General features: G+C 34.6%; 1 pseudogene; it reads right to left on the bottom strand.

Annotated features, from left to right (window-relative positions):
* Positions 1-33721: 33721 nt before the first annotated feature.
* Positions 33722-34199, bottom strand: LOC131513481 (cytochrome c oxidase subunit 5B, mitochondrial-like; annotated as a pseudogene).
* Between the last annotated feature and the right edge of the window lie 37890 nt (positions 34200-72089).

The raw sequence follows: 72089 nt of genomic DNA on the forward strand, positions 1-72089 counted from the left end.
CAGAGCTAGATTACCTGATTTAAATCCCACTTATGAGCTGTGTGACCTGAACAAATTATTTAACTTCTCTGTTTTTCAGCTCCTCTACCTGTGAAATAGAGATAATAATAGTAGCTACTTCAGAGGTCATTGTAGCAATAAGAGTAATTAATACACATAAGATACTCAGAACAGTGTCTAACTAATAGTGAGGCTATGCAAGTGCCAGCTATTAATCCTATTGGCGTTATTATTATACCATTCCTTGAGTATAACACTGCAATCTGCTAAAGCTCCACTTTACCCACCTCCATTACCTTCATAATAACTCCCATGGAACCTCATTCACAGTATATGTTTAATAAATATGTATATAACTAATACATCAAACAGATTGGAAACCACAGCCTAGAACCAAGATTACTAAAGCAACACATCAGCAACTGTGGAAGTAGAAGGCTATAGTGATATAAAGATAGTGAGAACACTTGAGTAATTAGAATTCCTTTCTCAAAAAATAAATTGACTTTGGGAAAATAAATGAATAAAGACTTGTAGAAAATGAGCCCCTATGGGTAGGGAAGGGGGAAGGTTGGTGAACACAGACAGGGTGTTATGCAAGTGCACAGGAGAGGATTTCCTCATAACTGACTGAGGGGAGAGGAGGAATGTAATTAGGTATGGCTATAGGGACAGTGTGCTTATATTCAGCAGTTTAGTCTTTCCTTGCAGCTGCACTATAAACTTTTAGAAAAACTCAATCCCCACTCCCTGCTGACACACACAGCTTTGTGCCAGTGGACCCCATCCTTGCCTAAGAAGTGAAGAGTCTGGGCTTTCTGACAAGAGTGGATGGCTAAGAATGCCCAAAGGCAGAGGTAGAGAGGAGTGCATAAACTACCAGGAACTCAGAGAAAGTATAGAAAGGCTCTGGATTTTGACCAATTAAAAAAAAAAAAAAAACACCAGATGCAAGTAAAGCAATCTAAATTTTCAGGGAAAGAATACCTGCTGATATTGGCCTTAAAAATTTTTAAAGTTCATGCCCCTTTTCTCAGTGAATAATGATATCTAATACTGGTACAGTGAATATCTATGCTGACCCCATCAACCCTTCTCTTCTGGGCACTGTTCATGGTGGGAGTTTTGTGGGCATAAACACATTTGCACAGGGTGAACTTGTTTTCTGATTTCTGGCCTAATGGTGGACACCCAACTGAACCTAAACCTTGAAGGCCCTTCCCAAGGTTTTGAGAACTGAATTTTTGAGGGTCTTTTCTTAGCTAAAATTTAAACTGCTGAGCTCAAGAGCTCTCAGTGAGGTTTTGTCTAGCCCATAGAGCAAGACCCTCCACACTGCAATAAAATAAAACCAGTCTTGAAAGAAGCAGGGAAAAGGGACATTTTGTCATGAAGCCAATAGCTCTAGGTATTCCTGGGTCCAGTATTCTCCCTGCTGTTCTTAAATATTAGTACTTAACTCTTCCTTGATTCCCAAGTTACATACCTATTCCAGCAGTGGGCCAAACTAGATCAAATTGAATTGCTATTTCTTGCTTATAAAATATCACACACTCAAGTAATCTCTACTAAGTAATATTTTTACTATTTTATTATGTATATGCATATTTAAAATATTTTACCATAAAATCATAGGAGCTATTTAATTACATCCCAAATCACTGTCATCCTAAACAATGAGTCTCTTGGTAATAAGTTAATATTTCAAAATAAACATTGTCTAAATTTATAAAAGAAATACATACTTCTGTTATATAAGACTACAATCTCTATAAAAATAAATATGTTTATTCACTTAAGGGTCTCATCAAGAGTTATGGACTTAATAGTGGTCTTTATATAATTGGTATGCCAGTCTCTCCCAAATGCTATTTGATGTAACACATTATTTAGATTCGTTGTATAATAACATTTATATAATTTCTTTATTAAAGTTTTTCTCAGTATGTTTAATATGCTAATAGAAACTCAAACCTTCAAGATGAGGTTATCAGACACAGTATTTTCCCAAACCTACTGTAATTTGTTTTTTGATTGTACCAGATCAGTGTCTCATAGGGCTAGAGGTGAAATATGATAATACATGGAGTTGAAATATATATTTATGTGGAAAAAGAGCAGTGTAGCAAGGTGGAGGAGTCCACGTCTGAGGGCCATGCCTTGACAAGTATTTGGAAGTCCCTAAAACTCAAACTTTCTTACCTCTCAAATGGCCTAACTTGAGATAACAGCAGTAATTATAAGCATAACAATTAGGATATTTATTAAGAGATTGTTAGTGCCAAGGTCTGAGCATTTTACAAATTTCTTCATTTGATGATTTACTCACCATAATGAAACTGGTAGTTTGGCTTGATTATTCACACTTTCCTGGGGAGGAAACCTATACTGACAGTGTAGAAGTTGGGATTCTAAAACTGTCAAACTGAATGTAGCATCCACAATGTAAATAACAGACAGTAAGTGACCACATTTTAATTAAAATTCAGTTAGAGTTTTATCTGATCCAAATCCAATAGCAAAGTTAGTTGAGAACAAGGCACAGAGAAAATGGAAAATGTGGCTGATATAATAAAGTTGAGAAAGTCATGATTTGGGAATTTTGCCTAGAATAAATACATCCTGGGAGGCCTGGGTGTAGAATTAGGGCACATTTAGCTATCAGGGGACCTGGTGAGGTGGAGGAAGACGTGCAAGTTTACCTTTTCTGACTTTGCCATTTCTTAGGATCCACATCCGTGATGGGGATAAAATTTAATGGAAGAGATGTGAGGACTTTGAAGTCATGAAATGGTCGTTATAAATCTTTTCTCGTTCCTCCTTCTTACAGTTGGTCTCTGGCAGCCCAGTGCTTATCAAAGGACTGGGCCTATGGAAAACAGTGATGGATGCTCTTGGGTTTGAATGCAATTGAATTGAATGGATGTGAGCTGAATTAATTTGCATCAAACTAAACAGAGTCTAAACTGCTGGATAAACTAATTCTATTTTAGATAATTTTCAAAAACGTCTGGAAAATTGCCTAATTTAATGATCTCTGATGAAAGGTGAATCCAGTGCACATCGAAATGAAACCCATGAGCATGTGCAACTAATTAGTTGGCCTACATGGGGCAAAGTCCTAGTTTTCTGATTTTCTTCACAGTCTTACTTCCACTATGCGACACTATATAAGAACTCTGTGATCTATAAATCTAGAGGATAATAAGAAGAGGACAAGAATGAAGATAGTTTTTTCATCTATAAATAAAGGTTGTGGAGGTATGTTAGAGAATGAATTGTTAAGAGTCCTACCAATAGCCATGATTCTATAACATGTTTCTAATGTTCAGAGACAAAATGTGTTAGACAGTCCATTGTGACTTAATTTTATAATCTGAGGAGAATTATTTGAATGCTATGAAGGAAGATATAAGTGTACTAAAATAAAAAGAGAAATAGGTAATGGCTTCATTTTCATTTACTGAATTATTATCACAATTTCTATTACTAGCATCAACTTTTTGTATAATCACTCTGATTAAATCAGCCATGATAATGTAATTTAATTCATCATCTTCACAATTTAGATTAAATACTGACAGCTTTAAAATCAGTCAAGATAATGTGAAAAAAAATGGTCTGTGATGATATGAGTTTGTTATGATAGACAACATTCTGACTTTTCATTAGTAGAGATTAAATGTGCTAAATTATTTGAGAAGAGAGTATGATTATGACAATTTATCTTTCCACTACTTCACCTTGATACTTTTCCTTATGAAGCAAAATCCAGATGTTGTAACTCAGAAAAGGTCTATTTTTTGTTATATTTAAGTAGTTTTCCCAGGAGAAGATACCATCTTTTATAACATTTCTTGTAACGTGGGTAGATATATCTTCATATTATCTGTGAGAAAAATGTGTATGTAAAATCTGATGAAGACATACTTTGCCAAACTAATCATTTGTCAAACTTCGATGATTCCTAGTCTGCCCACAGTGAGGCAGCACTCTCCAGTAAAATGAAGAACATATTTTATATAAAACTGCATACAAAGCAAGTGACCACAGACTCTCTCTAGAAGATGGTCATCATCATTTGTGAGGTATAACAAGCACCTAGTTAGAACTAACTTACATTTTAAGTGGGTTAAAGTAGCATATGGTTCTCATAACTGGATTTTAAAAATTATAGCAGGACCTAAGGTATATTTACAATTATAAATGTGTTTCATTTGTCTTTTTCCCCCAAATGAATGATTTTTGATACATAATTATTTAAATATTTTGCACATGATTTAAAGAATACTTTTCACTTTTGATTAATTAACAAATTTGGAGAGAGAGGGAGAGAAAGAGTGGTTGCTAAGGGCTGGGCAGATGGAGAAGGAGGGATTAGTCAGTTTCAGTTAGATCTATAGGTGAATAGATGAATAGATACAGTATAGTGTCTCTGGCAAACAATATTGTATTACTTACTTAAAAGTTTGCCAAAGGAATCTTATTTTAAGTGTTCTTATCACAAATAACAAATATATATATATACATATATATACACAATATAATGCAATATATTAAAAGAAAGAGAAGAAAGAAAGAAAAAAAGTAAAATAGAGAGACAGAAGGAAGGAAGAAAAGACAGAGGAAGAAAGAAAACTTTTGGAAGTAATGGATAGCTTATGGGATAGATTGTGGTGATGGTTTCATAGATATATACGTATCTCCAAATTCATTTAAGTTGTGTATGTTAAATACACTGCAGCTATTTTATGTCAAATGCACCTCAATAAAGCGTTTTCTTTTTTAAGTGTCAATTGTTCAAAACTCCTGATATATGTTACTCATTTTGGAATTTTCTGAGTAATTTGTACTCTTCAAATACACTTCTGACGTTACATATTTTCATGGCAGCGCTCCACCACTTTCTGACCTTTCATTGTTAAGCTCTGTTTCATCCAGCTAGACCTAAAGCCTCTATATATGATAATCATATAAGCTGCCATTTCTTGTTCCTCTCAGTCTCAGAACTGAACCTGAATCAGTTCCTGTGCCCCTACTATTTAGTGCTTCTTCCACAGCTGACCTACCCCAGCTCCTTTATACTGTTCTTCTGGCCAGTCTGAACACAGAGTTGGATCATATTCCTCATACATTTTAATGTGCATGACTTTTCTTAATGAATAGATAATCCCATGTTTGTGAAGTCAAGCATCCCTAATACTAAAGACTAAAAAGGAAACATGAATTTAAAAATGTACTGACCAATCTCAAATACAAAGTTTAAAAAGTTATTCACTGAAATGTTAGTAAATAGAATTTAAAAGTAAATTAAACACACTGAGAAAAAGTATCATTTCCTCCAGAAATAAAAGGCTGTTTAATATTAAGAAATCTATTAACATGATAAAAACATGTAAAAGTTCTAGAATAAATCAAAGGCAATATGATGCATAGCTGAACCATGTAATACCTGTCTATTTAGGTCAGTGACAACACAACAAATAATCTTACTTATCATTATTTAACAGTGTTCTTCATGTGTTAGCCAAGAAGATACTTGGAAAGAAACACCATTAATATTAACAGATGATATGACATTTACTAACAAACCCAAAGAACTGACTGATAAAGTATTAAAAATGTAATCAAGCCTTCTAAGATTTTAACACAAATCAGATACAACTTACCATAAGATTTTTAATAACAGCAGTAAGTGCCAACTTTGGATTAATTAACCTAACAAGCAACTTTAACATTAAACTTTACTGATAAATATTAATTAAGGTGTCAACAAGTGAAATGAAAATAACTAATGCATTTATATATTGGCCACCCCAATTAAAATCTGTGAAATTTTAAAAATTAGTTTTATATAACTTATTAAACCATAATTAACAAGGAAGTACCATACATTATAAAATACAAATGATAACAAGGGGCTAGTTTCATCAAAATATATACATTTATCACAAATAAACAAAAATGTAGCTAGTGTGATCCTGGTACAATAATGTACAATACTGAAACAGTTGTGAAAGCCTCCAAAGGGGCTAAATTATATAGAAGTGTTTTATAGTACATAAGCATCAATTTATAGTACATAGCATTGCTTTATTAAAGCATACATTATAAATTTATGTAATAAAAATTTTAGAATATATATGCTTTTCTGTAATCTCATAGGAAGCTACTTTCTTGAAATTTAAGATAATCATCGCTGCCATTTCTTTATAGTTTTACAAACTATATAGTTATATAAACATGTATATTCTCCCTAAAAGCATTTTCTTTTCTTTCTATGCTAGACTCATTTATAAGTGGAATCATATCATACCTATGTTTCTCTACTATTTGCACGTTTGCTCAAAATAAATTTTGCAGTTGAGCCATATGTATGCATTTATTTGTAATTCATTTATTTTCATTGCTCTGTAGTATTCCATTGTTTGTTATCTTTAAAATATTGTTTTAGCCTGGTCCAAGCATAGCAGTGTTTACAATAAATTGATCACAGACCATTACTGATTTCTTTGTTTCTTCTTCACTCCCACTGCTTTACTTGACTAGCCTTAAAATACATACATGTATGTTTTTATTTATATAAAATACATATATATTTAAAACTTTACCAATAGTAGAATGAATAATATATATAATTATTATTAATTATAATTAATTATTAATATATTATTCATTCTACTATTGGTAAAATTTTAAGTTGCTTCTAGTTTTTTGCTACTATTACTGCTATCATTATTGATATTTTTGTATATGTCTCAGATGCTTGTATAGCCTATTTTCTAGACTTTGCATATAAAAATGAAATTTCAGGGTCATTGTGTGAGTGTGTGTGTGTGTGTGTGTGTGTGTATTAAACTTCACTTGGTAATGCCAGGATGTTTTTCATAGTGGCTGAGTGAATTTGCACTCCCCAACAACAGGGTATTATAATTCCTGCTGTTCCACATAATTGCTAACATTTAGCATTGTCAGACTTATTACATTTCTGAAAATCTATTGAGTGTGAAATATTTCATTACAATTTTAATTTGCATTTCTCTGTGTTAATATGGTTGAGCATCTTTTCATATTTTTACTGTTCATTCATGTTTCCTTTACTCTAAATATCTGTTCATGACTTTTGTTCATTTTCCTATTAAATTATTAGGCTTAAAAAATTAGGAGTTTTCTATATATTCTGTATGCTATTCCATTTTGAGTTACTTTGGTTACAAATGCCAGTCCAGATTATGTCTTACCTTTTCACATATTTATAATGTATTTTAATCAAGAGAAGTGTTAGCTTTTAAAATTATCATATGTTTCAATATTTTCTTTATGGTTTTCTTTAAGGTTTTTATTATTTGAATATTAAGAATCCCTACTCTAGAAGGTAAAAATATTCTATGTTTTAAATATTTTTCCGAAGTTATTTTATATTGTTTTCCATATGATCAATCAAATGTATAACTTATAGAAGAGTGAATCTCCCCCATAAATCTGCAAATTTGGCTGTGTCATAGCATATGTTTCTGGGATTTCTATTCTGTCCTAGTAGCCTAATTCCATATCCTTATGCTAATAATTTTACCAAAGTATTGGTTTATAATAAATCAGTAACTAGTTGGACATTCTATTTCCTAAGCAGGTAATTTCTTTTTCAGGATTATTGACAATTTTTGGCTTTTGTTCTTCAGCATAAATTTGAGAATCCGTTTGATAAGATCCTTTAAAGCCATATTGACATTTTATTGAAAATGCAGTGAATCAAGAGATCAATATGAGACTAAATGACATTTTTAGGATACTAAGTATTTTTTTCCCATAAGCATTGCATATGTCTCTATTAGGCTTATTTTTAAAAATTCTTTTACTGTAAATTTTTCAACAGAAAAGTCTTATATACCTTTTGTTAAATTAAGTCCTCTGTTGTTCTTTTTTTAGATTTATACCTTTTGTATGTCACTTTTGGGGTAAAATAACAAACATTCTTCTTGCTGCTGTAGTATAGAAGTACAGCTGATACTTATGTACTAAGCTTATTATCTAGAAATTTTTCTTCATATTCTGTTAATTTTTATTTTTGTCAATAATAACAATTTTGATTTTGTCCTTTCTTTTTTATATATTATTTTTCTTGACTAAATGCATTATTGAGGACTATTAATAAAATTTTGAATGGAGTTTTAATAAGGATGCTTTTATTATTTCATAATTGGTAAAAGTTTATAATGTTTTCATTATTATTATTATCTTGCAGAACACTTACATCAAGTTAAGAAAGTACCTTAAATTTCTGTATCAATCAGAGAAGCCTAAATATAATACAACAAATACCCCAAATCCCAATGTCTTAAGATAGCAAATTTTTGTACAGAACACAGTTCAAAGCTGTTTGGTATAAGTGGCTCTTCTTCACACATCCATTCAGTGATGTAGGATTCTTTTATTTTGTATGTTTATTTATTTTTGAAAGAGAGAGAGAGAGAGTACATGAAAGTGGGGGAAGGGCCGACAGAGAGGGAGACAGAGGATCCAAGGAGGGCTCTGTGCTGACAGTAGAGAACCCAATGCGGGGCTCAAACACACAAACCTTGAAATCATGACCTAAGCCAAAGTTGGATGCTTAACCAACTGAGGCATCCAGCTGCCCCTAAGGTATTTTATCTAGTGGTTCCTCCATTCCTTAGGTCTTGGGAACACTTTGCTGCATTCTCCATACAGTAATCCCCCCTTATCTGCAGGGGATATGTTCCAAGACCCCAGTGGATGCCTGAAACTACAGATAGCACCAAACCCTATAGATACTAGGTTTTTTCCTATACATATACCTATAAAAGAGTTTAATTTATAAATTAGGCACAGTAAGAGATTAACAATAACATAATAAAATAGAACAATTATAATAATATAATGTAATTAAGGCTATGTGAATGTGGTCTTTCTCTCAAAATAACTTATCGTACTGTATTCACTCTTCTTCTTGTGATGATGTGAAATGATAAAATGCCTACATGATGAGATGAAGTGAGGTGAATGGCATAGACATTGTGACATAGCATTAGGCTACTATTGACTTTCTGACAATATATCAGAAGCAGGATAATTTGCTTCCAGACTGTAGTTGACTGAGGGTAACTGAAACCACTAAAAGCAAAACTGAGAATAAAGGCACACCCCACCCTTATCCTCAGTTTTGCTTTTTGTGGTGTCAGTTGTACTATTGTACTATTGTATTGGCTGAGAGACACAAAGCAAAAAGAGGGAGAATATAGAGATCACCTGGAAGGTTCTATAACCAGTCACGGAAGTGGCATTCATGGCTTCCATTGGTCAGGAGGCCACACAGTTTTTTGGCCCCTTATAGTCATAAGGGAGTTTCTCTTTAAGGAGGTATCTCTCACTGTGCCTTAGTAACTACCTACAATGTAAATGTATACAACTTTTTAACAATACCATTTATAAAAATTCTACAGAAACATGCACACTCGTTGGCATTTTGTCCATTAGAGTGGTGGGACATACTGGAAAGAATAATATTTTTATTGTCCAGGAAACTTTGTACTTACTCTGTTTTTCAGGAATTCAGGGAATAATAGTTTCAGATTAAATAATATCTAAGTAAATAATATCTAATTCCTTCAATCACTTGTTAGGCAAGCATTTATTTTTTCCACAATGATGAGTTTTCCATCATAGATTTATAATAGGGTTTTCCAGATTGTAAGGTGAATCTGAGCTAACACTAAAAGCAATTACTGATAATAGTGTCTTTCACTATTGGGAAAATGTGAATATGTCTTTTATATAGCCTATTTTGACTTTAAACCCTTATGGAAATCAGACTTTATGAAATGATGTCACAGTGATTATGCTGAATTTGAAGAATGGCATTCTTCAGCATGCCTTTTGAAAGATCTATAGTTTATCATCCAGCATCACAGAAATAATATGATGAACTCTAAAAATAATTACATATTATTTTAACATCTTAATTAAATTAAAAGCCTCAAAGTTCCACGGACTGTCAATAAGCACTTATCTAATTAAACTGTTCACTATATGATAAGCATTAATGTATTGGCAACGAAAGCATAATCATATGACATGATGGGATAACCTTTCTCAAAATATACTTGAATGTTTTATTAAAGGATTTCTCAGTCATGATTCTTCTGGTAGGAAGGAGGAAGAGCAACCAAATTAGATAATTTGGTAAGAGTTTAATTAAAAAAAAAAAACTATTTACAAAGTGCGTACAGGGTTCAAATAAACCAAAAAAGGACAATGTAGGACCCCTGGGGCTAATAACATTGAGGATCTCACCATCCCTAAACCTGAAGGTACAAGGGAGGCAATTGTTATTGGAATATGGAGCAGGTAATAGCATGGAGATGTCACCTAAAGGAACTCTGGTCTTTGCAAAACCAACTCACAGTAACATGCAAAGGGAGAGCCAGAGGAATCAATTCTGTGATAGAATTTTCAAAAATATATACCATCCAAAATTCAATTCTCTGCAGTAAAACTTTAAACACATAAAAAATTGTCAAGATTCAGAGGACATCAAAGGTTTCAACATTATTATTGTTTTAAAGTTAATGTTCACATTTAAAATAAAATTGTATAGTTTAATTTGAGCACTGACCTCACTCTCTTCTCACCCTCTCATCTCCTGCTGGTGTGCTTTATTGTCCAAACCCTAGACAGCAAGTGAGCCTTTACTGGCCAAACCCTAGACAGCAATCAATAGTGTTACTATTCTGAGGGATAAAGATAGATTTAGAAAGTCAGGCAGGAGATATTTACCCCAGAAGAGCAGCTTTGACTAATAGTGATTCAACAAGCTTTGGAGTAGATATCTGGGTATGAGTCTTGGCTCTTCTACTACTTGGTTCCATTCATGACCTTGGGGAAATGGCCTAACTTCCCTATGCCTCATTTACTCTATTTGTAAGAGCAGGCAATGGTATGAATTATTTTATGAAACTATATAAGGAGTAAATGAAGGAACATGTATAAAACTGAAGACATACCTATCTTATAGTAGACACTTAAGAAGGATTGGTTATTTTTATTATTTTATGATATCACTAATAAAGCTCTCTGGTTTTCTTGTCTATCTTTTGCTATCTTTATGGTCTACCTGAAGTGAATCTAATAAATAGGTGGAATTTTTAATTATTTGTTCATTACCCATTAGTCTTCTATTTCTAATATTATTAAATTTACCATCAAACTAATACTTTTATATACAATTTAAACCTGTTCTTAGCAAACTCTCAACAAAATCAATTCATGCCGGTTAGTGAAAAGAAAAAAAGATTTATTTATTTTTGCATTTGTTCAAAAAATGATTTGTTGGTTTAAGTCAAAGAACAGACACTCTAAATATTTAATTTGTTAATTAATAAATCATATGTGGGGGCGCCTGGGTGGCTCAGTCGGTTAAGCAGCCGACTTCAGCTCAGGTCATGATCTCGCGGTCCATGAGTTTGAGCCCCACGTCGGGCTCTGTGCTGACAGCTCAGAGTCCGGAGCTTGTTTCAGATTCTGTGTCTCCCTCTCTCTGACCCTCCCCCGTTCATGCTCTGTCTCTCCCTGTCTCAAAAATAAATAAACGTTAAAAAAAATTTAAAAAAAAATTAAAAAAATAAATCATATGTGGAAATTATTTAGGAGCAAGAAAGCTTTTAATAACATTAGTTATATAGACCAACTCATAAAGCTAATTTTATTTATATCCTCCCACACATATGCCAATGTGTTCATTTATTTATTCCATAAATATATGTTAGGTATCTATTGTATGGGAAACACAAACCTAAGTGCTGATAATTAAAAGGTAAAATGATAAAAACGTGTCTGCAATCAGAAAATCATTTTCAAAATAAGCAAAAGATATTAGTATAACCATATTAAAATGTCATGGGAGTCCATTTGTACAAATGACAATTTTTTTTGCATCAGATGAAAAACTTCAGAAAAGAGATAACATAAGAGCTGAAAGAAGACTGATTTTTAGAATATTAAGTAACTCCTGTGTTAAAGAAAAATTAAATTTGTTACAAAAGATCCTTCTTGTTCATGTATCAGATTGAACAATATTCAGTTGCCATTTTGTAGATTAAAAATGATCATATATTAGCACTCTCATAAAACTTCAGGTTATACATAATATAGAGTAGTAGTCTAATATGTTTTTCTCTTGTAAAGATATATTTGTTTCTTAATCTAAAAGTCAAATACATATGCATTGCAGAGTTTTTCTTTTTTAAATTTAGAAGGAAAAAACATTTATAACCAAAAAATTCAAGAGACTAGGAAGTGTTGTGTATTAAATATAGGACTTGCCTATTAATAAAATGTCTAACTCTTATTGCCACTATGTTAATGACCTGGTGCAAGATCAGAAATTATTCTCTTTACTATTATACTGTGTGCTCCCCTGCAAGACAAAAAAACGCAAACATAAGCAGAAAGAAAACAGATTCCATCATATATGAGACAAATTTGAAATCTAGCTTAAAAATATAATGGACTAATGAATGTCACTATGATGCTAAATTTATATGAAGCTTAAAATATAGATATCAATTTAAAGATCGAAATATTCTGGAACTAATTCCACTCTGAAAGATCCATCCTACAGACATATTTGTGGACTTGCAAAGTTATGTTTGTAGCATTATTGGTAATAGAAACAGATTGGAAACAACCCAAATGTCTTTCAGTGTAATACCTGAATACATTTTCTCACCCAATGGATTTTTTTAAGAGCTCATGGATTCTATATTCCTTAACTACCTTGATGTTTGAAAATATCTGCTTTGTTCTGATCTTTGAATTACTTTGAGACTGGGTTAATATTACTTGTTAATATCTCCTGTGATTTAGAACTTTGTGCATATTATTATTTTGCCTTTTAGTGTTGAATGTTCTGGATGGAAGTCTAAACCCAGGGTGGTTGTCTTCAGTTCTAATCAGAGGGGACTCTTTTCTTTCTACCTAGAAGTTAATGGATTTTCTTCTGTCTTGATAGTTACTAATTTAGTTAGAGTATTTATTAAAGTTGAGCATTATGAGTCTTATTTTCCTGAAACACTGTGTTATTTTTTTATATGTAGATTGGGGTCTATCTTCTTTTGGAAATTTTTTAGCTAACAAAGTTCAATTATTCTAAAATGCTCTAAAATTCCCTGAGTGATCTGACCACTGCTTACCTTTTCAAAATCATTTCAAAATCATTTCATGTCACTCCATTCCCTCTGTTTTTAGTCAACCCCAAATGATCTTGTTTCTCTTCTTCATACAATCACGATGTTTGCAGGGAAGTTCATTTTCTGTGTTCCATATCCTGGCCTCCTCCTTGTTTTCCAGGTTAAGTGACACTTGCTCGGGGATATATTCACTCATTACCCAAAACTCCATATAGATTAAATTATGCTGCTAATTCTTTGTCATTTAATCCTATAACATGCATTTTGGCATTTATAGCATGTATCTCAATTATAACTATCTAGTCGTATAAGATTATTTGTTTAATTTATTCTTCTACAGACTCTAACATTAATGAAGACAGGAACCATATCTGTTTTATTCATGCAGAATCTCTAGCATCTTACTGTCTTGCAAAGGGTTTTTGTTGAATGGATAGATACATGGATGGATGAATCCAAGAATTCATTGAATACATTTTATAAAATCTAATTTTGCAGCTAGAATCTCATTTCAGAACTCTTACTGCCTACTTATACTTATTTTTACTTGATTGCTTAGGAATAGGTAACTTCCTTATATTTACCAGCATACTTTCTTATGTATTTTGACCCTTTGTTTTAGTCAAAATACCCTACCCCTGCACTACGGACCAAATGCACTATAGAGCCAAGTCTTCTTCCATTCACTTCTCTCCAGGTTCTCACTCCATGCCTGTCTCCAGATCACACATATTCTGTTGGGCCCATTCCATTCCTGGGCAACTAAAGATCTGAATGCTAACAGTAGCCTGCTTTGGTCAGCTCCTTAACTAGGATTAAGCTTCCCAAATTTCCCATCTTAAGGAATAATGCAGAAACTTGCAGGTAAAATTGTTATCATCTTATTCCAGGCTTTTCTTTCATTCAAACAGGTCTATGACCTCTATTTTCCTTCAGTTTGGAATGTAAATTATTTTTCTTCTATAGTTGCTGTCCTAATGAAAAAGAAGGGCTGACTATACAATAAGAAAGCCTAATACTTTAAATGCCTGGGTGATTACATCCATACAGTTGACTCATATCTATTGTATTTCTGGATCTTAGATGAAGGTAAACTCACAGCTGTCAGGCCGGGAGAAATCATGCCAGGTCATTTATATCTTTCTTCCATACTAAAAATAAGTTGTTTCCTGGGGTGCCTGGGTGGCTCAGTTGGTTAAGCATCCAACTTCAGCTCAGGTCATGATCTCGCAGTCAATGAATTTGAGCCCCGTGTCGGGCTCTGTGCTGATAGCTCAGAGCCTGGACCTACTTCAGATTCTGTGTCTCCCCTTCTTTGCCCCTCCTCCACTCATGCTCTGTCTCTCTGTGTCTCTCAAAAATGAATAAATGTTAAAACAAATATTAAAAATAAGTTGGTTTTTTGAAAAATTAGGACAACTTTGGTGAAAGTATCAGCTTTTGGAATAATGTTTTGGTGACACTAAAGAAGTAAAAGATGTTACATAAAATTAGGAAAAATATGTTTCTCAGAAGAATTCATATGCTAATATAACTTTCTCTACCAGTTGATCTATAAGCCGTAAGTGTAGTAATTTAATAATAATTTCATTCATATTGTGTAGATGTTTCTCAAATTCAAGTATTTCATTATTTTTATATTTAAGTCAAAACGACAAATGATCCTTTATCTCCCCAATTACCTTCTAACTTGGTTTTCACGAAGATACCAAGACTCTGTGGCTTCTATCTGATTGGCATGTTGGCTGTTGTCTCACATATCTTACAAACTAAACAATGTGCACATCATATGTATAAAATGCTAATCCAGTTTAGCAAATGGCTTTCTAAAATTCCCCATGGTATTATGGCATAATTACAAGCATAGGCTCATAGTCCAAGATGTCTGGGTCTATATTCTCACTGCACATTTGCACACTTGAGTGAACAACGTCTATAGTTTCCTGGAAAACGGTGGTGACAGTGATAGTGAACTGTGACGATGTGGTTTTCTCTGAAGATTACGTGAGCTTAAATGAGGATGCTGGTCACATATGAAGTCCACAGTAGGGATTCCCATCACTTCCACTGATTGTGATGACTTTCCTGAATTATCCTGGTCTACCTTAGGGAAAAAAAATTAAAATAACCACTTTATTCATTTCATCACACTTTCTTTTTCACTTCTTCTTAAGGTATTCTTTAAAAAAAGGAAAGAAGAAATAACTTGAGAGCTTATTTTTAATGTTACCCTTTCTCCTTAAAAAAATGCAGTAAGAAGGATTGGTGACAAAGGGGAAGACAAAGAGATATCATAGTTCCCTAAGTCCTAGACCCAGCACATCTTCCAAGTATTTAATCAACATGATAAACTATCTTCTAGCATTAAGACAGCAGAATTTATAGCGATTTATAATAATGAAAATAAATTATAAATTTGATTTATAATCAAATTATCATATGGTCATTTTCATATGAAATTAGAACCTCTTAATATTTAGAGTTTAATATATAAAATTTGGAGGTACATGTGATATGTAAGGTTTCACTAATATATAAGATCTTATGAAAATAAGACCTTAATTTTGATTATGCCAAGTCCAAAATCTGAAATGATAGTTACATTAATCAAACCTAGGATAATTCTGAAGCCATAGGTAGAGATAAAATGAAGCTATGATTTTTTTTTAAATGTGAACACTGAGTTTTTTAAAAATATTGAAACCTATAGTGTTGACCTCCTTAATCTTGATGAGTTTTGCGATGTTTAAAGCATCACTGCGGATACTTGCATTTTAGAAAGCAGGTAGTTGGAATTTTCTGAAAAATCAATTATGAAAATGTATATTCCGTCAAAATTTATCATCAGAGAGGACATATGTCATAGAAAATGGATGGAAAGAAAGCAAAGGGAAAGCTAGAGCTAGAGAAACTAAGAGAGCAAGCAAAGCTGGGACTGCATTCAAATTAAGGGCAAGAACACGAGGAAGCAATTCAACACTTTAGTGGATAGAGCCGCCAGTGTGCAGCAATACCTCCGCCCGTTTTAGGTCAGAGTGTATCAGCCCGAGCGGTGCATCTCAGGTTTTATGGCCAGAATCGTTTCTCCAGCAGAATTTGATGGCTCAAAGGCAGTGAGCAGGGACTAAAGCAGCAGGAAACTATGGCCACTTCCCAGCATAAGTTGAAATGTACTTTGTCACTCATCAATTGTTCTGCATAATGACCCTCCAAAGCAGCTCAACATCCAACCTAAGACGCTATAACCTAACACTGGTGTGTTTTAGTGTTTAGTAAGATACAGTGGAACCACTCCAGAATTTGGAATCAAACAAATCTGCTTTAAATCCCTGCTACAATTTAAGAGCCATTTTTAAAAATCTGCCTATGTACATTTGAGAAAGTTACTTAACCTTTATTAAACTGATTATTCTTTAATTGTAAAATGGAAATAAGCATCATGTAGTTCATGTGAGAATTTAATTGAGATGAAGCCTCATAAAAAATGTACACTTCTCTCCAAAGTGGGCTCTGTGCTGACAGCAGAAAGCCTGATGTGCGGCTTGAACTCATGAACCATGAGACCATGACCTGAGCCAAAGTTGGATGCCTAACCAACTGAGCCACACAGACACCCCTAAAATATTATCTTCTGAAACCTATGTTATAGAAGATAGGGCTATCACAAAACCAAAAAGTTTACTGTCCATTTTGATTTGGATATTATCACAGGGACACCAAGATAGACTAGTTGGACTAGTTAGACTAGTCAGCTATTTCATGTTTCACAATTACAAATGACACTTTGTCTAATTCTGGCTAAAAAGATATTGAAGCGACTGTGGAGTGTGATCGGTTATATTTCTGGAGAAAATTTAAAAATGAGTCCACACTTGTGCCTTGCACCACATTGTGCCAATGATACTGTAAACTAAAACATTCTAGGGCTCGGGGGGGCTCAGTCAAACATTAAACTCTTGATATTGGCTTAGGTCATAATCTCATTGTCATGAGATTGAGCCCCGTGTCAGGCTCTGTGCTGACAGTATAGAGCCTGCTTGGGATTCTCTCTTTCCCCCTCTCTGTCCCTCCCCTGCTTGCACTTTCCCTTTGTCAAAATAAATAAACATTAAAAAAAGGAAAATACTCTATGTTTTTCTTCACATGGTGAAGTGAGGCTTCAAAGAAAGATGTTTAATAAAACTAATTTAAAACAGATACAATTGCTCCTGGTGCCATCAGGAAGTGCAGATTTCTTCAAAATATGTCTAACAAACCCTTTTAAAAATAAATTGATCTCCTTTCAAGAGAGACAGAGTGTGAGCTGGGGAAGGGCAGAGAGAGAGGGAGACACAGTATCTGAAGCAGGCTCCAGGCTCCAAGCTGTCAGCACAGAGCCCTACATGGGGCTTGAACCCATGAACCCATGAACCATGAGATCATGACCTGAGCTGAAGTCCCATGCTTAACCAACTGAGCCTGTTGGTTCTCTTTTAAAAGTTTTTAAAACTTATATTGTCACCTCAAGCTCCATCCTATATGTTCTTTCTCTAGAAATAAATACTGTTCTGAAGCTCATGTATATCATTTCAAAATGAGTTTTTGTATTTTTATTAAGTATAAAGGTATCTCTCAACAGTATCATTTATTGTTTAATAAATGGTACAAAAATGGTTAATGATATAGAAATTAATTTAAAACTTAGATTTTTACTGCCCAAAGTCTGTAAAGTTTTACAAAAGTTACTTCTAGATAACCAAATTTGCTATAATGAGTTTTATCTTTTAAAAAAGTTCATATTTTAACAACTTATTCCCAATTTAAGATAAATGATTTATTTTTAAGTATTGTTCTTTCATCCACCAAACCTTTTTCAGTTTCTTTATTAGGTAGTAAAGTGTGGTAGTATATCCTTTTCAACTACTTATCTGAGGTTTTTTCTTTTTTAGTCATATATTTTATTTATTTGTCTTGATTTATTTCACTGACAAGTTGTATTGGCAAGAATTTCTGCAATATTACAAAATCAAATCAATCCCTCCTAATGTCAATTGCTTCCATTAAATGAACAACTCAGGAAACAACAGATATTGATGAGGATGTGGAGAAAGGGGAACACTTTTGTACTGTTTGTGGGAGTGCACACTGGTGCAGCCACTCTGGAAAACAGTATGGAGGTTCCTCAAAAAATTAAAAATAGAACTACCTATGACCCAGCAATTGTACTACTAGGAATTTATCCAAAGGATGCAAAAATGCTGATTAGAAGGGGCACACGTGCCCCAATGTTTATAGCAGCATGATCAACAATAGCTAAATTATGGAAAGAGCCCAAATGTCCATCAACTGATGAATGGATAAAGAAGATGAGGTTTATATATACAATGGGTTACTCAGTGATCAAAAATAATGAATTCTTGTCATTTACAACAAAGTGGATGGAACTAGAGTGTATTATGCTGAGCAAAATCAGAGAAAGACAAATATATGATTTCACTCATATGTGGAATTTAAGAAAAAAACACATGAACGTAGAGGAAGGGAAGGTAAAATAAGATAAAAACAGAGACGGAGGCAAACCATAAGAGACTATTACATACGGAGAACAAACTGAGGTTTGCTGGGGGGAGATGGGGTGGGGATGAGCTAAATGGGTGATGGTCATTAAGTAGGGCACTTATTGGGATGAGCACTGGGTGTTACTGTGGAAGTGATGAATCACTGGGTTCTACTCCTGAAACCAATACTACACTGTATGTTAACTAACTTCAATTTAATAAATGAATTGAAAAACAATTATTTTAAGTATGATGTCGAAAGAGCTATTAAAATAGAAATACAGAGAATGGTTAAGGGGAGAGAGAGATTCACTTGTATGATAAGTTAAGGATGTTAAGCCTTACATTTTAGTTTACAAAAAGTTTTGCTTTTCATTTTTTCCGTCACCAATGAAGTCTGAATATTATCAACTGGTTTTTGCAACTATCTAATCATTATAGTCAAATTGGTTATATGATTTTTCTTTTAATGTTGACACATATTAATGAGTTATCTATCGCTTACAAGTAAATCTAGTGATGTGTCTTTTTTTTTTTTGAGCTAATCCTGAATTCCTTTTGTCAATATGTTTATAGGATTTTGCATTTATATCCTGAGTGATATTAGCCTATAATTTTCCTTTCCCAATTTAATGTCTGTCTTGTTTCAAAGTTCTATTATATCCAGTAAATGAATTTGTGACTCTTCTACATTATCTATTATCTAGATTGCTTATCAAAGTTAAGGTTCATATCTTTCTTGATATAACCTGTCTATAAAAAGATTGTTTTTGGAATTTTGGCTAGGGGAAGTTTGAACTCAGGAGTGCCTTCACCCATTTTTTATTCTTCTTAAAAGGGGATTTTTTTATTATTTTTCCAAGGAAATTAATCTTTTAATCTAATCTTTTAAGTTTAGTGACACAAAGTTGCTTTTTGTATGCACTTGTAATCTTTAGTTTTATTTTCCATTTAGCTTTGTTTCCCTTAAAAAAAATTCTCTGCTTGTGACTTCTCTTTCTTCTGATTTATATTGAATATAATTTATTTATTTTATTGGTCTCTTAAATAACCAACTTCTGGTTTTGATAATTTTCATCTATTTGATGCTCTTATCTTTTGATAATTTTTGCTAGATTTTCTATCATTACCATTCTTTTTTGATGCTACTTTCTTTAGCTTCACCTAATATGCTTTTTGTACCTTCTTGACACTTTTTTTAAGAAATCCAAAATGCAAAGGAGAAAAGACTATATCAACTGACTTCATTATGAAACAAGAAGTAATATCCCACAGTTAGCAAATGCACACCAAAGCATTTTTTCCTCGTGTCATTGTCAATGCAGAGAAACTCATTTGGAGTTTTTTAGCTCATGAGGTTAAATGTAGTGTGCATTTTCTCATTTGGAGATTTGTGACGTGTGAGATTAAATGTACTGGGTAATTTATTAGCCAAGTTTTCATCATACTTTACAAACTTAATATATAGGTTTTTTTAATCTGTTTTTTAGTGTTTTCACTAATGCAGAAAGTATAGGTCTGTATTTTTCCCATAGTGATGGTCTTCATTAGTTATTACAGTTATTCCATATACCCATAAGTTTTAAAAGTTATTTCGAGTATGGGATTTAAAGTTAATATCATTTTTCCAAGATCATTGCAGAAATTTCATTTTAATATAAACAAAATCAAATGTATTTGGAAAACATGTTTAACCCAATAGTCAAGGTTCCAAATATTATAGATCATTTTTTAAACCCTAAGTGCACAAATATTATCTATGGAAAATTTTTTAAAAAATGATCCAGGGGAAAACAAATCTCAACAACTCCATATGCTTCAGAGATTCATAATATATATTAGCATATTAAAAGCTTTGAGAATTCCTATTGTAGGTTAAATGAAATAAAATCTTGTTCATATTTGTTTAATTCAGTGTTTTCCAATATACTTGAATATAGAACAACTTTTCTGAGAAACACTTCTAAAAAGTGTTTGTTACACCACAAATGCTTCATGGAACATAATTTAGAAAACACTGGGCTAATTCAACAATCATGTCCTTTCCTTGCTTTCACTGTTTCCATAATCTCTACACTGACCACGTAAAATGAGATCCTCTGTTCTCACTAGATGATTTAAGAAATTGGGAAATAAGACAATTAGGTACACTAATTGAATCATAGAATTAAACAGACATATCTACCAAATCACAACAGTGCTGGAGTACAGCAGGTGTCTTACCACACAGAGAGAACTGGCCCTGGAAGGAAAGAAGAGACCACTGCTCTCTGTGAGCCGGTGAGCTTCCAAAGCCTTTAGAAGGCTGACGTCGAGCCAGCCCTCCCAGTTTTTCTTCCACAATGTGCCATCCAGAAAAATCACTCCAGCTTCCCAGAGGAGGTGTATTGAGTAAATGAGTAGAAAAAGACCATGTGTTATACAAACTGGGATATCTTAAGCAAAGAAGGAAATACTTATTAGAACTGGGGAAGAAGTCTTTCTTAATATCCCCCAGCTTTTAGTTCTCTTAACCTATTGGAAAAATCCTTGCTCCTAGATCATCCTGGTGTGTACTCAGGCCCCTTGGGAGAGGGAATCTGTGTTACATTATCCATGAGGTCACTACTTCTTTGGAGCCCTTCCTGTTTCCACATTTGGCCTCCAAACTTCAGCAATGACTCATAATAGCACATTAAATCAAAGGCCATTAGTGTTTATTTGTTTTTGAGAGAGAGACAGAGTGTGAGCAGGGGAGGGGCAGAGAGAGAGGGAGACACAGAATCCGAAGCAGGCTCCAGGCTCTGAGCTGTCAGCACAGAGGCCGACATGGGACTTGAACCCACAAATTGTGAGATCATGACCTAAGCTGAAGTCAGACACTTAATGGACCGAGCCACCTGGGCATCCCTCCAAGTCCATTCTTTAGTCAAGAATGAAAAATGTTTCCTTATTCTATTTTTTATCCCAAATTATGCCCAACTATGTTCACTAATATATCAAAATCTCTTTAATTAGATTAAATGACAATTAAAAATGTCTAATCACAAAATGCATAAAGATATTCATCTCTTCTTGAAGAGTTGCATTGTAGACATGACAACACTATTCACAAAATCTTATTTGATACACTTTTTGTTCCTGTAGTAGGGTAAATAATGATCCCCAAAGATGAACACATCCAAATCTCTGGACCTATAAATATATTACTTATACAGCAAAAGGGACTTTGTAGATTTGATTAATAGTCGAGATGGGGAGATTATCCTGGACGATCCAGGTAGACTCAGTATAATCACAAGCGTCCACAGAAGAGGGAGGCAGGAGGTTCAAAGTAGAAGAGAGCCGTGATAATGAAAGCAAAGGTGGAATTTTGTGCTTTGAAGATGAAGGAAGAGTCTCTGAGCCAAGAAATATACCTTTGATTCAGTGTATTCAAACTACCTCCTGTGAGGTATGGGTTCAGGAACTTTATTTAGTCCGCATTGAAGTTGAGCTCTGTCTATTACTTTGAAGTATTAGTGGAAAAGTACTTTAAAGTGCTTAGTGGAAAAAAAATTAGTGTGTGCCCCACAAAGATGTCTATAATTGTCTCTTGTTAGGGGATTGTTTAAGCCTGAGATACAGGCTTTCTCTTTGTCTCACATTTGCTTAACTGCAAAATCACCTTCAGCAGATTTCTGAATGGAAGTTCCTACTGATGCTTCTGAAATGTGTCTTTATGGGTGCTGTGAGAACTAGTAAGCCTGCTGTGTGCTCCTGAGGTCATGGTCTTTAAGTCTGTGTTCTTTTTTGAAGCTTTCTCAGGCATATTTCCTCAGGGAATGGACAACACCTACACCCAACACTAATTATTCCCTTGAATTTAAGGTCGGTCTTTCCAAAGTTTTCTTCCTGTACTTGAATGAAGGACAGAAGTTGGGGCCCCTAATTTTACACAGTCAGGCTAGGCTTTTCTTGGGGCTAACAAAATAAAAGGTAGAGTCTTACTGCTTTCTAGTAACTGGGAAAACAGCCCCTGGCCATTTAATTCCCATACTCATAGACCTCTCTAAAGAGGTTTTCTTTCTTTCTTTCCTTTCTTTTCTTCCTTCCTTCCTTCCTTCCTTCCTTCCTTCCTTCCTTCCTTCCTTTCTTTCTTGCTTTCTTTTCTTGCTTTCTTTCTTGCTCGCTCTTTCTTTCTTTCTTTCTTTCTTTCTTTCTTTCTTTCTGGAAGCTCTACACCCAACACAAGGCTTGAATTCATGACCCTGAGATCAAGAGTCACATATTCTACCAATTGAGCAAGCCAGGTGCCCCTAGACCCCTCTAAGGAACTCATTAAAATCCCCCCCCCACCATGTTTATCCTAAAGTTTCTCCCCTTCAGTCCACCCTCAGCATAAGTCAATACCTCCTAGAAAAGTTGTATTGCAGCTTAGGCTGCAATCTGAGGCACAGCCAGCCAACTGGAAATCTTGTTCAGGGCTCTCACCCCTATGCTGCCTTTAGATTAGACAGATTGTGTATTCTTTAACTTTTGGTCTCTGGGGATGATATTTTGTACTTGTTTATGGGGATGGAGGTCTCCATGAAAAAAGTCATGGACCTATGGACGGAGTCAATATGAGCACAGTCACTCACTGAGATCAAATATCAGGTGGCCCTCTTAACCCTCACAACTACAAAATCCCACCTAGCCTCTGATAAGTATTGAAAAGCTGCTAAAATCAGTTTGCTGTTCATACAGGGAAGCCCAAAGCCTCTCCACATGCTATGTCTGTAAATTTCACTGCCTCTTTCATTCCTTGGTTGTCTCAGAAAATATACCAAATATTGGGGGCTTTGAATGATAAAATAAATACCATCTATATTATTCTTTCAATTTCTGAACCAAGAGAGAAAAAGAAAAAGCCCAATAATGTAGGGACTAAAATATCATCTTTGTTGCTGATTGAGTTTAGTCTGGGAGACAGAACTTCATATGAGATTGAAATGCACCTGATATTTGAGCCCAGAAATGGGCAATCACAATCCTCCAGGCACAGCAGGGTTGGCCTTATTCAGGAAGCTATGCTCTGGGGAATAAGAGAAAGTGTGCTTTCTGCAGGCTAACAGCTCCCCAAGAGGAAAGGACAATGCCAAGCCAAGCATGCACAGATTACTCTTCCTAAATTCACTGCCTATTTTGTCACTTCCCCCTCCTTTGCCCCCCAGGCCCCGGAGACAGAGTGAGTGGAAAGAGTGTGAAGCTAATATAAATTTCCACTGGAAAAACATATCAAAGTTGGAGAAGCTTTCATCCCAACAGTTACTTAAAATATAAAGACAAGACAGTATTATCTGAAAATACACTTTGTACTAAACAGTAGAAAACATTCAGTTTTGTGGCCCGTATCTGCCACTATGCTATTCATCTTTGAAGTATCTGGTAATTATTATTGGTTAATCATTCTGAGACAAGGTCAAAATAAATACTTTTTGGTTATGATAATAGTGTTTCTAAAAGTGGGGCCCCATACCAGCAGCTTTTAATCCATTATGTATCAAGAATGGAGCCAGCCGTAAACTTGATACCATAAGAGCTTTCTGAAGGACTAAATGCATGAAAATCAGCAAGTCTCTGGCTAAGTTTTACTCCCCTGGGGAACCACTGCTTTGCAACAATTGGGTTTTGACATAAAAAAGACTGGTGTCTTAACCCACCTTCATCAATTATTTGCTATGTCATATTTGACAAGTTATATAATCTGTTATATAATCTGTTATATAGCAAGTTATATAATCTGTTGTGCCTTAGTTTCCCAAATACAAAAAGGGGGCAATATATACTTCATAGAGTCACGGTAAGGGTACCATGTTATAATACATTCAGCATCTAAACCTAACACAGTCCTCATAAGTAACATTCATTTCATTTCTTTGCCATTATTAATTAAACTTTTGGTAAGTGTAAGCACATAGCTGCACACACCTGCTGTAGACTGCTCATAATCTGAGTTTATCCTCTATGCTACAGAGTGATTAGTTCACAGTGTCCTAATGACCATGTGAAAAAATGATAGTGAAGAGATCTATCTGTGGTTTTATAACCTCCTATACTGCACAACCTATGAATATCTTTAATGTCTATTCTACTAACCTCCAACATCCCTATCTCACTAATTCCCCAATGGACTGGATCTTCTTCTAGAAGGCAGTTGTTTTGTATAGTATGCCTCAACCAACCTACAAGTGAAAATCACCGAAAGGTAACAAAAGTAACAAGAGCATTAGAGTTGCTACTGATGTGAAAATCTGCTTTAGGGCCTCAGAGCACATATTTCAAAGAATCAACAGCAGTTTATATTCAAGAAGGTGCTTAGAGTGGTTTTCTAGTTAAAACAAATGTGAACATCTCAAACTAGTGTAAAGATTGTGAAGATAATCATTATAGAGATTCTCTATATTTACTAACTTCAAAGGAAAATATACTGTGATATCTGTGACTTTTACCTATATTCCTCTATCATTACCACCTGGTCATGTCTCTACTCTTTTTAGCCCCATTTGTGTAGTTACATGTAAATTTTTTTTAAGTAGCTTATATCCTATTTGTACCTTTTCATTCATTTTCCATCTAATTCTCTGTTCCTACACCCAGTGGCTTGTCTTTCTTTACTTCATATTAAGTTTTGCAGCCAGCCCTGTATTTTAACTTCACATAACCACTATACCTTTGGTTGTCTCCAAGGATCCAAGATTTTATCTTGCAACTCGTCTCCAGTTTTACAGTACTAAAGAGCAGGACTTTGGCCTCAGGCACAATCCGGGCTTGAGCCCGAGCTGTGCTTTCAACCTGTGGAGTTTTCAATTTCCTCACCCTTAAATAGGGATCACAACTCTCACAAGGATTGTTGTAAAGTTTAACAAGGTAATAAATGTAAAGTTCTTATACTGTCTCTGGCACATGGCCAGTACTCAGTAAATGTTAGCCTGTTGTAAGTTGTGTGTGTGTGTGTGTGTGTGTGTGTGTATACACACACACACATATATATATATATATGTATATATATATATATATATATATATATATATATATATTTGTGTATATATGTACAAAGTTTAAGTTAATTATAGTAGACTATATTTTATCAACATCAAAATAGATTAGATATAAAATATCAAAATATCATTTAGGAGAGAGGGTATATCATGATGATCAGGTCGAGACTTTAGTTCCAGGGCTGAATCCCTAATCTACTCTTTTTTTTTAATGTATTGAAGTATAACTGAAATATAATATCCAATTAGTTCAGGTATGCATCATAGTGAATCAATATTTTTATACATTACAAAATGATCTCCATGTTAAGTCTGGTTACCATCTGTCACCATGAAAAATTGTTACAATATTATTTATATTCTCCATGCCATACATTGTATGCCCATGGATTATTTACTTTGTAACTGGAAGTTTGTACCTCTTAATCCCTTTCACCTATTATGCCTGCACACCAGTTCGGCCCCACTGTGGTAATGACCACTTTGCTTCCTGTAGCTCTGGGTCTGCCTCTGTTTTGTTTTGTTTGTTCATTTGTTCAGTTGGGTTTTTTTTTTATTCTATAGGAAGTGAAATTATATCACATTTGTTTTTCCCTGTCTAACTTATTTCACTTAGCATTATACTATGTCCATCCATGTTGCTGCAAATGGCAGGATTTCCTTCTTTTTATGGCTGAATAATACTCCCTCGTGTGTGTGTGTGTGTGTGTGTGTGTGTGTGTGTGTGTGTAAATAACATCATCTTTATCTATTCATCTATCAATGGGCACTTGGGTTGCTTTTATATCCTCATTATTATAAATAATGCTGTACCTGTAGGAGTGCATAAATCTCTTTGAATTGAGTGCTTTGTTTTCTTCAGAATTCCAGACCTAGAATTGCTGGATCCTATGGTAGTTCTACTTTCAATTTTTTGAGGAACTCTACCTTGTTTTTCACACTGGCTGCACCAATCTACATTTCCACCAACAGTTCACAAGGGTTTCCTTTCTCCACATACTTGCAACCCTTGTTACTTTTCGTAGATTTCATAATAGCCAACATAACAAAGGAGGCAAGAATTTACAATGGGGAAAAGAAAGTCTCTTCAATAAATGGTTTTGAGAAAACTGGACAGCTACATGTGAAAGAATGAAACTAGACCACTATCTTATAGCATATACAAAAATGAGTTCAAAATGGATGAAAGGTTGAATGTAAGACCTGAAACCATGAAATCCCTAGAAGAAAACATGGGCAGTAAACTTTTTGGCACCGGTTCTCATAATGTTTTTTTTTTTTTTTTTGATGAGCCAACTCAGGCAAAGGCAACAAAAGCTAAAACAAATGAATGGAATTACATCAAACTGTAAAGCTTTTGCACAGTGAAGAAAACCATTGACAAAATGAAAAGGCAACCTAATGAATGGCAGAAGATTTTTACAAATTATACATCCAATAAAGGGTTAATATCCAAGATATATAAAGAACTTATACAACTTAACACTGAAAAAAAAACTTGACTTAAAAATGAGCAAAAGACTTGAATAAACATTTTCCCAATCTACTCTCTAGCTGGGAGACCCAAGTTAGTTACACAAGTTAGTTAGCCTCTGTGTATATCAGTTGCCTGATCTGTAAAATAGAGAATTGATAGTCAACAATTCATAGGTTTGTTGTGAGAATTCAACTTAGAAAAGTACCTAGCACATAAGCATTTAATAAGCTTTTCAGGGACACCTAGGTGGTTCAGTTGTTTAAGCGTCTGACTCTGGATCTCATCTCAGGTCTTGATCTCAGGGTCATGAGCTTTAGCCCTACATTGGGCTCCACTGTGGGCATGGAGCCTACTTAAAAAAAATAATTCCTTTCATGGAAAGAATGATGTAAATATTTGTTATCATTATAAAATTGAAGACAATCTGTATATTTTCTAATATAGAATAGCATAAAATATTCAGCATCACTCATCATCAGGGAAATGCAAAGCAAAACAACAATGAGATATCACCTCACAGCTGTCAGAATGATTAACACACACACACACACACACACACACACACGAAACAACAAGTGTTGGTGAGGATGTGGAGGAAAAGGAACTCTCTTGCATTGTTGATGGGAATGCAAAATTGGTGCAGCCGTTGAGGAAAACAGTATGGAAGTTCCTCAAAAAATTAAAAATAGAACTACCCTAGGGTCCAGGAATTGCACTACTGGGTATTTACTAAAAAATACCAAAAGACTAATTCAAAGGAATACATACACCCCTATGTTTCTTGCAGCATTATTTAAAATAACCAAATGATGGAAGCAGCCCAAGTGCCCATCGATAGATGAATGGATCAAGAAGTGGTGCATATATATGCAATGGAATATTACTCAGCCGTAAAACAAGAGAAAATCTTGCCATTGGAAACAGTAACATGGATAGAGTTAGAAAGTATAGTACGGAGTGAAATAAGTCAGTCAGGAAGGACAAAATCCATATGATTTCACTCATATGTGGAATTTAAGAAGCAAAACAATTGAGCAAAGGGAAAAGAGAGAGAGACAAACCAAGGAAAAGACTTTCAACTATAGTTGCTAACAAACTGCTAACAAACTGATAGTCTGCTAACAAACTGATGGTTAGCAGAGGGGAGGTGGATGGAGGGAATGGGTGAAATAGGTGACAGAGATTAAAGAGCACACTTATCATGATGAAATAAAATAATAAAATAAAATAGATCAGCTAAAACATTAAAACTTTTAAAAATAATAATAATACTTGTAATATGTGCAATGTATGCTTTAAATTGTTTTTTCTTCTTAAAAGAATGTTGTATAAAGGGATAAAATGTTCTAAGATTTATTTTATACTTCTGCAAAACATGTTCTCTATTTAAAGATGAAATAGCAATTCCATTTCATAATGTCCTCTATTTAATATTCACTTTATGTGCATTGGGGCACCTGGGTGGCTCAGTCAGTTAAGCGTCCTATTTTGGCTCAGGTCATGATCTCACGGTTCCTGGGTTCGAGCCATGCTTGGGCTCTGAGCTGACAGCTCTGAGCCTGAAGCCTGCTTTGGATTCTTTGTCTTCCTTTCTGTCTCTGCCCCTCCCCCACTCACACTCTGTCTCTCTCCCTCTTAAGGATAAATAAACATTAACAAAAAAAAAGTTTTTAATTCACTTTATGTGTATAAAGATGCAAAAGGTGCTTTCATGTTATATCACTGGTGTTTAGTATTTTAATTTTTTATCTATTTATTTTTAACATGTATTCATTTTTGAGAGACAGAGAGAGACAGAGTGTGAGTGAGGAGGGGCAGAGAGAGAGGGAGACACAGAATCTGAAGCAGGATACAGGCTCTGAACTGTCAGCACAGAGCCCAACACGGGGCTCCTTCACGACCTGAGCTGAAGTAGAATGCTTAACTGACTGAGCCACCTGGGCGCCCCGACTGGTGTTTAATATTTTAAATTCAGGGTCAGATAAAAGCTTTACATAGATGAGGAAAAACAACATGATTACTAACTTGTTAATAACTCTAATCATACTATCAACATACACACATGCGCACACACACACATTATGTTCTCTCATTTTGTTTGTAATTGAACTGAGAGAGATTAAGGAGTAAAGTGTACAGCAATATTGTCCAATAGAAATTAAATGTGAGCCACAAATGCAAATTATATATTTTTACATTTTCTAGGAGATACATTAAATAAGCAAAAAAAGTCTTGTGAAACTTATTTTCATATTCTGTTATAACACAATGCAAAATATTCTTTCAACATTGAATTAAATGTAATAAATAAATTAAATAATTTAATAGTAATCAACATATCAATTAATTTTAAATTTACATTTAAAATACTCTAATTTTTGTAATTTCTTAAATCGAGTGAATATTAAATACAACTGAGGTATTTTGTGTCGTTTTATACTAAGTCTTCAAAACCCAGTGTGTGTTTTATACTAAGAGCCCCTTGCCATTTGAATTAGCCCGCATGCTAGGGCTCAGGAGCCGCTGGTAGCTAGTAGCTGCTAAATTGGACAGCACAGGTTAGAAAAAAAACATTTCTCTGAAGAGAGACATGGATGTAAAGTACTTCAAATAATCATAGCCTCTTCTGCTTCAATCCCTACTTCTGTGGTTCAGAAAAAAAATGCCACTGGGGTTTTCAAGTTGCTCTCCCAACTCTCAAACATTCTATTCTATGAAAACAAAACAAAACAAAACAAACAAACCAAAAAAAAAAAAACCCTAAATCTTTCTAGTTCTAAAACTGGAAGAAAAAATATATATCTGAGAGTGGCCAAATCCAATATATTTAAACAGAGTCCGATACCGAACAGAATTATACAAAACATACACAAGACTTATCAGACAATTTTCAGAAATTCTTGAAGGTAGACAAAGACAAATTTTCAAAAACATAATAATTTACACTAATGCATTCCCCACAGAATCCCAGACAGTGTTTTATGATATGATTGAGGCCCATATATCCATTGGCCCTTTCAGTGTCACTGACAGTATTTCATAGACTCTAATAACCCCCAACTCTAGTATTAAATGCTCACATTATTGGCAAACCTACAATGCAACTTGCAGACTGGGGATCGACCACAACTGGCTCCACTGCCAGCAGTGCAAAGAAAACATTGCTTTTAATGTGGCTCGTTTCTGAGTATGGAACTGAGGGAAACTTAGGGTTTCTTCATCTTAAAAAGTTTGTTTACCTTTCCAAGAAACCAAATCTGCTTGTTAACCACTTCTCTTGTCTCTTAAGATATCCCTTCCATCATATTTTATTTTCTTTCATACCAAGGCTTCTTCCTGGACTCTTTCCTAATTAGCTGATCTTGAGAGAGTAGACACTTCAAAACCCCATTGAACTCTGACCTTCAAACAAGAACAGAGATAGATCTGTGAAACTTTTAGACCATTCTTCTAGAGCTTACATTTCATCTGCAAAGCAAAATGCACCGTGGTCTTTAGGCCTATACCCTGGGCATTAGGCAGAAATGTAATTATCTCTTCCACATCTACATAACCTTGGGAAAACTCAGCTACCTTCTTAAAATCATGTATTTAAATGTCCATGACTCAACAAATACAAATTTGTAGTCTAGATCTTTCTTTTAAATTCTACAACCTGTAGCCTGTTGACTCTCTGGACTTATTTCTCTCAGGCACCTCATTAGTAGGGTGACCAATCATCCCAGTTTTCCAGACACTGTCCCAATTTTATCACCAAAATTTCTATATCCTAGGAAACCTCTTAGCTTAGTTTTCTGGAACAGTTGGTAACCTGGATGTGTCCGACCTTGATTATATGATCTTCGACCCAGTTCCTGAGTATTTAGAAGTCACGAAATCCACATAGTCATACATATTGTGAAAGCAACCCTAGATTCCTTTCTCTTCTTTTATTTATTCTTTCATTTATTCAGGTCATATTTATGGACTATCAACTAGGGATTTATCAATTAGAAACCTGACAAAAAATATGTGCATTTATAGAGTTAACATTTAATCATGGAAATATGGAAAACAAATAGAAAAATAATATATAAGGTCTTCTAGTAAAGTAAGAACCAAATAGGGATGCCTGGGTGGCTCAGTTGGTTGTGTGTCTAACTCTTGATTTCTGCTCAGGTCGCGATCCCAGGGTCATGGAATCGAGCCTCCATGTTCAGTGTGGATCCTGCTTAAAATTTTCTCTCTTATTCCCTCTGCCTCTCTCCCCAGCTCATGTTCACTCTCTCTCTAAAATAATAAAAAATAATTTAAAAAGATCAAAATAAAACAGAGCAGAGGGGGATAGGAAGTACAATGTGTAGGTATGTAAACTTCCTATAGTACCTGCATTACCAAGGCATCGTCCCCTTTCCACTAAATTTCTCTGATTCATAGGGAGCTCATTTCCATCACTAGATTCAAGGGGACACTTATTTGTATAGGTCAGTCATGATAATCTCAAACCCCTTTCCAATTTCAGTGAATTCCAAGCTAGATCCAATTAACTCATAACATTCCCCTGGCAAATCCAGAGTTTAACACATGGCCTAATCAATCCAAAGGTTTGCATTCCAATACTGTATGAAAAGTATTCTTTTTTTATTAGACTTCAACACAGAAACAAATTTTCCAGCTGCCGTGGGCAGCCAGATCTTTTCTGTTGAGGAAAGAAACCAACTCGCAAAGTTTAGAAAACAGTTAAGGAACAGAGCCAGAGATTAATTCATATCAGAAATAGAGGAGACTATGTTTTGTAACATTTCGTTAAGTGACATAAAATATGACTTTATTTTTAAAGCCAGTTAGTTGTCTTTGGGATTTCTATCACTCGTTACATAAATGGTACAGCTTCTCTACCCTCAATAACTATTGATGTAGTTTTTCTTCGACCTGGAATGTATTTTATTTATTCTTTATCTGGGAGACTACCAAAGCTGAACATGTGAAACTTTTTCCCCAAACCATCTCAGCCTAAGTTAGCTGCTTTTCTCCTCTCTTTCTGTGGTACCACAATAGAGAACTAATCACACCTGCAATTGTGTATTTATGTCAATTTTATCACATCTAAATTGGAGGAGAGTGATTAAATTATGATTAAGAAGCCTTCTATCTTTAATATTTTCTGATTCAGTTATATGATCATATTTTAAACGCTAAGAATTGATAGATAATACCTCCACCATAGTCCTAGACTATAAATTTTAGCTATGTTATTGTACACCAAGGAAAGATAAAATTTAATCTTGCCTCACAGTTGCCACTTATCTATTTTGACAGGCAAATATAAAACCTAATTTTTTCTACTGAATGTGACAGGTTTCTGTTTACTGTGAACACAGATTCGAAATTATTTTCTTACGATACAGATTTGAAAGGTCAGTTATGACATATTTCTTTTTAGGGAAACACATAGGTAATTTTCAAATTTTTAAGTTATTTTAAATATGAAAGTTTTCTTCCCCCAAATGGTAAAGTTTTAAGTCCACTTAAAAATATTCCCTGTAATTATCCCTGTTTCAAGTACTAATGTTTCTTCCAAGTCACATATATTCATAAGCAAAATTGATTGCACATTATAATTTTTATAACTGTAAAAGATACATCAAAAATAAGTTTTTCCCCTTTTTATGTGATTTTGACACATCTAGACTCCTATCTGAACCAATATTTGTTTGTTTGTTTCTTTGTTTGTTTGTTTCCCCAGAAAGAATCCCTCTCTAAAACTCTGCTGTGTTATTAAGTTCACACTGAAACTTGCTTAGGAATTGACCTGAATGTGAGAAAAACATGCAAATAAATTTCTTCCTGTAAGAAACAGGTTCTATAGTCTTATATTAATGCAAATAAAAATAAGGGGAAGAGGACAGATAATTTGTGAAGAAAGCAAGAAAATAATTATCCAGATTGGACAGAAGGAAGATACAGTAAAGTTTTCATACCACTCTAAAGTAAATTTAGCCAGAACTTCAAGATCTGTTTCTCCCCCTACAGAAATGTGGAAAGGGTGTAATTTCTTTGTTGCTTGTGACTTGTTCCACTTACCTCAAGACAGCAGCCCTTCAACAACAGCTCACCTTCTGCATCTAGGAAGACAAATGGGAACTTCCACAGGTAGCGGAGAGACTAGAATCCCCCAGAGAATGTTGGGAACATCTTGCTTATGCCTGATAAGTGGCTATCCAGTGAATTAAAAGCACTTAACCCATTGAAATGATTTAGGTAACTGTGAAGGTAGATACCATTTGCAATTATATTTCATATTTATGTGCATTTCTCAATTTTTATGTCTAAACTATGACTGGTAGTAATAATGAGAAAGTAAACTCAGATGCATGGAATGTTTCATAGATCTAGGAAAATAGCTTTAAATTTAATTCATAAATCTATATATTTTATTACACAGTAAATATATTTAAACTTATTAAAGAAATTTCAGTGTGCTGTAGTTAATAAGCAGATAGGACAGAAAATGACTTTTTTTTTTTTTTTTGAAAAAGAGCCAATGCAATGGCTAGTCTTTATTGGAAAGAAGAACCTTTACAGCACATTTTGAGCAACTCGGTGCAAAGCCTCAGTGGGCCAACTGATGGGGCACCAGCTTGTAAACGGTTCCACAGCTAGGGTATGGCCAGGTCTTGCCTTTGTAAACCCAGAACCCAATGAGGGCACCATTGTCCTCTCCACAGATGTAGCCCACTATTCGCTCTTTGGTGACAGATGGGACTCAGTTAGGGTCTTCTTTGGTGTCTGAAGCTGCCTTTGGGGCTATCATACTGTATGGATCCAGTCCCTTCCGTGCACCATCATGACCTCCCTCTCCAGCCCATCCACCTGCTCTTCATCAGTAGGAGCACCACTTTCAGATGCCCTGGAGCACACCCCGAAGACTTCATTGAGACCACCATCCCTGAGGGGCTGCTCCAAACAGCACTTCAACTCCGTGAAGTAACCTTGAAGCCATAACACCGCTACAACCAGCAGCATTTCCAGAACAGGCTCTAGAACAGAAAATGTTTTAACTAAATCTCAGTCTCTCACTCCAGTCTTCCTAATCCCGGTTGTAAATACTGAATCAATTCTTTTCAACATTCTGTTTTTAATTCTTTTCCTGTTTTCTAACAGCTTAAGGCTCTACTTTTTGATTTATTATCAATTTCAAAAAATATCGAATTACTCCCCCATAATACTTCAAAGTGGGAGATTAGCTTACTTAAATCTAAGTCACTTCCTTCCACACTAAAATTGTTCCATGGTTATACCAGTGATATACTGGTAACATTTAAACAATGGATTCGCTGAGGTGAAGAGACACCAATTTGTAGCATTTGCTAACTCCCATGGTTAATTTCAAACTACTGGAGAACTAACTTGAAAAATTCCTGAAAATCTAAAAATTAGTTCTAGCAATTCAAGACAGGACAACTGTACTACATTACCAGACAGAATCTATTTACACTAGTGTTTTTTTTAACACTAAATAATACATTTCTATTTATGGATGAAGGTTCTTCATACTGTAACTTGACTTTGCCCTTTCTTCCTGCCTTCTATCGTGAACCTTATTCAATGATCACTTTTATATAAAGACAATGTGTGTGCTTCAATAAGAAATTACAATGAAATCTTCTACATTTCCTCTTGATTCTTAAAGTTGAAAACTCATGAAAAACAGCATACAAGTAAAACATATAGACATTATTTATTAAAGCCAGATGTTGTGTTAGTATCCCAGTGTCATGACACTGGAATACTAAAAGAAGTATACTTTTAGCATCAAGATCACTGACACTCTCATTTGTAGCATTCCATTGATATATTATAATGATGAAACAAAACCCTTATTTACTCCAGATGTAGAACATGGTTTTATTAACTAGAACTTTTGCATTTTGGTTTTGCATAGGATTTGATTTTTCCTGGAGTTTCTAATTATTTTATGTATATGCTGTGTGACTATGGGTAAAAGTTTAGGATGTGTTTATCATATTCTTATATGTATCTGCCTTTATAATCAGAATATTTCATAACATCTCTTTTTATACCAAAAGCCTCCCTCTCAGATCACTCTTTCTTCCTGTTCCCATTTCCTGGCTCTCTCTCTTTTCTATCATCGCTGTTACCACCACATCCCTTGTTAAATCCAACTCTCCATCGAGACTATGCTACAACTGAGCATCTAATAGTGGCTAGAGAAAACTCACAACTATGCTGACTGTCACCCTCCAAAGTCATGACCATTAATTTTAAATGAGCTTTGCGAAATCAACAGGTCTATTGTATTGCCCTCAGTCCCCCCTTTCCCACTAGCCACATCATTTTATTGTATCTTCTTCTGTCTTCTCAAACATTTATCCCTCTTTGACCATCCTAACATCTGAGGTGATCTTCCTTTTAATTTTACTAAGAAAATAGGAAGTAACAAATATTCACCACTAAATCCACCAAGCAATCTCTACCTGTACCCACATATGCAGTCTGCCATTCTGTCACAATTAGGCCTGCCCTTATTCAAAGTACTTGAAGTACTCTTGAAGTACTCTCCTGCTCTCCTGAATCATCTAATTCATTTCTATTGAATGATTCCCATAGTAATACAAGCATGTTACAAATATCTCATCTTAAATTATATAATTAAAAGGATGTTGTATAGGATCAAAGAAAACCAGAGGAAGAGAATACAGAGCAATTTGTGAAAACAGTTATTTATGTGCTAATTTGATAAAGAACAGAGATAGTATTTTGGATGAGTGTTGAAAGGATGGACTAGCATAGTATGGTACTGGAAGTATTAGTTTTCAGTTTGGAGGAAAATAAATTTGATTCTATACTTCACAGTGATCACAAAAGTTAGTTACCAATAGGTTAATACTTCAATATGGAATGTACATTTTTAAAACTTTAGCCAAAAATAAATGAGAATATTATTCTTACCTTTAAATAGAAAAGGTTTCTTTCAATAAGCTGAAATTAGCATCAAACTACTAAAGGAAGTTTATGAATTTTACTACAATGATGTAACAACTCAATTTTTATTTTCAAAAATGGATAACCTACAGAAAACAACTAAGAAAACTGGAAAAATACTTAAATATTTTAAAGACTTAAAATATTAATCTGAACGTGTAAGGAAGCTACAAAGTCTGTGAAGACTTGAGGGGCAAAATCCAAGAGAGAAGTAAAATCCATAGAAGTGAGCATATATTAGGTACTGCTTTTACTCCGCAAGGAATTTATGATCCTCAAGATGTGGCTGAGAAAGGTTGAAATTGAGCAAAAGTACTATCAAGCTTTCAGCAATTTGTGGGAGCAATAGGACAAAAATCAAAGATCAGAGCCCAATAATAAGGAGTTTCTGGTAAACTGAACAGTCTAGGTTTAGAAAAAGGCTATGTGATCAAAGTAAGAATAAGAATTAGACCAGTTCTCAGAGAACTAAACTCCAATTAAAGCTCAGTCCATGATGGGATTAAAGTAATCTGGCATTACCCTAACTGCTGCTGTAAAGTGCATTTCTCTCCTGGAAGATTATATAATCTGGTACTTCAGTATTTTCCTAAAAGTTTTCAAATATTGATAATAGCAAGATAGAAACCAAAGATCAACCCCAACACTACAGAATCCTAACAGGAAATGAGGTACAATGAAAACACCATACCCCTCTCCTGTACATAGTATGAAAATCCTAAATTAAAAAAAAAGACAAACTAAATTACCAGTATATACAAAAGACAATATATGCTAAACAAATAGCATTTCATTTAAATATTTAAGGACCCCTATTATTTAAAGATCAATTCAATGTAATTCAACATAGTAAAAGAATAATATAGAAACATATGATTTCAGCAGATGCGGGGAAGCCGTTTGATAATAGACTAGGAAATATCTGATGAAGTGTCTGAAAACAAAACAAAGTAAGCAACCCTAACCAACCAAACCAAAAAACAGAATCACCTAACATCATGGTAGATGGTGAAATAGTAAAATACTGAGCAACTTGCCCCTGAAATGAAGAATGAGATAAGGGGATCTTCACCACCACTTCTATCCAGTATTGTTCTGAAGAGAACTTGAGCATAGTAGACAAGATGGGGAAAGGTATAAGGATTATAAAGAAAGAAAAAATAAATAAAATTATTCATAGGATCATAATTTTGTACATAAAAATCTAAAAGAATGTATAAAATATGTTTTAAGTTTATTTATTTTGAGAGAGACAGAGAGAACATAAGTGGGGGAGGGCCAGAGAGAGGGAGAGAGAATCCCAAGCAGGGGCCACAGTCAGCACAGAGCTGGATGTAGGACTCAGTCTCATAACCCTGGGATCGTGACCTGAGCCAAAATCAAGATTAAGATTCTCAACCAACTGAGCCACCCAGGAACCCCAAGAATGTATAGAATCTTACTACAAGTGTAGATTTAAGAAAGTCATTTTGTATATGTTTAATATGAAAAATAAAATGCCTTTCAATATATTAGTAATTAAAATTAGAAAACGATTTTTAAAAAAGATATTACTTGCCATAGTCTCAAGAAACATAAAATTCTTAGAATTAAATACACAAAAGATATACAGTACCCCTGCAGAAAAAAAATAGATATAAAATATTACTGAGAGAAATTAATGCTGAGGTATATACCATAGTTATAAATCAAAGTCACAGAATTGTAAAATTGCCAAATTATTCCAAATTGACCTATAGTTTAAAGGAATATCAATCAAAATTCCTACAGTTTTGTGTATATGTGTCTATATATGCAAATTTGCAAGCTTAACCTGAAGATTAAGAATAGCAAGACAATCTTGAAAAAAAGAAAGAAGTTCAGAGGACATAGGTAGTATTGTATAGATACAATGACAGGTAAATATTTCAACTGCATATAATAGAGAGTCCAAAAAGAGACTTAACATGTGTTTCAGCACTCGATTTATGACAGAAGTGGTACTACAGCACAATGGGGGAATAAACAGACTTATAAATAAATAAATGGCTTTGGATAATTTACATACCCATATAATCTCTAATTCATACCATACACAATGTCAATTCTAGATGAGAATATAAAAAGTAAAACACTGAAACTTCTAGAAGAAAATGTAAGAATATTTTCAAGGCTTGGAGTTGGCAAAATGCTGAAATATTACATGTGAAAACCTACTAACTATGAAGAAAAAGATTGTTAAATTGGATTCTTCATCAAAATAAACTATTAAAAAATGAAAGGGTAAACCGGAGAGCGACCTGTTATTTGCAATACACATAACCAACAAAGAATTTGTATCCAAGACATTTAAATAACATACAGATCAATAAAGGGAAGACAGGTAATGTAAAAGAAAAATGTGCAGGAAGCTTGAACTGACAATTCACAAAAGATTTCTAAATGGCCAATGACAAGGGGCTAAATCTCATTAGAAATCAGGAACTGCTAATTAAAGCCACTAGAATTTTCTATTTCATACCCAATTAAGGTTTTCTGCAAAGTGAAGACTAAACGGAAATTTAAGTTGTTATTGAAAATTAAATATGTTCCACTGTTTGGTTTGCTGATTCCGTTTATATACATGATAATATTTCTTTAATGTCTTAGTGCCCTCCATTTTCTCTTTTCTTTTTTAAAACTCCTCTTGAAAGAAATACTATCTTGCTGCATAGGTCCTCTCTGACTTTTCCTATATCCTCAGATATTTTATTATATTCTGTCCTTTATGTTTTTTTAAATTTTTTAAAGGTTATTTATTTTTTGAGAGCAAAAGAGACAGAGCATGAGTGGGAGAGGGGCAGAGAGAGAGGGAGACACAGAATCCGAAGCAGGATACAGGCTCCCAGCTGTCAACACAGAACCCATTGCAGGGCTCAAACTCAGGAACTGTGAAATCATGACCTGAGCCAAAGTCAGACGCTCAACCAACGGAGCCACACAGACGCCCCGTGTTCTTTTATGTTATTTATTCTATGAAGTTTATTTAGCTTTAGATCTGGCTTAAAAAAAAATTGAACCAAGTCCATTTGAAGATTTAGTTGGCTTCATTAAATGGTTCATGAGTCAGGCAACATCTGACAAAGTAGAGGGGACCTCTACTGAGCTAAACAATAAAAGATTTTTAAAGATAGAGGGCATAAGAAAGAAATTTATTAGCAAAGAATGCATTGTTTAGACAAAGTTGTCCTCCTCAAGGGAGCAGAAAAGGTCAATCAGTAAATTTCCTAGAATTGACCAGGAAATTCCATGTTTACTGGTTAAAAGTTACAATCCTGAGGAGTTGAAACTGTAGTTTTGGTTAGGTTAGGAATTTTAAGTCTTCGTTTACTGACTGGACCCAACCCATTTTTAGCCTATGGTTTTCTTTTTAACAGATCTCTCATGACTTTCTGGCTGTAATAGCTTCTAAAATCTGTGTAATTGCTGTATTGATTATTTGATATTTTGCTTACCCTTCTATTCTCTCAATTCTCTTTTTTTTCTTGCATGGCCAAATTTTCTGTGGATTCATCTTGGTCTTTCTGTTTCAGAAGTCCTGTTTTCCTCAAATCATTGGTTGGGCTCCTGGGAAAGCAGATTATGAGATAGAGTTTAGCTTGCAAAGTATTTATTAAGGAGTGCCTTTGGGATCGACACCAGAAGAGGAAAGGAGAAGAAAGCAGAGCTGAGCAGTGGAAGAAGCTGATCTTCAGTGTAAGCGCAAAGCCAGCCTTCACTGACCTCATGGACAGCTCTAGAACTGGAATGATCCTTTATAATATCCTCAGGTGAACTGAGATGGTCAGACATATATACTCTCACATCTGTCAGTTCTTGGATGTAAGTCACCCCAGGAAAGGATGTGATTTGGGATGAGGACTCTGCAGGTGAGGCAATTACTGAAGAGGCTGTCAGCTAAAGTCCATCTGCCACAACCCTCCCAGAATCTGAGGCCCTAAGTCCTTCATTGAGGGAGAAGTATCTGAAAGATTCTTCACAGTGTCTTCCACAACTCATGTGTCTAATGGTCCTTTGTATTACTCTTATATATGAAAGTCAAGCCATTTTATTTTCTTCAGTGGGATTCATCAAATTAAGGGCCAAATATGGCACATTGTATTTTTGTAATAAAAATGTACTCAAACACCCCATGCCCATTTATGTATTGCCTATGGCTACTTTTGTGACATAGACAGAGTTGAGTAATTGCAACAGAGACATTATGGCACACAGAACCAGTAATACTTACTTTCTGACCTCTTTTACAAAAAAGTTTGCTGAACCCTGTTCTAGAAAACTAGTGTGCTTTCCATATAGTTGTGCAGTTAGGGCTATTTTCCTTTAGACATCTTCCTTGAGTGAAATTTAATATAACATCTAATTTAATTGAGCACTTATTGTTGAGAAACTTTTCACTCTCATAAGCCCTATTGAACCCCAGGCACTCTGGTCCCAGAATCCCAGTAGTTAGTACGCACCTAACTACTGAAATGCCTGTCTATATGGAGTTGGTTGAAGAATAGCTTCCCATTACCAAGCATGAGTCCATGAAGCTTTGAGCCCCCTTGCATGCTAGAATTTAGAAGTATAATCATATAAACTAGAATCACTTTCTTGGAGGAGTGCACTGAGTTTTTAGGTCTTAGAATAAATGTCTGATGGCCTTTTGCTATGCACATGTTTGGGGATAGGGTGAGGATAGTAGAGTTGGAAAATAGTCAAAGGTGTTCCATATGTATCTGGTTTGGGCCCCTGTTCTCACTCCAGGCTACTTTGAATCCAATTTCTAGTCTCTGGGATCCCTTAGAGCTCTTGCATACCTGCTTCCTCCACCCTACTTCAACACTTGTCACATATTTCCAACATTCTTCTTTCAAAAAAGCACTCTCTTCCCATAACCATCTTACATTGTTCTGTTCTAATTCATCTTCTCCATTTCAGTGTGGCCTAACAGCCCTATCAGGTGAAAGCCTGCACTCAGTCTGCTGTTTTTTTTGTATATTATTGGTTTTTAATTATGCACTAGCTCAAGAAAAAAGGTTAAGTCATTTTTAGTGTTCTGCTTGGGTTTTTTGATTGATAATGAATACTTAAATATTCACATTTTAGAAATATTAAGTCTATGTAGTGAGTGTTTGACACCAGTGCTATGTGGAACCTGATGCAAAAGAAAAATTCAGTGATATCAGTCCTGTCTTTATTTACAAGTTTGATATTTTGTTCTTCATGGATGTTCTTGCATTAATATTGACTTAAAAAAATATTGCATTGAATATTTTTGTATCTGCATTACAAGTATCTTGGTGTCCCTTTAAATTTTGCATCCAAGCCATGTGCCTCTCCTGCTTCAACCTTGTTCTAACCCTGCTTAACATGGTCCTCAAATCTCTTGATTGTATGATATTTATATTCAGGGATAATGGGAATCATATAATTATGAATACTAATACAAAAATGATACTATGGAAACACCTATAGCCAAAACTTTTAAGCCACACTCAGATGTTAGTTATTATAGCACATTTACACATTTGTTCACATAGATAAATCATTCCCATTTCCAAGAGCATGTATCAGCATGGTGGTATTGTGGGGAGCATAGCTGCCTTCCAAGAGCGTGTGTTAAAATAAAGAGCTACCATACAAGATATAAGGGCAGACAATTCATGAAGTCATTAGCTACTTGTATTATCTGGAATTTTCTGATATGAAAACTAATTGGTTGGGATTAGGAGAAAAGAGGTAAGGTTTAATATGGGGCAGAAGAGAAGTAATCCTCTTAAACATGAGGAGAGTCAACCTTTTAGATGGAGTGCTGGATGCCAAGAATCAACAAGAGATCAATAATTTTCTTTAGACAGGGAAATTTCTGAAAGCTTTGGAAAACAAGATGTAAGAAGAATAAAATTCCTGCTTCTACGTTTGCCTGAACCACTTTTCTGTATTCTAATTATGTGCAAAGCATCAAATACATTACCCCTCCCTGACATCAAAAGGTCTCAGTAAATGTATTTTGCTTTAACAAATGAAACACTTAAAAGCATTTGTAACTTTTACTCGCTTATATTTTCAACTTAACTTTTCTGAATGTTTCAAAAATTATATAAAAGCAGAATACTGCTGCATTAATAAAATCAATAGCAATAATCATAATAAATATTGAGTAATAAAAAATGCCAAAATGATAGGCATCTTTGTGATAAATGTTGGCAAGATCGAAACAGTACATTTACTAATGGAATCATACAATCATAAAGTATTTCATACATAAATATCCAAAATAAAATTATCATTTTCCAGGAATGAAAACACTTCAAAATTATAGTGTGCACAGCTCTAAATTGATTCTATAAATGGATTCCAGAAAATCATTTACCACATGGATATATTTAAGATGCCACTCAAGCTTCCTGAATACTTTAAAGGTGGAATCACCAATGCCCAAATCTCTGTTGATAATAAGAAAAACAAAACCCCTACATATTCAGAGGATTTATATGCTTGGTGGAACAAAAGATACAAATTAAGAAAATACAAAGACAGTTTACAATTAAATGATACTGGTAGACAGAAGGCAAACTAATGTTTTAATTATTCATCATGCTTAATTTCATATAAGCAACTCTCAGTCATCATAGTCTAAAAATTCTTCATCTACATCATGATTGCAATTTTGGTTGTCATCAGATTCCCTTACTTCACCCTGTTTCCTCTTTGAGAGGCAATATAGCACATGGTTAGAATATAAATCCTAGAGTCAGACTGTCTGCATTGATAGCTCAGATTTGTGACTTTAGACAAGGCACTTCTTGGGTCTTAGTTTTAACATCTATAAAACAAAAGTTATAGTTTTATATGATTTTTAATTATTTTTATTCCAGTATAATTAACATATACGGTTATGTTAATTTTAGGTGTACAATACAATGATTCAATAATTCTATGCAGTATTCAGTGCCCGTAATGGTAAGTGTATTCAATCCCCTTCACCTAGTTTTCCCATCCCCCCACCCACCTTCACTCTGGTAACCATCAATTTGTTCTCTATAGTTAAGAGAGTTTCTTGGTTTGTCCCTTATTTTCTTTGTTCATTTGCTTTGTTTCTTAAAGACCACATATGAGTGAAGTCATATAGTATTTGTCTTTCTCTGACTGACTTTATTTAGCTTAGCATTATACTCTCTAGATCCATCCATGTTGTTGCAAATGGCAAGATTTCATTCTTTTTAATGGCTAATATTCCATTGTAAATATATACCTCCTTCTTTATCAACTCATCTATTGATGGACACTTGGGCTGCTTCCATAACTTGGCTATTATAAATGATGCTGCAATAAACATGGTGATGCGTGTATCTTTTCACATTAGTGTTTTTGCATTCTTTGGGTAAATACTCAGTAGTGGAAGTACTAGATAATTCTGTTCTTAACTTTTTGAGGAACCTCCCTACTGTTTCCCACAGTGGCTGCACCAGTTTTCATCCCCATCAACATTTCACAAGGGTTCCTATTTCTCCACATCCTGGCCAACAATTCTTGTTTTTCTGTGTTTGATTTTAGCAATTCTGACAGGTGTGAGATGATATCTCGTTGTGGTTGTGATTTGCATTTCCCTGATAATAAGTGATGTTGAGCATCTTTTCATGTGTCTGTTGGCCATCTGTATGTCTTCTTTGGAGGAATGTCTATTTATGGCTACTTCCCACTTGTGAATTGGATTATTTGTTTTGAGTGTTGAGTTGTATATTTATATATATATATATATATATATATATATATATATATATATATATATATATATATTTTGGATGCTAACCCCTTTCCAGTATGTCATTTGTAAATATTTTCTCCCATTCAGTAGGTTGCCTTTTAGTTTTGTTGATAGTTTCCTTTCTTGTACAGAAGATTTTTATTTTGATCTTTATTTTTTGCTTTTGTTTCCTCTCCCTCAGGACACATATCTAGAAAAATGTTTCTGTGGCCAATAATAGAAAAATTACTGCCTGTGCTCTCTTAAGACTAAGAATTTTATGATTTCCAGTCTCATATCTAAGTCTTTAATCTATTTTGAGTTTATTTGTGTATATGGTGTAACAAAATAGTCCCATTTCATTCTTTTACATGAGCTGTCCAATTTTCCCAACACCATTTGCTGAAGAGACTATCTTTCCCAGTACATATTCTTGCCTCCTTTTGTTAAAATTTAGTTGACCATAAAATCGTAGGTTTATTTCTAGGCTCTCTATTCTGTTCCATTGATCTATATGTCTATTTTTGTGCCAATACAATACTGTTTTCATTACTACAGTTTGTAGTATATCTTGAAATCTAGGATTGTGATACATCTCATTTTGTTCTTTTTCAAGATTGCTTTGGCTGTATTGGATCTTTTGTGATTCCAAACAAAGTTAAGGATTATTTGTTCTAATTCTGCCAAAAAATGCTGTTAGTATTTTGGTAGGGATTTTATTAAATATGTAGATTGCTTTGGGCAATATGGACATTCTAACAACATCTGTTCCCCCAATCCACGAGCATGGATATCTTTCCATTTGTTTATGTCACCTTCAATTTTTTTCATTAGATTTTTAGGTTCAGAGTATAGGTCTTTCACCTCTTTGGTTAAGTTTATTCCTAGGTATTTTATTATTTTAGTGCAATTGTAAATGGGATTGTTTTCTTAAAATCTCTTTCTGCTACTTCATTACTTATAAAAATGCAACTTATTTCTACTTATTGATTTTTTATTTTGTGACCTTACTCTATTCATTAATCAGTTCTAGTAGTTTTTTGGTGGCATCTTTAGGGTTTTCTTTATATAGTATCATGCCATCTGCAAATAGTGAGAGTTTTGCTTTTTCCTTAGCAATTTGGGTGCCTTTTATTCCTTTTTCTTGTCTGGTGTGGCTAGGTCTTCCAGTACTATGTTGACTAAAAGCAGTGAGAGTGGACATCCTTGGTTTGTTCCTGATCTTAGGGAAAAAGCTCTCTCATTTTCCCCATTGTGTATGATGTTAGCTGTGGGTTTTTCATATAGGGCATATATTATGTTACGGTATGCTCACTCTAAACCTACTTTGTTGAGGGTTTTAGTCATGAATGGATGTTGTACTTTGTCAGGTGTTGTTTCTGCATCTATTGAAATGATCATATGATTTTTATCCGTTAGCCTGTTGTATCATGTGGGTTGATTTGTGACTATGGAACCATACTTGCATCTCAGGAATAAATCCTACTTAATTGTGGTGGATAATTTTTTTAGTGTATTGTTGGATTCAGTTTACTAATATTTTGTTGAGTATTTGCATCTATGTGTATCATAGATATTCATCTGCAGTTCTCTTTTTTTGTAGTGTCTTTATCTGGTTTTGGAATTAGGATAAGGCTGGCCTCATAGAAAGTATTTTAAAGCTTTCCTTCCTCTTCTATTTTTTTGAATACTTTGAGAAGTACTAACCTTTGTTTAAATGTTTAGTGGAAATCACCTGTGAAGCAATCTAGTCCTGGAATTTTTATTTTGGGGGAGTTTTTTGATTACTGATTTAATTTCATTGCTAGTAATGGGTTTGTTCAAATTTTCTATTTCTACCTGTTTAAGTTTGGGGAGATTGTTTCTAGGAATTCATCTATTTCTTCAAGGTAGTTCTATTGGTTGGCATATGATTTTTCATAATATTCTTTTATAATTTTTTGTATTTCTGTAGTGTCCATTATTATTTTTCCTCTTTCATTTCTGATTTTGCTTCTTTTTTTTTTTTTTTCTTTTTGAGTCCTCCCACTCTCTCTCTTTTTTTTTTTTTTTTTTTTGAGTCTGGGTAAAAGTCTATCAATTTTGTTGATCTTTTCAAAGAACCAGATCCTGGTATCATTGATTGTTTTATTTTATTTATTTATTTTTTTGGTTTCTATTTTGTTTATTTCTGCTCTAATATTCATTATTTCCTTCCTTTTGTTTTAGGCTTTTGTTTGTTCTTCTTTCTCTAACTCCTTTAGGTGTACGGTTAGGTTGTTTATTTGAGACTTTTCTTGTTTCTTGAGGTAGACCTGTGTTGCTATAAGCTTTCTTCTTAGAACAGCTTTCCCTATATCCCCAAGATTTTGGACCATTGTATTTTAATTTCTATTTGTCCCCATGCATTTTTTTAATTTCTTTGATTTTTTGGTTGATCCGTTTATTGTTTAGTAGCATGTTATTTATCCTCTACATTTTTGTGTTCTTTCCAGATTTTTTCTTGTGGTTGATTACTAGTTTCATGGCATTGTGATCAGAAAAGATGTATGATATGACTTCAATTTTTGAATTTGTTCATATTGGTTTTGTGGCCTAACATGATCTATTCTGGAGCATGTTCCATGTGCACTTGAAGAGAATGTGTATTCTGCTATTTTTGAATGGAATGTTCTGGATATATCTGTTAGATCCATCTGATCCAACGTGTCATTCAAAGTCACTGTTTCCTTATTGCTTTTCTGTGTGAATGATCTATTCATAGGTGTAAGTGGAGTGTTAAAATCCCCTACTATTATTGGCATATCTATTACTTCATTTATGTTTGTTATTAACTTTGTTATGTATTTAGATGTTTCATGTTGGGTCCACAAATATTTACAATTGTTATATATTCTTGCCGGATTGTTTTCTTTATGATTATATAGTGCCCTTGGTCTCTTGTCGCAGTCTCTGTTTTAAAGTCTATTTTTTTCTGATATGCATATTGCTGCCCCAACTTTCCTTTCACTTCCACTTGCATGATAATGCTTCTCTATCCCTTTGCTTTGAATCTGCATGTATCTTTAGGTCTGAAATGAGTGTCTTGCAGGCTCTTTCTTATAGCCTTGGAGGCTCTTTCATCTTATAGATGGACCTTTCTTTTTTATCCATTCCATCACACTATTTCGATTGGAGCATTTTGTCCATTTACATTCATAGTAATTATTGATGGGTACTTACTTATTGCCATTTTGTTACTTGTTTTACAGTTGTGTTTGTAGTTCTCCTCTGTTCCTTTCTTGTTCTCTCCTCTCATGGTTTGGTGGCTTTCTTCAGTAATATACTTGGATTCCTTTCCCTTTATTTTTGGCATATCTATTACCACTTTTTGATTGGTGGTTACCATTAGGCTTATATGCATCATCTTATACATATAGCCATCTAATTAAGTTGAAGGTCACTTAAAATTGAACTCATTCTAAAAGCACTAAAATTTTACTCCATCTCTCATGTTTTAGGTATGTGGTATCCTACTTTACATCCTTTTATTTTGTGAATCTCTTGACTTATTTTTATAGATCAGATTTATAGACTTAATTTTACCTTTGTGTTTCCTACTTTCCTTACTCTTCCTTATGGTCTTTCCATTCCACTCAGAGGCTCCTTTAATATTTCTTGTAGGGCTGGTTTAGTCATCATGAATTCCTTTAACTTGTGTTTATCTGGGAAACTTTATCTCTCCTTGTATTCTGAATGATAGCCTTGCTGGATAGAGTATTCTTGACTGTAGTAGTTGTTTTTTGTTTGTTTGTTCATTTGTTTGTTTGTTTATTTTTTGTCCCCCCCCCCCCAGTATTTTGAATATATTATTCCACTCCCTTCTGGCCTGCAAAATTACTGCTATAAAAGCAACTGATAGCCTTATGGGGTTTCCCTTGTCCGTACTGTTTTCTTTTTCTTGCTGCTTTTAAAATTCTCTCTTCATCACTACTTTTTGCATTTTAGTTACTATGTGTCTTCGTGTGGACTTCCTTGGGTTGATTTTGTTAGAGACTCTCTGTTCCTTCTGGATCAGGATTTTTATTTCCTTTTCCAGATTTAGCCAGTTTTCAGCCATTACTTCTTCGAATACATTTTCTGCCTTCTGTTCTGTCTCTTCTCCTTCTAGGATCTCTGTAATGTGAATGTTATGCTTGATGGAGTTGCTGAGTTCTCTTAATCTAGTCTTATTTTTTATTATACTGTTTTTCTCTCTTCTGTTAAGCTTGATTGCTTTCCATTACTCTATCTTCCAGGTCACTGATATGTTCTTTTGCTTCCTCTGTTCTACTATTTATTCCCTCTAGTATGTTTTTAGTTTCAGTTATTGAGTTCTTCATCTCTGATGAGTTATTTTTTATGGTTTCTATCTCTTTGTTGAAGTTCCCACTGATATCCTCCACCTTTTTCTCAAGTCCACTGAATATCTTTATGACCATTACTTTATTTATTTTAAGTTTAGTTATTTATTTTGAGAAAGAGAGAGAAAGAGCAAGTTGGGGAGGACATAGAGAGAGAGAGAGAGAGAGAGAGAGAGAGAGGAGAGAGAGAATACCAAGCAGGCTCTGCGCTATCAGCACAGAGGTTGATGTGGGGCTCAAGCCTATAAACTGCAAGATTGTGACTGAGCCAAAGTCAAGAGTTGGACGCTTAACTGATTAAGCCACCCAGGCACCTCTATGACCATTACTTTAAATTCTCTATCAGGCATAGTAGTTATCTCTGTTTCATTTAACTCTCTTGCTGTGATTTTGTCCTGTTCTTTCATTTGGGACATATTCCTCTGTCTCCTCATTTTGATTAAATCTCTGTGTCTATTTCTATGTGTCAGGAAAGCCATCTATGTCTCCTGCTCTTGTAAACAGTGACCTTATAAAGAAGAGGTTCTGGGGGCAGCTGGGTGGCTCAGCCAGTTAAGCATCTGAATCTTGATTTCAGCTCAGGTCATGATCTCATGATCCATGAGTTTGAGCCTCGCATCACATTCTGTGCTGATACTATGGAGCCTGCTTGGGATTCTCTCTCTCTCTCTCTCTCTCTCTCTGCCCCTCCCCTGCTCACTCTCTCTTTCTCAAAATAAATAAATAAACTTAAAAAAAGAAGAGTTTCTGTAGTGTCTTTCAGTGCAGTGTCCCCTGTTCCCCAGAAACAGGTGCTTCAAGATTATTTACTCTGTGTGTTTCATGGGTCCTACTGTTGTGGCTAAACCACCTTTGCCTTTTTAGTCCAGTCTTCTTCAATGGTTATCTTTGCCTGTTGTCTGTTTGTCTGTTGTCTCTTTGTTGTTAATGGGCCAGAATGGGGCCTCCTTGGGCTTGAATTGGGTGAGGCCATGCATTTGCCAGAGCTGCAGTTGCACCAAACTGCTGGTGTGTTTCCTGTGTTGTCCTCTGAGAAGCTTTCATTAGTGGGCAAGGCTTACAGCCAGACCTGATGTCTGCCTCAGGCCCACTGTCAGGGCTGCAGACAAACTGCTATGTGTGGTTTTCTGCCCTTCTCCCTGGGTCAGGACTCACTTTAGGGTAGTGCTGACCCCTATCAGGGCTGATTGCATACTACCACTTGCAACATTACTTTGGATGGATTGCTGCCAAGGACGTGTTGAGGGTGAGGTGCACAGTGTTAGCAAGGTTTGTACAGGTGTTAGCAAGGTGTTGTGGGAGTGGGGGTCCTGGAGCAGCTTTGGAGAGCTGCTGAGAGCAAGTTGTCAGGGGAGAAGTCCACAGAAGAATGCTGCAGTGGGGCACACTGTTAGCAAGCTAGGTGAAGAGTGTTCACAGGCTGCACTGTTTCCCACAGATGTCCATATATCTAGACTAAGGGGCAGAAGAGGGAAAAGGTGCCTGCCTGCTCTTTTGTTCCTGGAGAAGTCCCCCAAAGATCCTTGCCCCTACAGCACATATTCTGAGATTTGTAAAACTAATCTCCCCCATCCCATATTCCCCAGATGTTTTTCAAAGTTCTGGTTCTATGTTGTATCTCAGTGGGGCTGTTTGTTATGCTGTCTCTTTAAGGGTGGGAAATCAGTTTCCTATCACTCTCAGGCTCTCCCAGATCCCAACCACTGATTTTTAAAGTTTGAAGTGTTAAGTTCCACTGATTTTAAGGACTTGCTAGTTCAAGCTCCTCTCATTTTCATAACCAAATGCTATGGGAATTCATCTTCCCAGTGCAGGTCCCCCAGGCGTGGGGTGCTTGCTGTGGGGTCTTCTCTCCCTTTTCCATGCTTGATGTGTCCCTCTCTCTTGTAGATAGTCCCACAGGTCAGATTGGCTCCTACTCCATGTCAATCCGACATACCCTCTTTAATGTGGCCACTTCTCTACATTTGGCTGTGGAGAGCCTATTCTGCCAATCTTTGGGTCATTTCCTGGGTTATTTCCTCTTCTAGGGTGTTGTCTAGGTGAATCCAAGGGACAAGGTGAGTCTAGGATCCCCCTACCCCACCATCTTCCCTGGAAGTCTCAGATTTTTTTTTAATTAGATGAAGGGCACCTGGGTGGCTCAGTTGGTTAAGCATCTGAGTCGATTTTGGCTCAGGTTATTTACGACCTCAAAGTTTATGAGATCAAGCCCCACGTTGGGCTCTGCACTGACAACATGGAACCTGCTTAAGGATTCTCTCCCTCTCTGTATGCCCTCCTTCACTCTCTCTCTCTCTCTCTCTCTCTCTCAAAAATAAATAAACTTTAAAAAAGCAGATGAGAAGGCATAATACCTGGCACACAGAAAGTTCTAAATTCATTTAAGCTATTGATGTTACAATAAAGAGAATGGTAATAATAAGTAATAAATTTGGAGAATTGATTTTTAGGTAAATATTGGTAGCATGTGCATAGAATGTCTCACAGGAAACATCCAAGACGTCACTGTAAATCGTGTCTCTGTGTGTGTGTATGCATGTTCTCTGCTCTTCTACTTCAGATTGTCTACATAATCACCAGGCTGGAGGAGAGTACATATCATTGTACATGTCTTTTTCTTGAGGAAATCTTTTCCCTTAAATCCAGCTGCTTTATAATAGTCCATGTGGACTAGTGCTCATAAGGTTCCATTAAGGATGAAAACCACATCGTAGAGACATAAACCCTGGAAGATGCTAATACTTGAAGATGTTGTCTCCTCCCTGCTTAAAGCAGACACAGGTGGTGTCCACATTCAGATGAAAGTAACTTAATAATAAATGCTTTTACTCTGACTTTTTGACTAGTGTTGAGCATTGTAAAGTGCAAAATCATAATCAGTCACCTCAAAGATAAAGAATTGGTTTATTATAAACTGAAGATTTATAAAGCCAGACTCTAGTTAAAATAAAATGTTCAAAAGATTCTGGAACAGATTTCAAGGGATGCAGCACAACCTGTTTCCAGGAAAAGAAGCGTCGAATAAGCTATCTTTAATACTGTAAAAAAACAAAATGAGGAATTTAAGTATCATTCGACTCGTTTGTATTCTCCTTCCCCTGCCACTCCCACTCCTCTGCTTTTTGCTTCTACTGATCCTTGTCTGGAACTGCTTCCCTGTCCTTTTAAGCTTTCTTTCTGGATGATTGTTACTTATTATTGCTGACCACTCAAACTTCAGCTTGGCTATTACTTCTTCCAGGAAGACAAATCTGGGTTAGGAGCCCACCACTTGTGCTGTACAGCACCTGAACTTCCTATACCACACTATTTGTCACATTTTATAATACAACCTCTTTATTTGTTCATATCATCCCTGCATAGACACTCTTTGAAGCCAAGTGTCATTAATATCTTGTTTACATTCATGTCACCAGAATTATCCCTGGGTCAGTGCTCATATATTTGTTAAAAAAATAAGTAAAAAGAGAAGGGAGGAAGGGAAAATAGGAATGGAGGCAGACAGATTGATAAGCAGCACCTCCTTCATTTCAACAGTGGCAAAGCTACCAGAAATTTCAAAAACAAGGTGCCATGTATCCCAGACTCAGCTGTGGCACAAAGTGAGGAATGTGTTCTATATTACTCCATAAAGGCAATTCAAGAGTTTTTTTTCTTTTTTTTCTTTTTTAATGTTTATTTATTTTTGAGAGAGAGAGAGAGAGAGAGAGAGAGAGAGACAGAGTAAGCATGGGAGGTGCAGAGAGACAGGGGGACAGAGGATCTGAAGTGGGCTCTGTGCTGACAGTGGAGAGCCTGATGTGGGGCTCAAACTCATGAACCATGAAATCATGACCTGAGCTGAAGTCAGATACTTAATGACTGAGCCACCAGGCACCCAAAACTGAACATTTAAACTGAAACTTATTTATAATAGAATCTGTAGGCCCTTGATAATTGGATAAAATGAATTGAAGCTCAGTGGAGATTCCTCTTACTGGTGGGAATGTGAAATCTCATGTTGGGACCCATATTGAGCTTTAGATTTTGGGAAAATCAAATAAACAGATGAAAATTCATTCAAAAAATTTTACTGGAATAATTTTATTGTAAATTCTTTATAATAAATGTAAATTCAAATTCTAGTACACCCATTTATGATCTCCTCAAGGAGTTGATCAGAGCAATGCTATAAGTAACATCAATTGCACTACTAGATATTTACCCAAAGAATACAAAAATACTAATTCGAAGGGATTCATACGCTCCAGTGTTTATAGCAACCTTATCTACAATATCCAAATTATGGAAACAGCTCAAGTGTCCATCAATTGGGGAATGGATAAAAAAGAAGTGGCATACTTATGCCTCTTCTGGAAATGACAAAAGGGGAAAGTAAAGAGAGATGCAAACCAAGAAACAGACTCTATAGAACAAACTGATGGTTACCAGAGGGGAGGTGGGTGGGGGGATGGGTTAAATAGTTGATGGGGATTAGGGGAGGGCACTTGTGATGAGATGAGCACCAGGTATTTTATGGAAGTTTTGAATCACTATATTGTACACCTGAAACTAATATTACACTGTATGTTAACTAACTGGAACTTAAATAAAAACTTAAAAATAATTATAAACTGTATTGAATGACACAACTCTCATAGATGGCATTTTTCTCAAATGATAGGAACATTTTTAGGACTTCTGGTATTTCTCAAATATGATAATAGATAGTTTCAAAAATATTCAAGTATAGAAAATGAAGTTAATGTATTAGAATTTACATTAATGTCTTATTTAGCATAATGGATTCCCTAAGACAAATACTGTATTTTAAGTTGTTTAAAGAAAAACATAGGTTCCGGAGTATTATGAATTTTCAAAGTTCAAAGATAAACATGCCTCATAAGCATTGATAAGAAAGCATCAATATGAAAATATGTTTCAAATTATTTTCCCATTGGTGAGATACGTTTTAAAAGTTTGCAAATCTCAATTAGACATGTTTCAAGACATAAAATTGCACAACCATTTTCTTTTATTGTTCGTAAAACAGAATTAAAACACCATAATTCCCTTAAGACTCAAAACTCATTTAAAGTTGTGTTCCTGAATAGCTACCATCTTTTGATTTAGATTAAAGCCCTGGGAAGTCCCAGGCAGGAAATATCAAGTGATCGAGCACATAACTCAGAGTGAGAGAAAAAGTGATTAAAGAGAAAGAAAGAGGGAAAAAAAGTCTTGCTTAATAATTTAAAAAAAAAAAACCCACATAACAAAAGGTATTGTTATAAAACATTAAAATTCTTTTAGAGGCAAACCAAAAATCCATCAGCAGAGAGAAGTAAAAAGTAATACCCAGAGGAATACTGACTAGTTTGAATCAGTGGGATTTTTCTCTTTAATATGAAAACAGTTTATCCCTTAAGTTCCCTGACTGGGTAAGGAAACAGTATTAAAAAATGGAGACAAAGAAATAGAAACAGATTCATAATCTTTGATATTACGTTTTTATTCCATATGCTTCACACTTCCCAAAATGTTTCCTATTGCTATAAAGGCGTTAGGACAGTTCTCTCCTGGTTGGTGAGTTCAAGCCCTGCATAAGGGCTCTATGCTGTGAGCCCAGAGCCTGCTTCGGATCCACTGTCCCTGTCTCTGTCTGCCACTCCCTGGCTCATGCTGTCTCTCACTCTCTCTCTCTCTCTCTGAAAAGTAAATTAACATTTATATGTATGTTATATTTATAGATGTTTTTATGTCTATACCTTACTAAAATATATAGAAATGTCTGCAAGAGAGACTGAATTTGCAAATAACAGAGAGGACTGCGCTCTGTGTGACAATTGTATACAAAATGTTCTTGGCTCAATAATAAATATTTTCATGTGTCTAAGTCCTTTTATGATGATCATGGCTTTTTAGTGGTTATTTTTGGTTGTTGTGCAAGGAGCTGCAGTTAAGTAGTTAAACGATAGAAATTATAACTGCTAAGAGAGCAATACTTTTATTTTATGTTTCCCCAGAAATTTTTATTACCTCATTTAGGACACAAACTTATTTGACATTGTTCCTGAACTCAGAGTGTTTTTAGTCTAACTTGGAGGAAAGTACACTATAATGATAAGCCATGGAAGTGATAATGAGGGTACACAAGAGGGTTTTTAGAATATAAGGAGAATATAAAAGGATTCAGGGATACCTTGTTTATTTTTTAGAAACTTATTAAACATTCCAGGGCTAAATACATACAGAGAGAATAATATATCAAAAACGTATGTTTCTTCCTTTCAATTTTGTGAATTCTTAACTTTTTTGTATTTTAAATTTATATCATTCAAATTAAGAATACAATATTATAGATACCCATTAAGTCCATTCTTCTGGCATCCCCAATCACTTTTGCTTACTTAGAAGTGACAACTATTCTAAGTTTTGTATGCATAATCGCAAAGCATGTTTTTATAGTTTTGCTATAAATGCATGCATGCACATGCACACACACAATGTATTATATACAGTACAGATATATTTACATGCATAGTATATGTATATATGTGTTTATAAATTGCATAACCTACTATCATACTATACATCTTTCTACAATTTGCTTTTTTCACTTTTTTGTTTAATCCTTATCCATGTCTTTATACATAAAGGTCTAACTCAATACTTTCTACTGCTATGTAGTATTCTAATAGAGTATTAATATACACTATATTTAGTGATTTTCCATTTGATGCATATTTGAGTATTTTTTTCATTTTTCCCTACTACAAATAAAATTATAATAAATGTCCTTGTACATAATGCCCTGTGTATATGTGCTAGCTTCTCTTAATTCTAAGGATTAAGCTGAAGTTCTGAGTCCTATTACATGTGCAGCTAAAATGTTATTCGATATTGTAAATTGTTTGCCAGAGGGTTATATCAGTTCATAATTCTATCATTGGTATGTAAGTTCTAGTTTTTAACAAAAAAATCATCAAAAGTAATTAAATCAACATCCAATTCAAGAATCTAGAGAATAAAAAAGATTTAGAGAATGTATTCCATCACAAACCCAAGAAAGTAGCAAAAGGAAATAACGAAGAAAAGAGCAGAAGTTACTGAAATAGATATCACGAAAATAATGTGCATTGACTCATCTTTTGGTATCAAGTTTTGTATGTCTGTCAGCTAGATGTTAATATGCGTTATTCACTCAATATTAATCAGCATTATTAATTAATGGTGTTATGTAAGTATTCTATAGCTATATTTCACTTTGGTTTGTCTATTAAATATTGAAAGAGGAATCATTAAAATATTTCATTATTATTGTAGGTATTCCAATTTGCCTTTGTAATTTCATTCATATTTACATTCCTCTGTTTACATTTAACCAAGATAATGGAAGAAAAACACGGGGTTAGAGAGCAGTACATCCTGTATACTTAGATATATTAGCTATAGATATGTTAGCTTTATGGGATTCTTTGAAAACACGGGTTATGTAGGTAAAAATTGAATTTGATTCTACGTATAAAGAGCAAAAAGGATTGTTATGTGTGGCTGTGTGTAATTAAGTAATTGTTTACACCCACATGCATTTACTGCTGTTTTGCTTTACACTGGTGTGTTATAATTTATTTAACCAATTCTTTATGTTAAATTCTTAAACTCCTTAAACTTTACAATTTTAACTAATGCCAAAATAAGTGGTCTCTATGGTGAAATATTTATATATTTGTCTCTTTGAATTCTTAAATAATTATATTACATAATTATGAAAAATTTTAAGAGGCTTGGTACACATTGCCAACTTGCCCCTACAAAATGTTCCATTTTATACTTTCACCTAAAATGTTGAAAGTATATATTTTTCCAACATACCCTCATCAGTACTAAGAAAGTAATTTTTAATTTTTTTAATGTTTATTTGGTTTTGAGAGAGAGACAGCATGAGAGGGGGAACAGAGAGAGAAAGACATAGAATCCAAAGCAGACTCCAGCCTCTGAGCTGTCAGCCTAGAGCCCAATGTGGGGCTCATACCCATGAACTGTGAGATCATGATATGAACCAAAGTCAGCCGCTCAACCGACTGAGCCACCCAGGGGCCCCAAGAAGGTAATTTTTAAATCTTTGGGTATATGAGGGGAGCCTGGGTGGCTCAGTTGGTTAAGCATCTCACTCTTGATTTTGGCTCAGGTCATGATCTCACAGTTTGTGAGTTTGAGCCCCATATCAGGCTCCATTCTGGCAGCACAGAGCCTGCTTGAGATCCTCTCCCTCCCTCTCTCTCTGCCCCTTCCCCACTCATGCGTACACTTCCTCTCTCTCTTTCAAAAACAGATGAACATAAGGGAAGGGAAGCAAAAATAATATAAAAACACGGAGAGGGACAAAAACATAAAAGACTCTCAAATATGGAGAACAAACAGAGGGTTACTGGAGGGGTTGTGGGAGGGTGGATGGGCTAAATGGGTAAGGGGCATTAAGGAATCTACTCCTGAAATCATTGTTACACTACATGTTAACTAACTTGGATATAAATTAAAAAAATAAACTAAATAAAAATTTTTAAAAAGGAAAATAAACTTAAAAAAACCTTTGGCTAGGGGCGCCTGGGTGGCGCAGTCGGTTAAGCGTCCGGCTTCAGCCAGGTCACGATCTCGCGGTCCGTGAGTTCGAGCCCCGCGTCAGGCTCTGGGCCGATGGCTCGGAGCCTGGAGCCTGTTTCCGATTCTGTGTCTCCCTCTCTCTCTGCCCCTCCCCCGTTCATGCTCTGTCTCTCTCTGTCCCAAAAATAAATAAAAAAAAAAAAATGTTGAAAAAAAAAAAAAAAGAAAAAAACCTTTGGCTATATAAGTAGTAAAAATTTGTTTCTCATACCATTAAAAATAAATAATATGTGCATACTTTGTAAAAAATTTTAGTTAGCCAACATACAGTGTAATAATGGTTTCAGGACTAGAATTCAGTGATTCATCACTTACATACAACACCCAGTGCTCATCCCAACAAGAGACCTCCTTAATACCCATCACCCATCTAGCCCATCTCCCACCCAGGTCCCTCCATCAAGCCTCAGTTTTTTCTCTATAGTTAAGAAATTCTTGTGGTTTGCTTCCCTCTCTTCTCTTCCTCCCCTTCCCATATGTTCATCTGTTTTATTTCTTAAATTCCACATATGAATGAAATCATATGGTATTTTTCTTTCTCTGATTGACTTATATCACTTAGCATAATACCACTGTAGTTCCATCTATGTTGTTGTAAATGACAAGATTTCATTCTTTTTGATGACTGAGTAATATTATATATATATATATATATATATACACACACACACACACACACACACACCACATCTTCTTTATCCATTTATTGGTACTTCTTTTTTTTTTAGTTTATTTATTTTGAGAGAAACAGAGACAGCATGAGTGGGGGAGGGGCAGAGATAGAGGGAGAGAGAATCCCAAGCAGGCTCTGCACTGTCATCATGGAGCCTGATGTGGGGCTCAAACCCACGACACTATAAGATCATGACCTGAGCTGAAACTAAGAGTCAGATTCTTAACTGACTAATCCACCCAGGCACTTCCATCAGTACTTGTTTTTAATTGTGTATTCACAATTTGTTTGTTTTTTTTTTAATGATTTGTCCATAGCCTATCCTCTTTTTTGTAATATGATGGTAATTATTTTTCAGTGATTTTTATTTATTTTTTTTAAATTTTTTTTTTTTCAACGTTTTTTATTTTTTTATTTTTGGGACAGAGAGAGACAGAGCATGAACGGGGGAGGGGCAGAGAGAGAGGGAGACACAGAATCGGAAACAGGCTCCAGGCTCCGAGCCATCAGCCCAGAGCCTGACGCGGGGCTCGAACTCCCGGACCGCGAGATCGTGACCTGGCTGAAGTCGGACGCTTAACCGACTGCGCCACCCAGGCGCCCCAGTGATTTTTATTTATTATACTAATCATCATGTAAAATTATCTTCTCATTTTCTCATTTGACTTTTAGTTTTTTCTGTTACATAGTGTAGCCGTTTATTGTGATGTTAACCTTCTCAATCTTTTGTGAGTTCTTCAGTATTTTCCCAGCATTCAAAAAACATATACCAAGTCTCTACTACATACCAGGAACTGTTCCAGGTATGGAGAAGACAATAAAAGTCAAGTAAATAAAGACAAGTAAATAAAAGGCCTGTCTTCTTGAATCTAACATTCTATTCAATAGTATTTCATCAACATTATATACCATGTCGTAAGGCATGATAATGGAATAATAAAAGTAATCCATATTTTTCTAGCTATTTCCTGGGGTTTTTGTTTGCTTTATTTTTGATTAGAAATTTATTCTCTTATACAGTGTAAATAAATTCCTTGTATTTTTACAAATATCTAAATAAATATTCCCAAATTCTCCATTTGCATCTGATTGAAAATACCATACTTACTATACATTAACTCTTTTAATTGTCCTGGAATCTTTTTTTTTTAAGCTTTCAATTAGGTTTTATGGATGCTCCTTATCTCTTGTTTGTTTACAATTACTCTTTTAAAAGATTTGCACTGTTGCAGTACATTTCAATGGTCATTTAATTTTACAATAATTTTCCAGATACTTTAATGCAGTCTATTGATTGGATAACTGGATAGAATAAACATTATACATTTTAAAATCTGCAAAGAATTTGATTATAAGTAGCATCATGGACTTTTATGTGTCCCCAAAAAGGTGAGAGATGAAGAGTTCTTTCAACTGTTTTTTGTTAACCTAGCTTGAAAACTTCTGCATTTTGCCTAACACCCTACTTTGCAATATGCTTGAGATAAAACTTTCATTTTAGTGTTCTAGTGTACTTGTTAATATCTTTGCATCTTAATTTTCTCATACACAAATGCTCGTTTACGTTAGATATTGCCTGGTCATATGAGTAAAATTTTTCAACATTGTCACATTAAAAATGCAATTCATCTCAATCAAAATATTTCCAGAATAATTATTATTAAAGCAGCAATGGTCATGCAATATTATTTATACTTTCCATTTAACTTATCCACCCACTCAGGCACCATTCTCTAATGGCCTTTGTACACAGTAGACATTGTTCTATTTACCAGCTTTAAATGACTTCACGCTACCTACACAAAAGGCCTACCATGCTTTTCAGAATTTTTGATGTCCTCCACAATTTTTGCCACATTTTATTTCCCCAGCCTCATTTATTACCATTCTCTAAAATAATTTCTCTAGCTAACATGATACATGCGGATTTGTTCAGAATCACCTGAATGTGCCTTACCTATACTGTCTTCTTTGAAGTCTTCTGCCTTCTTCAGTTTATTGTTGTTTGTGATCCAATATTTTCTATGGCAACTATCTAAATTTACCCATATTTTAATACAGCACAAACATCGCTACTAACATGACAACTGCCTGGTCATTCTAGTGTAAGCTAGTGTCTCTTTTCTAGAATATCACCACCCTTCCGCCTCATGTATTTAATGCCTAGTCATCATATGCTGCCTGATGATATATATATTTGTCACATATTAATGATTGATTCATACCATTTATTGTCATCTTCAATTTTATTTCTCAAATATTTTGAAAATAATTTTTCTTATATTTATAAATATGTTTTAAACTACTAAGTGGGAAGAGTTCTAATATTAATATTATTAGTCTGTGATAGCATCAATCAAAGTTGTTAGATAATTTAATGAATCAATGAGCCCAAAAGGCTGGGATCTATTTTTTTCATACGAGTAAATATACATAGTTTTATATAGTGGTATTTATATACATGATATTATGTTATATATAATATATGATATTATGTATAGATATATATTGATAAATCTATCAATATATATCAACTTATAAATATATATAACATAATTTATAAGTTTATCAAAATCTATTTATTTATTATTTATTTTTATTTTATTGGGGTTTTTTTGCCTGAACATCTTGCTGTTTGGACTCTGCCTAATATTTTCTTTTATCTCTGAAGGCTAAAATTCAATCGCAAGTTCAAAAAAAAGCTCACTTGTAAGTTCCATTTTGTTTGTCAAATTGGATAAAAAGTATCTGCTTCTATCTAAATTACCTGAGAATTTAAAGTCAACAGACCTGACCTCCTGGTGGGCTTTTTCCCTATTATTTTTTGTTTCCTTTCTGGTGAAGAATGTTTATGGCAGCATTTTTATATATTCAGTGGTTATAAAATTGAACTGGATTCTTGTCCAAATTTGGTGTACATTTATTCTCTGATATTGTTTTCTTTCAGGAAAATCATCAGTCCTTTTTAATTCAATGATCTCAAATAACAAAGTTTATGTTTGCTTAAAAGTATACAGTGACATTTAGAAAAACAATCATAAAGTGGCTATCTACACTTTGCAAAATATCACAGTGTTGATAATGCATAGATAGTAACTATTATATAATTTCTGTACCTATGAGCTAATACCTTGTGGAAGAAATTTCTACTTTTAATATACCTTAAATTTTTATTATATTTTATCAGTCTCTTTAGAAGTGGGAAGAATGCAGGTCAATCTTTTTCTGTTTCTATAATAATATAAGTATTTTAATTCACTAGAATTTTATTCTCTTACCATTATTATTACTAATAATGCATATGACAAATCTAAATTAAAGTTATATACTGTAAACACTGATTTAAGGAAAGTAAATATTCTTTACTTTTAGCTGAAGGAGAGAAAAAAAATATATAAAACTGTTCTAGAGTACATTTATATGAGCAGTTTGTTCAAAAACATGTTTTAAGAACCTGATTTTGCTTCCTCTTCTTCCACATTTTGTTTTAATCCTCTGTCAGTTTAGAGCACTCAAATACCTCTGCTGAGAGATCGAGAGCTCTTAACATTCCAAAAATAATTAAGTATGCTTTCCCCTATTTTTGTCTTCTAGTTAATATACCATAAGTGTGTATCTGGCATTTAGAAAGTAATTTAGCTAGTTGGGTATCCTGGATGGCCATAGCTTCGGTACAGGCAAGAGAGCTGAATACAGGAAGTTGCATTCAGTTAGCAAGAATATTAATGTGACTTGCAGTCCAGATGTGGTGATTAGAAAATGAAGTAAAGGGGAGCACAAAGTTGTCCCGAGGACAAATTCAGGTTATATCGGGGATAGCCAGAGAAATGAGAAGACAAATGGAATTCATTTTTTGACCATGCTGTTTACTTCTTGAGCTGGGACATTGCTTTCATGTTTTTTTTTTTCCTCCCCTTAATTATATCCTTGCTTTGAATTACATCTTCAATCATTTCCTATTCATTTTCCTTCTCCTGAAATGCTTATACAAGGAAATCTTCTATCAGCCACATTTTCCTTCAATGCAATCTAATTTTGTAAAATTACTTTTAGTTATTATAAAGTAATATTTTTATCATGGAATATCTGGAAACAACATAACAACAGAAAGAGAAAGGCAAATCACTCCTACATAATCACCTAACATTCTGTCACATTTTCTTTGTGTCATTTGCTAAATGTATTTTTATGGAATTGTGATTACGTATACATTTTTGCCTTGCCTTCTCATTTAAAAACCATTAGCTACTTCTCCACATTACAAACTCTAAAAACATTGCAGAAATGGATGATACCCATTTTGTAGATGCCTTATAACTTAGATAGTCCAATTTGGAGAGGATAGGGTATTCTATTTTTCATCCATTCTCCATTGTCTACATTTTAAATTTCTTATTATCCCTCTCACATAACTACCTTGTCAATTCTTTGCCTACACAAAAATATCAAATACGTTTAATCTTATAATAAATTCCTTGACATCAATTAGAAGATATTTATACATTCTGAGCTCTTCTGTTTCTCTCAACCTGTAATCTACCAACAAATTCTTTTGATCTTCAAAATGTATCTAAAGTCAGACTTTCAGCTTCCAATTAGGATGTAGAGGGTTGGAAAGAGTGTTTCCAACACTCTCGCCATAAAATAAGGGGGAAAAAGATAATTAAAGAAAACTACAACTTTTGCTAAATATATCCGTTAACTGAGGTCACAGAGTTATCAACTAGCCTGAAATCTAAGGGAAGTTGAAGGTCTCCATGGAGGGACAGGACACTGGCTTATTTGGGGCAGAGAACAGAAGAAAGAAAAGGCTGCTAAGTGTGGACTCAGAGGAGAGTACAAAACTCCTGAACACCTTAGACAAGTTTGCACCTATTTTCATGTTCTACTTCATGGATCTCATGGTGTGACCTCCCCCAAAAAAGTGGTTTTGGAGGGAAGAGAGCAGAAAAATAAGGAAAGCCTCCTTTTCTGCTGAAGAAAAAGCAGGGAGTTTTGGCTTTTCTCTTCTGTAAAACAAAATTAATTCTCTGGAAGGAAGGCAGCAAAACCTGTCACCCTTAGGGCACAGGAAACAGCCACTGTGTTTAGAGTAAAGGAACAACAGTAAACAAATACCCTTGAGGAAAGGCAGGGAAAGGTCCTGAGCTTATTAACAATTTCCTCCCACTGGGGAGGGAAACAGAAACAGAGGAAGCCACCCACACAGAGAGCCATCAGGCCTGCCTGAGACTGAAAATGAACAAGGACAAAGAGAATGTCCCACATTCCTCACCACAAAGCCTGCAGGAAGAGAGTAGCAAGTACCAGCAGTTTATCTCCAGAGGAGGAACAGATTACAAGAAAATCCAGGACCAACAGGGAAAGATGAACACTGAAAGTGGAATATAAACCATGAGAAAAATCCTCCAGGGTTCCATATCACACCCTAAGCACAAAGTACACTGACAAGAATTGAAGATATGGTACAACAAAAACCAAACTAAAATTAATTTCTGATTAGGTTGATTTAATTCCCATATTAAAGGTTTAGCAGAAGTGACATTACTATTTCTAAGCATAAATACACTTTATTTCTAACTTCTACTGCCCTACACACAATGACAAACCTCCAGTGGCAAAGTAGAAGTAACTTACCAAAAAGGAAGGGAGAGGGGGTTGGGGAACTGTTAAGAGACAGAAAACAACAGAACCCCACTCAGATATGATAGTCTTTTGAAAACACCAGATAGGGAAATTAAAATAGCTATCCTTAATACATTGAAAGTTCTGGTGGAAATGTGGGCAACATGCATAAATTTCAGCAATGAGGTGAAAATTTTAAAAAGGAGTCAAATGCAAAGGGTAGGAATAATAAATAGTTAACAAACGAAGAACATCTTTGGCAGACTTATCAGTAGACTCATCATTGACTACAAAGGTGCGTGAGGAAATTTGGGGTTGGGGGAGTGATAGAAGTATTCATTGTGCAGATAGTTACGTGACCATGCATTTACCAAAACTCCTGATATTTATAATGAGAAGAGTGAGTTTTATTAAATTCAAAATAAAATGGTGTGTTGGTGTGTATCTCCAAATTCTGAGTATTTATTATCTCTGCATCTACTATTCTTGTCCAAGCCACTTGCCATCTCTGTCTGGAATATATAAATAACTGGACATTGATGGTACTTCTGACAAAAATTAAATGCCAGATCTAAATTAGGAGTTAATAAGGTAGAAAGGTGCTGATTTAAGCATCTTAAACTTGAAAGCATCGTGAGGCACAAATAATAGGATGTCTAGCCTTTCTTTATCAAGTTCATGAGGAGTTTGCTCTTCTCACATAAGTGTCTCTCATCAGGAAAAAACTTTTACCTCCTTCTCTTTGGTGTAAAACTCCCTCTCCCCCTATCTAAATTCTGAATCCCATCTTCATTTTAGTTCATTTTTCTCCTTGAGCTCATTTGATCATTTTTCTCTTCTCATGCAGTCAATTGAGTTGGGTAGTGAGAAATAGCTAAATCTCCTAAATGAAAAATTTAGGAGATTTAATCAAATAAATTATGTTAATTTTTTTATTTGGTATGCCAGAAGCTATAACCCTTAAGATTATTTCTCTTATGACACATGCTTTGCTTAAAATACAGGCCTTTCTTTTCCTTACAACAATATTACGGAAGACCCTATTTCTATAGAAAACATTATGGTGTTATTTTCCTGTACTTAAAACACTTTTGTGGGAGCACCTGGCATGCAAATCTTTTTTTTTTTAAATTTTTTTAATGTTTATTCATTTTTTGAGAGAGACAGAGCACAAGTGGGGGAGGAGCAGAGAGAAAGGAAGACACAGAATCCTAATGGGCTCCAGGCTCTGAGCTGTTAGCACACAGAGCCCTATGCAGGGTACAGAGCTGAAGGCAGGGCTGGAGTCCGTGAACCACAAGACCACGACCTGAGCCGAAGTCAGATGCCTAACTAACTGAGCCACCCAGACACCCCCTGGTATGCAACTCTTGATCTCAAGGTATGAGTTCAAGCCCCATGTTGGGTATGGAACCTACTTAATTAAAACAAAAAAGAAAAACAGTAAAAAGACACAAATACACTTTCATCTTCACACAGTATATTAGGATAAGATGGTTTATAAATTCAACTTTTCCTTACTCGTATTTCATGCTTATTTTGAGTATAAAACACAACCCAAATGGAAGTTTTTCTAGAATTAGAAAATCACTGTAAAAATATCTCTTCTATATAGCATTCAATTTGTAAAAAAATAATTAATTAGTTAAATCTTGATACTTTTCTTGCTAAGTTAACAATGCCATTAAAATTTCCCAGGGGTCCTGTTCCTTTTTCACTGATTAAACTTTTCCAAAAAATATACTATTTCTCATGTCAAATATCTTGCATTGAGTCATCTGAATTGATGCATACGTATCTCTTGAATTTATGTTTTTGAATTTATACTTAGGGTCTACCTTTTCTTCTAAAGAGTATCTTAGTCCAAAATTATCCCACACTAAAGTGCTTATTATCCTACTGCAATTCTAGACAGGGATAAAATATTTTCCTATTCTTTTCATTTTGTTTTTTCTCTATCTTTCTTCCTTTCACTTTCTACTGTTTTGGATTTTTTACTTTCTTTCTGTTTGTGTTCTTTTTGAAAATTTCCATTATAAACTAATCCTTACCATTTAAAAGAACTGAAGCCAAGAACCTGAAAATAGGTTGTTGAAACTATTTTTTTAAGAATGTTCAACAAAAAAGTGATCAAACATCTCAAATTTTTTAATTTCTATCAAAAGTATAACTCCACCAATCTACCTTGCTCATCATTCTAAATTAACCCTCCCATTAACAGAGCCTTTGCAATCTTAATGGATTACTCATTTATTTTGTATTAAGTTTTGAAAACTATGTATGTGGAAATATAAATTTGACTATATTATGTCCTTTCTAGGATATGAGAAGTATTAAGTACTACATTTTTAATCTATATAACATATGTTAATAGATTGGTTAACTTTAATGAATTAAGTAATAATTGAGAATATGCATTTACTCAATTTAAGTTAAATACGTTTAAGTCTACAAAAGAGGTAGAATTTTAAAATTGGACACTTACCCAACTGAAAATACTTTAATAGTTTTCTGTTTTCTTTATTCAACTCTATTTTACCCTAGCATCTCTTATTAGAAGTAAATTTTGTCCTGTCTGCCTAAATCAAAGTCTTTTGATTTTAAATAATGAATCTATAAAATATAGGTTAGTATCTATCATGAGTATCTCCTTTATATATACTAGAAGATTCTTATCATGATGCATTTATTGAAGCATCAGCATTATGAAACTTGAACAAGATATCTTTGCAACTTCTTTCATTTTCATGAAGTACAGATAGTTCCCAAGCTATATAAGGAAGTTTGTTGCTAATATGCTTTTAGTTGATTGGTAGTACTTATCACATTTTTTTATAGAACAATAATTTTATGTCATTGTTAAATTCTCATATTATGTCTCTATGCTTAACCAGTAATACTTTGCCATGCAATTTAGTAGATAGAAGAATTACCATAATATTGGTAAATAAAAACATTCTACTAAAATAATTTGCTAGGATGTGGAATTTTATTTCCTTGAGGTATAGTGCTTGAAATATATATTTATATATGTATATATTATATTAATTTAACGTATTACATTATTTTTATTTAAAGAATTAACATAGTAAGTTCAATGTAAAGTTCTTTCAAATACTTACCTACTCTGTACTACCTCTGGTATGTTGCAATATGTTAAATCAGGCATATTTAGAAAATTCTTAAGCAACCTCTAATGTAATTAATTGATTAATCTCTAATATAAAATAATTTAACAATAACTATTTTATCAAAATGAAATACAAATCACGGCCTTTATAATTAAGAAACTTGCAGTTGTTGTTACCAATTTCTGGCTTTAATTCAGGTAAATTTAGTGTTTGATTTCAACACACAAATCTGCCATTGAAATAATTTGAATCTGCCATTTGAAATCTGCAAGATTTCAGAATATGGGGCTGGAGATAACTAATGCTCCCAATGGAGTTTCCAGATTATGAAAAGTGTGCTTATCGGTTATCTGTGGTATATAGATTTATTCATAAGAATTGTTACTTTTTAGTTAGATGATTATTTTTACAAATTTTGGTACATTTTCAAAGGGTTGAAATAAAAAGAAAATGCAAAAATTTAAGACTAAATTTGAAGATTTCAGAGGAATACTTGTAAAATATTGGTCTAAAGTTTAGTAGTAGTGATTTTTTTTTTATGGTAACTGTGGAAACCTTGGTTGATTCTTGCTTCAACAAATTCAGGTTTTAAGCAAAAGGGAGAATAACTATTCCTTGAGCACTTTGCAAGAAAAGTGAAATTTAGAAACATTACAGAATGAGGAATATGTATTAAATACAATGCTGCCTTTAAATAGGAGTTGAGATTAAAATTGTGATAATGTGATATAAGCAAGATAATTTACGTTGGCCTTCCCAGCTTACATCCTTCCCTACTAGCGCACTCTGAGAATTCAGAAAAGCCTGGGTACTAAGACATGTGATGTGACTATAGGTATCTGGTTGTTTCCACTTTGGCCTGAATGGGAAAAGTGGCCTCACTTACATGTCTGGCGGTGTGTGAAAGAAGCTTGGGCACTTCAGTTTTCCTCTGTCTGCCTTCTTAACCTCTTGTAAGTCAAATTGGATCTCTAACATGGCATTTTTAGAAAATTGTTCCAAACTGCAAAGTGTTCTTAAGGCTTAAACTCCAGAACTCACACAACTTTCACTTCCACCTTATTCTATAGGTCAGATCAATTTCCTAAGTCCAACTGCAATTCAGTGGGCGGAAGAATAGATGCCACTTCTTGATGGGACAAATTACAAAATCATGTGACCACATTGTATTACCACGAGGACCATCCTATTGCTGGCCACTTACAGACACACACAACATTTTTCAAAAATAGTTTTCATGAGACTAGAAAGGAAAAATCATTAGTCAAAGTGTTAAGAAAGTTAAGAAAAACCTAGCGATTTCTTTCTTTCTTCTATATGCAAATTTAATTTTAGGATTCATATCTTTTTTATCTTTTCAACCAATACAAGACAATCTGTCATAGAGTGAGTGGGAAATAAATATTTGTTGAATTAATAATATATGAATTTAAAATGTGTAACTTTGGTTATGAGTTTTTTAAAGGCAATTTTCCATTATTTTCTATGCCTCTTGGGCTAAAAAACAACTTAACTATAAAATGCTAGGGCATACATTTGAATTGAGTAGTTTGGGACCTAGATATGGTGATGTTTTCATCAGATGAGCAAGGGAGCCTTATGTGCATTCAATGTGTTACCAATGTTAAAGGCAGAGAACTGCAAATTGGATAAAAATTGTTGCAGTATACTTTCCATTTTTATAGTAGCACCCACATTAGCATGGAAAACATGAAGGCATTTATAGGCCACTTGCATTTCTATGTAGAACTTCTCATAATGATCACATATTTATGGCCAGGAACATTTTAAAGTTAAAGAACTTTTAAATGAGATACAAGTACTACAAATATTTCTAATGGGAGTGTTACCACTGAAATTCAAATTTCAAATTCAGCCACTGTAAACTTAGCAGCTCATTATGCATAGGAAGAATTATACATGTGTATTTATCACCTTGACAGAATAATTATGGATGATAAGAAAAAAAAATCAAGTGCACAAATTAATGGCCATTTTAAAACTTTTTTAGGAAAACGTAGTTAGTTTATTTTCAGGTAACTTTGAAAATATCATTGTCAGATAAAATTGTAACCTCTCAGTCATGATGAAGATTTAGTTAAATGTACCTTCAGTACTTTTTTAAATGTTAGTTTATTTATTTTTGAGAGAGAGAGAGAGCATGGGGGAGAGTCAGAGAGAGAGAGAGAGAGAGAGAGAGAGAGAGAATCCCAAGCAGGCTCCTTGCTGTCAGTGCAGAGTTCGATATGGGGCTGGATCTCACAAACCGAAAGATCATGACCTGAGCTGAAATCAAGAGAGTTGGATGCTTAACTGACTGAGCCACCCAGGCGCCCAGTACAATGTTCCTTTGAAATCCTCTTTCTTATCATCTCAAGAACCACAATTCCTATACTGCACCAAATAAATTCTCTTGCTTGCCTCCCAATAGTAAAAATCATTGTCCTTGACTTCACATAACTGCAGGCCACTTTCTGCCTTTAAGGACTTCCCTTTACTTCACTTTGAACTTAAGTCCTGGCCAGGCACATGCTCTCCTAATACTGGTCTCAAACTCTATTTCCTCTGGAAGCACTTACTAATTAAACTATATGACTTTGTGGATATTCCAAATATTTTTTGAAACACATTGTGGTAGAAAGTTTAAAAATCACCCTATATATGTTCTTAATTCTATTTGCATTAATGTAAGGCCAGTTATTTACTTTTTTATTGTTTTTTTAATGTTTATTCATTTTTGAGAGACAGAGACAGAGCGTTAGCAGGGGAGGGGCAGAGAGAGAGGGAGACACAGAATCGGAAGCCATAATGAGGACCCTCCGAGTTCCCAAAGGCTTTGCTTTCTTTTCCTTTTGCTCTTGTTCGTGTTTCATCCATTGTCCCTCCCTGGTCTTGAGACAAGGTTGTTTCTAGGTTTTCCTATGGAAGCTAACTCTTTTTACAGGTTCATTCAGTGATTATTTTCTTTAGATTGTCTCCATGGTTTCTGCTTTCCCCTGTGTGGTTCAGAGCTGAGGGGAGAGGAGGAACTTGCTTTGCTATCAAATACTGGCATCCTGTGGGAGATGTCATTGTGCACTGCTTTAGATACCTTTAGTTGTTTCTGCCTTTAACCCCTCTCTTAATCAAAATTCAAAAGCAAGCCATGTGGGGAACCAAATGCATCACATCACTGTTATCATGCTCTTCGCTGTCTCCTTTCTTTATTAAAAAGGAAACGTTTCAGTGGATTCAAGCAGACACCAGAAAGAGGGTAAAGGTGCTGATGCTGGAGATGTTGTAGTAGCTGTGAATAGACCCCAGCCAAGCATGCCTTGTGACAGTCAAAAGTTAGAAAATCAATCCTCATGGCTCGATGTTTTTCCCATTAAAATAGCTATTTCCTTTTTCTTGTTTTTACAAACTGCTTGCCTTAAGTACTTTTGGGCAATTTCCAAATCTTTCTTGAATTTAATTAATTTTTTTAAACACTCAAAATAGCCACACTTGTGAAGATCACTTTGATTTAGGACATATTTCCAGTTAAAATCTGCCCCCACACTCCATGTTTGTAGATCTAAGGTGGTCATCACTTCTTGGCCTTTGGGCGAAGCTCAGGGGTAGGAATTAAGATGGTCATGACAACTGAAATAGAGACATTTCACTCAGCCTACTAAGTTCTTCCTTCTGAGTCAACTGTTGGCACTTCAACCTCATGACAGCTGAACACCAGCATATTTACAGACAAAATCCAGATGAGCACATGTATTGTCTAATACAACTTGATGACGGGAACTGTGAACTCACTTTTTTAGGGGCTATGCAAATAACATAAATGGACGGGCCGTGGAGGGTGGCCTGAAACAAAGGCCTATCTGGTGTAGGAAAGCGTGTGTTCTGTCTGAAGGAGGTTGCCACTCCTCAGCTCTGGCTCATGGCTGCCAGGTGGAACTGTGCATTATCACAGCTTCTTGTTTTTCAAAAGTAGCTACAATTCTAAGTTTCTATGTAAAAACTTTAAACGTTTCAATATCGGCTACTTTTAACAAATATTTCAAAATATTACATGACAATGCAGATCAACACCACAATAAGTTACTATTTCACACTTATTAGGATAGCTATAATAAAAAAAATAGCAAGTGTGGACAAGGATATGGAGAAATGGGAACCACTGTGCATTACTAATAGTAACATAAAATGGTACTGCTGCTGTGGAAGACTGTTGGTTCTCAAAAGGTGTTAATATAGAATTGCCATATGATCCAGCAATTATGCTTCTAGGTACATACCCAGAAGAATTGAAAGCAGGGACTCAAATAGATATTTGTATGCCAATGTTCATGTTGGCATTATTTACAATAGGCAAAAGGAGGAACAACCCAAATATTCATCAAATATTGATAAATTTATAATGTGAATGGATAAACAAAATGTGGTATACACATACAATGGTATATTCTTTAGTCTTAAAAAGGAAAGAAATTCTAACACATGCTATAACATGGATGAACCTTGAAAACTTTATGCTAAATGAAATAATCCAAATACAAAAAGACAAATATATTCCACTTATATGATATACTTAGAATAATCAAATTCATAGAGAGACAAAGTACAACGGTAGTCTTCAGGAGCTGGGATGGGAGTTTGGAGGAAACATTATTTAATGGGTAGACTTTCAGTTTGGGATGATGAAAAACTTTTGGAGATAGTGTTGATGGTTGCACAACAATGTGAATATATGTAATAGCACTGAATAGCACATTTTTAAGTATTATTTTGTTTGTTTTTAGAGGGAAAGTGAGAGAGAGATAGAGAGCATATACACAGGATAGGGGGGAGGAGCAGAGGGAGAGAGAGAATGCCAAACAGGTTCCACACTCAATGTGGAACCCAATGTGGGGCTCAATCTTACACCCCTGGGGTCACAGCCTGAGCCAAAACTAAGGGTCAGAACTTCAACTGGCTAAGCCACCCAGAAACCCCTGAAAAGTACATTTTAAAATGATTAAAATGGTAAACTTTATATTCATATATATATATGTATATATATATATATATACATATATATATATATACATATATATATATATATTGCCATTATAAACAAAACAAAACAAAACTCTGTATGCCTAGCAAAACACATCTGCAGGTTGAATTTGGTCTAGAGACTTTTTTTCTTTAGAAACAGAAGTGTAGTTAAAGATTTAACATACAACTAATTTTATGTAGATTAAACAATGAAAGAATGAATGAAGGCATAAAGAATGGAACTCAGTTAAACTAGCTCAAATCAGCCCCTAACTCCGATATAACCATCTTCAAGTTGTGTACATATACATAATCCCTGGAGAGAAATGAGGATTGATAGAGCAGACTCCAACTTCTGGTGATGGGCTCAGAGTATGAAGGGATGGGAAACAAATCAAGAAGAGGATGGGACTCTAACCACAAGGTAGGACTGTAGTTGGCATATCTTTCTGCTTTTTCTGTTGACCTGAGACCTGATCCTTTGACTTTTCCAGAGCCAGGAGTTCTTACAGGGAACCCAAAAAGTTATGGTCAGAAAGGTGTCACTAATATTCCCTCTATTGTCAGCTACATCTTTCCAGAGCTGGGCTAATCAATTTATCTCTTCAGTGAATCTGAGATTTGGACTTTGTTACAAGTGCAGAGTGGTTGAGGCAAAGTCTTATTAAAGCTTTGACTTCCTTTCAGAATG

Source organism: Neofelis nebulosa, chromosome 6, assembly GCF_028018385.1.
Source record: "Neofelis nebulosa isolate mNeoNeb1 chromosome 6, mNeoNeb1.pri, whole genome shotgun sequence".
In the NCBI taxonomy this organism is placed as follows: Eukaryota; Metazoa; Chordata; class Mammalia; order Carnivora; family Felidae; genus Neofelis; species Neofelis nebulosa.